The following is a 51,769-nucleotide window of genomic DNA, read 5'->3' as shown; positions in this document are numbered from 1 at the left end:
TTAGTATTACAAGAGTTATTTGATCAGTTTCATATGTGTTACTTTTTATAAGTGGTCACATGGTATGGTTGGCCGCACACAAAATGAGCTGGTTACTTTGTTGTTTTATAAGCGACCACATGTTGTGTTCAACTGTACATAAAACGTGTTGTTTATATTAGCTCGACTTAATTATCTTAAAAGAGGACAATAAAATGATGACTATAGCCCATGCCCATCACGTCGCTATGTTATTACTCTTATTAGCGTGTGTTAATGTGTGCCTTGTGAAACAATGTCATTTTAAATCAAATTAATTAGTGATCCACATTATATCTTAATACTTTATTTTCTACAAATTTCTGAATAGTCAAAAAATCTTGATCTACCAAAACGGCTACTTGACGTCAAGAATTGGCCGTTCTATTATCATAAAGGTCTTGTTGGAAAAAGATGGACAAAACACAAATATATTTATATTGAATATTCAATTACATAAGATTCAACGCATAATTCTTATATCTACGTAGTAATCCAGTATGTTGCCAGGATGGCAGAGATTCAGAAGATTATTCAATGGCTAATTTTTAATTATTTTTTTTAATGTTATTCAATGGCTAATTAGCATCAAGATTATTGGAAGTTATAATAATGGAAAGGTAGCTTTCATATCATTATATTATTCATAATACACTCATGTTTTTAGAACTTTAATTCCATTAAAAATGTACATTTTAAATTAAACAAAAATTAAAGCATAAAATTGGTGTTTTTGTGACCTAGCTAGGACAAAAAGAAATTTTATTTAATGGCAAAAGAGCATGTAATGTTGATTGCTTAACAAATGATTTCTACCTTTGCGTATTAAATTACTTTTAGGCTTTTAGATATTTATAACTACCTTAGGGTATTAAGCTTCTTCATTTTAGTCTTTCAGATATCTATATACTAAAACTCAATGGGAAGTCATGAGCCCGCAACGTGTCATCGTGACTAGGCAAATGATGTGGCGCCATGTCATAGTTAAACTCCAACGGTTTGGTCTATTGTTTTTTTGGTGTTTAGAGAGCTACAAGGGTGAGGGTAAAAATCGATCCCATAATCCCTTGGAATTGGAAGGAAAGATTTAACCACTTGAGCTATCCTTCACTCTCATCGCAAGTAATTGTGGGAAGGGTGATTTACAACTTATTTTTCACAGAAAAAAAAAATTCAATATATGAAGGAACAGATTTATACAATGATTACAGTCTACTTCCATTAAAAAAAAAAAAAAAAACAAAAAACAAAAAAAACAAAAACAAAAAAAAAAAAAAAAAAAAAATTGAGTCTACCAAGACTGGAGTAATATTCACAGTATGAAGGAATTGGCCCAATGGGGCATGAACAAATAGATAACTTTAATCCCACATTGCCACTCACATGAACATGTAAGTCTTGTATACGATTTTATGCGTGTTGTATACAAAATACAGTGCACCTATTGTATACAAGTAAATGCCTATAATTTCATGAAAATACTAAAAGGATATTCACATTTTCTTCAGAAGTTTAAGAAGCCAACATTTTCTCAATGGCAGCCACGTAGAATTCCTTTGGCATGGTGCCGATGACACTATCTTGTTTCATTCCATTTTTGAACAGAAGAACCACTGGAACGGCTTTAATATCATGTTCTTCTGCGATTTCCAAATCATTGTCCGTGTTGAGTACAAAGCAATCGAGTCTACCCTTGTATTCCACAGCAATTTCATCGATAACTCGGTGAACCATCTGACAGGGCCCGCACCAACTTGCGTAGAACTCAACAAGAACTGGAGATTCATTTTTCAAAACCAGTTTGTCCCATGACTTCTGTGTTACTGTTGCAGCTGCACCACATACATTCGAATGAAAAAAAGTGAAATTTCAACCACATCAGTGTAATTTCAACTAGTCTGGAGTCTGGCATGAGCTTCACAGCATACAATGAAGCAAACTGCCAAACTCCACATCCTTTAAACATTACAACTTTGCAAGAAGCTCCAAAGTTACATTTAAACCATTGAAAGCAAAGGTGCAAAGAAAATATTCAGCATGGCAAACCATGAAATTGTCCATTGATGCCTATCATTTTACCAATTTGCGTCTGTCAATTTTAAAATCAAGTTCAACTTCAATATTACTATGTTCCCAATCTTAAGACTTGCTGACAAACCTTAGCCCACTTACAGTGGAGTAGAGATCAACTCATGAAATGAAGCTCTCAAACAAGCCCTAAGAGCTGAAGTCAGTCAAAGAGGCTTTCTTGACATAGCACAACCAGTTAGTCTTTAGTTGGAATTATGTGCCAAAAGCAACATTTATGTTAATCTGTGCATGTACTTTCAGTTAATTACTCAGCATACTTACTCGAGTGCAAAGGTAGTAGTATCTTCTTGAGGCTTTATCTTCAAAATGGGTCGTTTAATTCAGGTACCTAATAACTCAATTCAAGATGGCTAAGCAAGCATTCAATTTGGGGTTGAAATGTCGAACTAGGTCACTTTTGGGTTTGTGGACAGCTAGCTTAGTATGGAATTAAATTGATTTCAAGTCAGCTCAATTTCGAGTCATGCCAGTACCAAGTCATCCAGTTTCAGAAATGGGTCAGGTCAGTTTTGCCAGCCCCTGCAGCTCCCATTTCCAATACTACTTTCTGCTTTTGTATTGAAGTTTCAAAGCATCAATCAATCAGTCATCACTAAGTTCTACATAACATTGCCCTGCATGCCCAGAGGCGAACTGCTCAAGAAGAACAAACAATTGTTGCTCATGGCTCCTGTCTAAGAGGCATATCATGTTATAAGACTACAGCAGGTTTCCTGGTTCTTCCAAGGTCCAAAGACTCCAAACACTGGCATAGCCTGGCATAGCCAGAAGCACAGACGATACTAAGACCTTATAGCTCACAGCTTAAATTCCTTTGAATCAAGGGCGTGACAAAAATAAATATACTGTGACCAGATTTTATTTTGCAGCAGGTCCCTTATGAACAACAACTCATCGGTTTCCATTATTGCACTTATCTCAGATAAGCCCACTAACGTACTCCAAGCCCAATCTAATATTCTAACCATCAGGTAAACGTCCTTAGTCCTCATCAGCTGCCTAATTTTGGTCCAAGTTGGTAATTTTAACTGTAGATTAGCTAAATACAGCGTATGTTGTATTGATAGCATTAACTCTGAAAATTACACTTTTAAAGATAAAATTACAGCAATGGCTAACTTTGATTATTTTTAGTTCATGTAGCCAACCCCACTTATGGGATTAAGGCTTTGATTGATTGATTGAATGGCTAACTTTGATCTTGGAAAACCATAAAAAGGCAACTGAGGCATCTAAGTGGGGCGCAGGGAGTAGCTAAAAGCTTTAACTTGTAGTTGAAACAAGGATGATATAGGAAAACATGGCTGTAGATGAGAGATATGTGGGGTAAGTACTTACTCTTGGGGTGGCGTGCACAGACTACTGAAGGGCGTCGTGTAGCTCTGAGAAGCCCTATGTGATTTCGCTGGTGATTTCGATGGTGTAGAGACAGGAAAGACAAGGCTGGCAGTAGAGACACTCCCTGACTTTCATATGCAATTGGAAATCTGCCTTTTTGTAGCTGGATACCATGGCAGCAATCTGAATATGACATAAAGGCTATAGAGGCTGCTGATGCCATTTAGGAAAGATGATCAAACCTGAAAAGCACGCTTAATTTTAATTCCAGTTTAAAGTCTGCAATGATATTGAAAAACAAAACAACACAGCCCAAATCATAGATTAAACCTTATGAGGCATCAAGTTTAAACTTACCAAAAAAAGTTACACAAGATCACAGTAAAGATAAGTGACACAGATATCATCAAATAATCAAAGAAATCTTTTAAACCTGAAAATCAAATTTTCTTCTATAGTTCTGAGCTTTAAGTCATCAAAATTGTGTTTGTATTTCTGAAGCTCATCAGCCTAATACTCAAATCCAAGTTTTAGTCTAGGAAACTTAATTAGGTTTTTCCCAAGTCACAAAAACCAACCTAGTTTCAAACATATATAGACCATTCACCACATCTTTATTGAACTAATATATGAGGTATTCCAGTACAGCTTCAACGAGACATACAAGCTACTGCTCCTCCCCCCCCCCCCCCCCCCCCCTTTTTAATTCAAAATTCGTGACTAAATCCCACTTCAATATACACCCCTCCCAAGTCACAAAAACCAACCTAGTTTCAAACATATATAGACCATTCACCACATCTTTATTGCACTAATATATGAGGTATTCCAGTACAGCTTCAACAATGCAGACATACAAGCTACTGCTCCCCGCCCCTTTATTCAGAATTCATGACTAGTTCCCACTTCAATATACCCCCCCCTCTCTTTCTTTCTTCCTCCTCCCTTTAAAAAAAAGAGCAAAAATTTCTCTTGCAAAATTATAGTCAGCAAGCGAAATTCTGTGCTGTATAAAGGAATATACTCATATTACAGTCCAGCTAATATGTATCAATACTTCTATTTCATTGTAACTGGAAGGTCTAAGAGGGACGCTAATATGATGCAGGAGTTTAACACTAGGCTTATAAATTATAAAGTGCTCAAGGAACTACTTAAAGAAGTGGAGGGTGAGAAAAAAGATGAAAGATCTTAGAGATGCCCGTATCACTTGGGATCAACCACACTCATACAACTTATCTGGTTCCAAACTCCCATCCCAGTAACCAATACTTAATATCTCCGTCAAACTCCCATCACAGAAACGGGGTTCCATTCACTCACACCCCTAATTTCAAAGATGATTCCTACCTTCTCAAGGCTCTATGGAAGATGTACTGACTATCAAGTTCAAGTGTAAGGCACCTTGGATTAAGTTATCTACAAATCTTTGCACCAAAAAAAAAAAAAAAAAAAACCTCAAACCATATCTTCATCCTTTGAGGATCTTCCAGTGAATCAAAATCCTTTGTGATCTTAAGTATTCAAGAGTACTTAACCATCCTTTGTTTTTCCATTTATGTTCGGCAACTATATCCCTTGTCTTTTCTCATTAGATTCAGATTGTTCTTTATGAATGCCTTTTAAATACACATTATATCCTGAAGTATTTTAGAAAAAATTACTTAAAGCACTGGATCCAAACAAAAACCTCGTACACTAATGCTAGAAAATACATCCAATGACAAGAAGATTTGCAATCATAACTTCAAAGCTTCCTCATAAAAGTCATAATTCCCTCTAATAATACCATTGATAAGTATACACACCTAGAATGAGCTCATTGAGCCAGATGTTTCACATTAATTAACCATATATGCAGCTCTCCCTGCTACCCAGATGAACTCCCATAGAAGTATCTTCCTCCTTTACAGAAATAAGCGAAAATGGCTTCAAATGATCGTATAGAATCATATTTACCTCAAGAAACCCCTTGGAGCTATCAGCTAGTATTATTAAATACAGATCAAAAGTTGCAACTAAATAGATTTATCTTTCCAGATGGTGCTCAAACATAACTTGCCGAGGTGATCCACAAAGGCAAGAAACAGATCATACACTCATTCTAGTACTTTCAAGTATATCATGGGCAATCATTTCACTCCAAATACATTGCTCCTAATCAGGGCCGTGAACCAAAATCTAAGTAAAATTGCTACTCGATCTCTTAAACAGGCAACATTTTTCAAAAACCCTCAAAATCTAAACACTCATTCTAATCTTCAGAGTTCAGACTAATGCCAATAATTGTTCAGAAATTCCCTACATTCTACACAGAGGCGCAATTCACGACTCGTTTCTATACAACTAGATCTTAAGGATATTTTTTTTTAGATCTTAAGGATCTAAAGGCAAACAACACATAATCAACTGCAATTGATCAGCTAAATTAGCTATCTCAGTTTTGTCAATCACCCATTTTCTCTAACCTCCAAGTTCAATATTAACCAGTAATCCAAATTTCCAAGATCAAGAAATCTTAAAATGGGTTTAAAGAAATCAACCACTTCAAAATTTCCACTCTTTTCTCCAAATCAACGTGGAAAAAAAAGAAAAATCCTGTATTTACTGCTATATATGAACAATTCCAAGATCAAAACCAACAACTCACCTAAATTCTAATAATACAACTTATTAATCAAGAAATATGCACAAATTCTTAATCAAGAACCCTAAACTTCATCAAAATTTTGGAATTAGAGTTCATTATATACATTATGCATAATTAATCACGAAAAATGGTATGAAAGCACACTAAAATAACGATTAATCGTGGATCATGCGTAATTAATAGAAGAAAATAAAAACTTACCGTTGAAGATGCAGACAAATGGAGTTTGGTATTGCTGGTGACTGATAATTTGTGCCAAAAAAAATAAAATTCAGTTAAGAGGAAAATACCAGTACAACTGTACAAGTAGAGGTGGGTTCGCCGGTTCAGTAGGTCAGGTCAGGGTCTATTTCTAAACTTAAGTCGTTAAATCATTGTAATCACACCAGTCCAAATTTGAATCGAATATTTTTCGTTAATTTCGGATCGGGCTCGGTCGGTTGTGGTTTTAACACATTTTCAAGTTTCTTTTCTTGAAATAATTGACTTGTACTACCTCCATTTTTTTTAATGACACCGTTTGACTTTTACACTATTCACATAATATACTTTTATATCCACTTTTGAGTTGATCTCTAGAATAAAAAATAGTATCTCTAGAATTGAAACGTATCTGTCTCTTGATCATTCGGGTGATGGAGGTATTAATAAATCAATGCGAATTCGTGTTCTTGTTGATGTGAGAAAACCTTTAAAAGATAAAGTGGGTTTGAAAATGAGGGGGGGGGGGAGAATATGTGAATTTAAAATATGAGAAGTTGTCTTTATTTTGCTATGTGTGTGGGAGGTTGGGTCACGGGGAAAAAGATTGTGATGATAGCTTGCCAGAAAGTATGAGTTGCCGTAAATTTAGTGATTCGCTGAGGGTTGCTTCTCCATGGAAGGCTAAGGGGAGTAATGGGGGTCCTGCTGGTGGGGATAAGGGCTGTGTCAAGCAGCTCTTTGTGGTAAGGAAGTCAAGGCTAAACTCTGATGAGACTAAGAAGGATGTGGCTGTTGTTTCAGAGCAATTAGAGGAAGTAACTTTTGCTGAAAAAGATGGGAAAATCAAAGCGAGCCTGTCTACTTTCGAGGAGTTAATTGGTGGTTTGAATGCTCCCTCGGTGCTGGCTCCGGTGGTTGCTGCTGATAGAGATGGTGTCTCATCTATGAGGACTGATGGCTCTGTGACTAATGCTGGTATGAAAACTGCCACTTTGAAATCGGATGCTAAACTTGACGCTAAAGTGGTTAATACTAGAAAGCTGAAAAAGGTGACATTGATCCATGGGGCAAGGGGTAGTCATATGGAGAAAATGGAAGAAGGAAGTGTGTTAGGTGAGAAACGTAAAGTTGTGGGAAGCGCTCCTAACGAGGAAGGTGAGATTGACCATGGTTTAGAGAAGAAGTTAAAGTGTGGAGCTCATTCCCTTGCATTGAGTGATGACTTGATGAAAGTAGCGGCGGTTGGTGAATCCCAACCCCGCGAACAACAATGAAAATGTTAAGTTGGAATTGCCGGGGATTGGGTAATCCTCGGACAATTCGAACCCTCCAAAATTGGTGTTGGAGGGAGTGCCCAAATATAGTTTTAGTCATGGAAACGATGATTGATGTGGGTAGGTTAGATGTTATTAGAAATAGGTGCGGCTTTACGGATGGTGTGGGTTTGAGTAGCATTGGCAATTCGGGTGGCATTGGTTTATGGTGGAAAGATGTGAATGCGCACCTGATTTCCTATTCTAGGCATCATGTTGCGATTGAGATTAGAGATTCGAATGGTGTTCCGAAATGGGCTGCTTTGGGGGTTTATGGGTGGCCTGATAGTGGCAGCAAGCATTTAACTTTTGAGTTGATCTCTAGAATAAAAAATAGTATCTCCTTACCTATTGTTACCTTTGGGGATTTTAACGAGATATTATGGGAAAGTGAAAAGAGTGGAGGAGCTATAAGGGGGGATAGAAAAATGGGGCTGTTTAGAGATATGATGGAGGGCAATCAATTTTCTGACTTGGGTTATGATGGTAGTCCTTTCACGTGGCAGAGAGGTACTAATCCTAATACTTTTGTTCGGGAACGTCTTGATAGGTTTATTGCGTACGATGCTTGGTGTTCCTTGTTCCCCAACAGGCAGGTTAAGCATTTTCCTATTGCGGCTTCTGATCATGCGCCCATCTGGCTGGTCACCAACCCTGTGCAGCAGGGTGGTAGGCGTAGGAAGAGGTTCCACTTTGAATCGTTGTGGCTTTCCCTGTAACACCCCAATAATTCTCCCTTTTACAAACCACTTACTTTAAATAAAATAGTGGAGAACCATTGACGTGCTACCGCCACGTGTTAAAACGTTAAGGCTTTATCAAAGTATTGCAGCGGAAATCCAACTTAAATCTTAAAATAATATAATTTAGAAACCCAATAAGTCAAAGCTTACAAATTGGAACCATAAAGGCCCTTCTCTAAAACCAAATCAATAATCAAAGTCCCAAAATATAATTAAAGTAGTAAAACATAAATAAGTTCAACACAAGAATGAATACTCTCAATCACACCAATCCCTTGACAAAGCGTATGTCAAATCCCCAAACTTCACATCATCAAGCTAACCTGTGCAATACTGCTCCCCAATAATACAAGTGTAATAATTGGATCATCACAGGGTCATTGAAAGGCGAAGGCCATGACCAAAAGAAAACACACAAAAGCACGCAATCAGCAAAGCTGAGTACATACAAGCTACAACGCACAAAACCTGACATGCTCAACTAATTAAAGTAAATAAACATACAACTTGAATTCATTAATCAAGACTCCACACTTAAACAATTCAATTGACTCAACATACTTTCTAACCAATTCTAAACACTCGACTCTTTATATTTAATTTAATTAATTTCGTTTGGAGTAAGCAATAGACGAGGTTGTCCAATCCACCAAATCATTTTGGTCCCAAATGACCATTTAAAATAAAAGTTTAGCACGATGCAAGAATAGGCGCGACTCCATTCTCACAAAGTTAGTCTAGGATCCCATCTAACTTTCATTGTAAAATAAATGTAATACCAAAAGAAAAGAGGACATGTTGATCAAACAAGCCTCGGAAAGCCACGGGCTACCACCGTGTACCCCAACCCATAATTGTCAATACTCTAGAAGTGCACGCTTTCCAGAGTTTTATTGCTCATCCATGTTTCACTTTACGTGATTACAAATTTTAATTAATAGCCGACTCAATCAAGAAGACCATACATAACAATCATACATCAATTCACTTTTAATCTTATTTAGGACAATGGTGATCACATCACAAATTGACCTTTAATTTCATTAAACTTCCAAATTATCCAAATTGTTGAACATAGTCAACCCACCTAGCCATTTCGGCTTAATCCACTTTTACTCAACATACTAACAAGTTATGCTTGATTTATAAATAAAATAAATAACAACCTTGTGGAATAATTAATAAATTCATTCCACTTAAACCATTCAATTCCAATCCTTTAATAATCCAAATGTGGTTAACAAACCAATCCAACAAAATTATGTTTGTATCAACATTCCATACAAACAATTAATTCAATATAATTCAACATGTTTGCATCCATAATTCCATACAAACATAATCAATTCACCAAAACATGTCTCATAAACATAAGCACATGAATTAATTAAATGTATAACCAAACAATTTTCATCCAAGTGTTCTCTAATCATGAAACTAAGTTCTTTTCTTTGGTACCTAAACATGATACTACTTACAACGAAGTAGACATGTACGTACCTCGTGTAAACAATTCTTTGTGCCACTTTACTAACTAGAATTCACCTTCAATAAACTCCTCTCCTAAACCAAATAATAACATCTCAATCAATACCCAATCAATCAAATTTACAGCAATACTAACTTACTTTAAAACCTTCAAAATCCAAATTAAACAAAACTTTAAAACCTTCCCTTTAGTTAAAATTAAAGGCTTATATATAGTTCTTTAAATTTTCTTCATAAAAACCTTAAAATACACTCTTATACATGAAATTACAGCAAGTTCAAAGTCTAATAAAAATCTGAAAATTGTATAAAAACCCCTAAAAATCTCCCTTTTTAATGGGTGATTAAACCCTCTTTATAAAACATTAAAAGTAGTACTTAGAAACTATTTCCAACACTTAAAAATTCAATAAAAACATATATTTATGCTTAATTAACTTTAAACATAATTAATTTTATTAATCAAACTCAAGGATAATATTTTAAGTATAAAAAAACTTCGTTAAAATCAAAAACTGCCCGAAAATCATATTTAGAGGCTGAATTTGGAAAACACTACTTTTTGTCAAAATCGGATGAGTTCAGAACCTGATCGGGATTAAAACGGGATTAATATTAACGAACCAAAATCTAAACATTAAAACACGAATTTACGTGTTCAAAATAATCTGGAATTAAGTTAAACTAATTAGTAGTATAATCACCAAAATTTCAAAACATCATTACTATAAAAGCCCTAAATCGATTGTTCATAAAAACCCTAAAATCATGATTTTCAATGATTAAAAACCCTAGGTTATTAAATTTACAAAATCTGAAAATTATAACATTTATGAAATCTGAAATTATAAAGTTCAATCATCAAAATACAATTTGATACTAATTAAATTAATTTCAAACAATAAAATCAAAATCCATAATCAATAATTATAATTACACAAATTAATAAAACAAAGGAGAAAGAAAATAAGACTAACCTTTTGTGTGGGGAAAATTTTTTGGGGATTCATGGGGTATTTATAGGAGAGAATTGTAGGGTAAATAAGAAGATTGGGCCTCATAAAAATAATGGGTCGATTAAGTAAACATATGGGTTAGGCTTGTGTGATTGGACATAAATTGTAGAATAAAGGTGCATAAAATAATTTGTTCAAATAAATTTCGACCCAGATTAATAATTTAAAACTTTTGAGATTAAATTATGAAAAATAACAAATAAATATTATAAATAAAATAAATTTTCATTTATAAAATATTTAAAAATACGGGGGATTACATTCCCACCCTGATTTTTTGTCCACTGTGAAGGGTGCTTGGGAGGCTAATTCTGATCATAACATATGCAACAAGGTGGCTGCCTGTGCCTCGAGTTTGAGCTCCTGGGCTCGAGTTACTTTTGGTGACACTAGAAAAAAGATTCAAGAAAAAGAAAGAGAGCTGCTGCAATGGCAACAAGCTGCCCCTGATGCTCGCATGCTTCAGAAGTGCAAAATTCGAGTGGCTGAACTGGATGAGTTACAACGCCTCGATGAGTCTTATTGGTATGCTCGTGCCCATTGTAATGAGCTTAGGGAGGGTGATAAAAATACGGCCTACTTCCATCATAAGGCTAATTATAGGAGGCGTAGAAATGCAATTAATAAATTAGAGAATGATGCTAGTGTAATTTGCGAGGAGGAGGGAGATATTGCAAAAATAATTGAAAATTATTTCACTAATATTTTCGCTTCTTCGTTGCCTTCTGAGTTTGGGGAGGCCACTTCTGGTCTTTCTTGTTTGGTGGATGATGATATGAACCACTCCCTTTCTTTGTTGCCCACGGCCGAGGAGGTTTTCCTTGCTCTCTCTTCTATGCATCCGAACAAAGCCCCTGGGGTCGACGGGATGCACGCTCTCTTCTACCAGAAATGTTGGAATATTGTTGGTGTCGATGTGATTAATTTTATTCAACAATGGTGGAGGTTTGGGGGAAATTTACGTGAGGTGAATAGGACTTGCATTGTCCTTATTCCGAAATGCAATGAACCCCTCAAAATGACTGATTTTTGTCCTATAAGCCTTTGCAATGTAGTGTACAAAATCATCTCGAAGGTGATGGCGAACCGGCTTAAGATCATTCTCCCTTCCTTGATTTCTCACCATCAAAGTGCCTTTGTCCCCGGGCGTTTGATCACGGACAATGCGATTATTGCCTTTGAAATCTTTCATGCCATGAAAAGGAAAGGAGAGGGTCGGAGGGGCACTATGGCCCTTAAGCTCGATATGAGCAAGGCCTACGATCGTGTGGAGTGGTCCTTTCTTGAACAAGTTATGGTTAAGTTCGAGTTTGCGGAGGAGTGGGTGCGGAGAATTATGGATTGTCTTTGCTCAGTGTCTTATTCTTTCAAGTGGAATGGAAAGGTTTCGGGGAGTGTGGTTCCTTCTCGGGGTCTCCGCCAGGGGATCCTATTTCCCCTTACCTGTTTCTTTTGTGTGCCGAGGCTTTTTCGTCTTTGTTGGTAAAAGCGGCAAGTGACAATCTGATTAGTGGGGCAAGGGTTTGTAGAGGAGCTCCGAAAATATCTCACCTCTTCTTTGCGGATGATAGCATCCTCTTTGCTAGAGCTTCTATTGAGGAGTGTTCAAAAATTGCTTCCATCATCTCCATCTATGAGCGTGCCTCGGGACAATTGATTAATTTTGACAAGTCGGAGGTTTCCTTTAGTAAGAATGTGTTGGCTGATCGAAGGCATGAGATTATTTGTTTGTTGCGTGTTAAGCAAGTGGCTCGTCATGAGAAGTACCTTGGTCTCCCCACGATCATTGGTCATTCAAAAAAAGCGGTTTTCTCGTGTCTCAAGGAACGTGTATGGAAGAAGCTCAATGGTTGGAAAGAGGAATTCTTGTCTCAAGCCGGAAAGGAGGTCCTTATTAAAGCGGTTGCCCAAGCGATCCCCTTGTATATGATGAGCTTGTTTCGAATCCCGGATTGTGTACTTAATGAAATTAATAGTATGATTGCAAGGTTTTGGTGGGGTTCTAAGGGAACGGAGCGTAAGATTCATTGGGTAAGCTGGAATAAGTTGTGTCTTCCGAAGCATCTTGGTGGTATGGGCTTTAGGGATATGGGGGTTTTCAATCAAGCCATTTTGGCTAAGCAAGGGTGGCGCCTCCTCAACGATCCTAATTCTCTTGTCCACAGTGTGTTAAAGGCTAGATATTTCAAAAATGGGGATTTTCTCTCGGCTCAGAGAGGTCACGACCCTAGTTTTGTGTGGCGGAGTATTTGGGGTGCTAAATCCCTTCTCATTGATGGTCTGAAGTGGAGGGTGGGGGATGGGCGTAGTATTAATGTCTGGGATGAGGCGTGGCTACCTGTTGAGAATGCTTTTTGTGTTCCCTCTCCTAATCTTGACAGCCCTGGGGACTTATGTGTGGCTGATTTAATTGACCATGAACAGGGTTGCTGGGATGTCGCTGCTCTTAACCACCATCTGTCTGCCCTTGATGTTGCTGTTGTTCAAGGCATCCCCTTGAGTTTTAGAGTGGTTAAGGATTCTAGGTACTGGTGGCCTTCTAAGGATGGGCGCTTCACCACTAAATCGGGCTACTGGCTGGGCAAGGTTGGCTATTCTAATGGGCTTGCAACGAATGGTGGGTTGTATGGTGCTGAGGGTTGGAAGCTTATTTGGGGTATTGATGGTCCTCCAAAGTTGAAAAATTTTTTGTGGAGGGCTTGCTCCGATTCCCTGGCTTCTATTGAAAGATTGGCTAGGCGTCACATTAGGGATGAGGGTTGTTGCCCATTGTGTAGAGCGGGGGAAGAAAGTATTATCCACGCCATTTTTTATTGTCCTAATGTTAAGGGAATTTGGGATTGCTCTCCCTTCGCTGGTTTGTTGTCCGATGCTCCTGTTGCCTCTTTCTTTGCGCGCCTCGTGTGGGTCAAATCTAAGGTGAGCTCTGAGGATTTTTTGTTGTTTGCTTCGATTTCTTGGGCTGCTTGGGCTTACAGGAACTCTATTGTCTTCAATGACCCGTGGAAGAATCGTGATATTGGGGTTCTGGGTTTTGTTCGGTTAGTTCGTGACTTTAAAAAGTATTCTTGTTTGGTTGGTGGGGCTATTTCCTCTGGGGGGGTCGTCTTCGCGAGCTGCGTGGGCGCTGCCTGAGGTGGGGTAGGTGCGTTTGAATACTGACGCTGCTATGTTGCCAGGGGATATTGCTGGTCTTGGGGCTGTGATTCGCGATGAGTCTGGTAAGGTTTTGGCTGTGGGTGTTCGCAGAATTGCAGGGGTGAATGATGTGCTGTTGGCTGAAGTTATGGCAGTCAGAATGGGTTTATTGTTGGCTCGTAAGCTTGAGAAGAACAGAATTGATGTGGAGTGCGATGCTTTGTCTGCTGTGAAGGCTATCAATTCGAAGTTGGTGGGTTTGGGCCCTATTGATTTGCTGTATGATGATATCCACCATCTTAGTAGTTCTTTTGATCTCTTTTCTTGTAATCATGTAAAGAGGGGGGGGGGGTAATTGTGTGGCTCATTTGGCTGCCAGACTTGAGGTCGATGTTGGGTCTGAATTGGTGTTTGTTGATTCTATTCCGCAAGGTGTTTCTACCTTGGCGGAGCTTGATCTTATTTAATTTCTAATCTGCGCTCGTTGAGCGTTTCCTTTCAAAAAAAAAAAAAAACCACTTTTTATAATTATACAATGTTAATAATTAGTAATATTAAGCGCTAAAAACATGGGTAGACAAGCATGATAATAGAAAAGGTGTCAACAAGAACGAAAGTAGTATTTTAAAGGGTTAAATTTGTCATTTCATCCGATAAAATGGGGATATTAATGTATTTCTATTACTGTATTTTCTCTTCTAAAAGAGTAGTCCATTGTTAGAAGAACAGTAGAAAGGGGAGAAAGAGATGAAGAAATCAAAGACAATGGCAGTTATAATCGGAGGGATGGTGTTTGATATTCATGCCACTGCTTCAATTCCTGCTATTGCCAAAACCACCACTCCGGGCAAGGTTTGGGTCTTTTTTTTTTTTTTTTTTTTTTTTTTTTTTTTTATTTTTATGGAATTGGGTTTTTAATTTTCATTATTCCGAAGTATGTAATATATGGATTTTTTTTTTCTGATTATACTTTACTTTTGTCAGAAATTTGTGATAATTGCTTCAGTTGCCACATTTTTCAGGCTTTGATTTGGTGGGGTTGAGATGATTGATTGGGTAACTAAGTATAATGATGATAAATCCCTTGTTTTTTATGATTTGGGGGATATTTATTTGTTTAGTTTGTACAATCTATAAATCATGCTTAGGCTGATGTGTTTGCTGATTCTTAAAACTAATTGATTGTATGAATTTTAATAGCTGAACATCACTTCAAAGGTTGGATTGTATTATTTGTTGTTATTTATTTATTTATTTGAGATATTTGTTGATAATTAATTCTGTCTAATATGAAGTATCAAGAAACAAGCACCTCGATTAGTAGCATAACAAACTAAGAAGAATTGTTGTCCAATCCTAGTCAAATTCAATGCCAACTATTTTTCTTGTTAGTAAGTGGAATTATTTGTGTTTTCTGAATTTGGGCTGAATTGAAATCAATGACATGAAAGAAATGCAGGTTCTAAAGCATATTTTCTATTTCTCTGAAGGTTGAATTTATGCTTGGAGGTGTAGCAAGAAATATTGCCGAGTGCCTGCTAAAGCTCGGAACAGAATCGTTCATGATCAGTGCTCTTGGATGTGACCTGGCAGGTGCTTTTCTATTTGTATGATGTTGCATCTTGATTTCAATTGTGCTATAACCTGATGGTATTTCTTGCATATGCTAAATGACTGTATGCAGTAATGCAGTTGGTTGTGTTGTTTATCAATAAAGGCCAAGTTTCTACAAAAATTTGGCTCTACCAAATACCAAATCTCTCAATAAATTGACCATATATGCTGTCTAATTATCTTTAAAGAACACAAAAATTTAGTACTTAGTAGTTTGTTCCAATTCCACTTCTGCTTGTCAAAAAGCTAGTTTATAGCTTGTAATTTAAGTGTGTTAAAGGGACATGATTTATCATATAGATTAATCTAGTTCTTATAGGATCTATACATCAGATTGTGCCAAAAATGACATTGTTTGCTAAGCAGGAGACTTGTTGTTGGAACAATGGAGATCTGCAGGGTTACCGACGGAAGGTAAGATTCTAAGCATCAAGTATGTGCCTTATTATAGTATTATAGATGATACTAGTGCCTTTCATAGTCTCATGAGGCTGTTGTCATGGGCAGGGTTTTTTTTTTTTTTTTTTTTTTTTTTTAAAAAAAAAAAAAGCCTTTCTCTTGGCCCTTGTTTGGAAATTTGTTGGCTGAAATACTACTTTGCAACAAATAAGTAGAGGGTAATTCTTGCGATACATTTGAATTTTTTATTACTATAGAAAGTATCAAATCCACTTGGTATTCAACACTTTTAAGATAGTTTTACTACCTGCCTGTCTCAAGGCCATTGGGCATAACCACTAATCAACATCACCTACATAGAAGCATCCTTGGAAATCTAAGTTAGATATTACTCCATAGATTTTTTTTTTTTTTTTTTTTTTTAAATTTATTCCAAGTTTCCAACTAATGCTGTAAAGGATAGAAAGAAAATTGTACCTTGCCCCTTGTAATATGTATGATCACATTGAATAGGTATACAACGAGGCCCAGACATTACGACTGCTTCTGTATGCAACATGTTTGACGTTAATGGAGATTTGACATCAGGTGTTGCCAGTGTGGAATCAATTGTGAGTGAGTATTCATCATTTGTACCTTAATATGTGTATGTCCAGTTCTGACATGGCTTTGCTAAGTTACATGTTTAACAATTTTCTATTTGGAACTTCGCTACATCAAGGAACTTAAGAGCTAAAGTATCTTAATGCATAAAATTCAGGAAAGATGTGTTACTCCTCAGTGGATCCAGCAATTCAAATCCGTTGTGCATTCTGCTCCCTTGATGATGGTTGATGCTAATTTGAACACTGACGCTCTGGAGGCTTCTTGTAGAAGTAAGTCTTCCTATCTCCATTGTATCTCGCAGGGTAGTGAGCTTCTAAATTTTGTATTTCCTCGTTACGCATATCAAACTAAGACTTGGTCGTTACTAAACATATTTTTTCATTTCCTGGCCTATTCATTGGTATTGTTGAGGAAGATATTCTTTCTCATTCTACTTTTTGCAGCCAACTTGCATTTTAGTGTGTCACATATTTTCTCTGTTTTCTTAAATTTCCTTCTCTTTGGTTTAGGATGTCTATTTAAGCGGTCACATTTCTTCTATGAGTAACAATTGATTTATATTTCTGATGTTTTTCTTGAGGCTATTAGTTACTGACAATCATCTATAGGTTTTAGGCATTTGAATTGGGATGGATATGAGAGGAATTATCTTTTTTATATAACTTTTTTGATAAGAAAATATGATACATGATCAACTGAAAAATGAGGACTGAGAAAGAGGATAAGCTGTCCTCTGATCAGAAATCCAAATTGCAGATTAATTTTATGTTGTCTTTGTGTTTGTTACTTGCTGAGATAGTAGAGATGCTTCCAAGTTTACATGGGTTTCTCTATTCTTCATTTGTCGAGATTTTTTTTTGTAAATTTTGCTTCTTTTTCCGTTTTTCTTTTCTAAATTTTGGATTCTTGACATGACCTCTCTAGACCCTTCTTTAGCATGATTTATCCTCGATGGTTGTTTCAGCATCTTATTTTCCTCAAGCTTATGTGAACTCTACATTTCAGTGGCCGCTGCTTTTGATGTTCCAGTATGGTTTGAGCCTGTTTCAGTTGCAAAATCAAAAAGAGTTGCTGGGATTGCCAACTATGTGAGTATATAATATCTTTGCTCTAATACAGGTAGTTGACATTGAATAGGGACGTTGTATGATTTGGATTTAAACCAGATACAATATACTGCTGGATCAAAAAAGTGGTAGACATCAAAACTCTAGATCTAAGTCCTCTAACTTTGAAATGATGCTTCTTAAATCAATATACTGCTGGAACAAGAGGTGCTCACTAGTTAAAAGGGATTGCGAAGTATAAATCACTGTCATGCTACCCTCTGCCAAGAAATGTCTTTTCTTACATTGCTTCTTCAATCCTTGTAATAATTGAGTTTATTCTTTGATTATAACCAGAATTTGGTCCCATGGTAATTAGCTGTCTTACAAATTACATACTTTTGTGTTCTAGTTCCTTGACTTGAACAGCTTTGTCCTTTTTTACAGATTACTTTTGCTTCTCCCAATGAGCATGAACTAGTTGCGATGGCAAATTCTTTGTCTAATGAAAATCGATTTAGCCCTATCCAGAGGGATCAAAACAAAACTTCAGTAGAGTCCTTGTTCAAGGAGCTGAAACCTGCAATTATAGTTTTGCTGCAAAAAGGTATCAAGTATGTGCTAGTGACGCTTGGACCTGATGGTGCATTCCTATGTTCTGGAAGTGGACCTTCAGGTTTAAGAGAATGCTTGAAGAGCACAAAAATATTTAATGGAAAGAGGGAAATATTTGATATGGTGAACAGTAGATGCTATACACATCAATATTTTAGCTCTACTCCTTATAATGGAGGTTCTCGGCTATTTGCAATGCATTTTCCTGCACTCCCTGCAACAGTTGGGAGAGTAAGTGGTGCTGGAGATTGTTTAGTTGGTGGGGTGCTTGCATCATTATGTGCAGGTTTGGATGTCATGCAGAGTGTAGCTGTTGGTGTTGCTGCTGCTAAGGTAGCCATTGAAGTGAAAGCCAATGTGCCCGACATCTATAATTTAACAGCAGTTGCAGGTACAAGCCACTGACGAACTAACCTGCCTATCTAACTCCCACCACCCTGAACTCAATTTTTCTGTTTTGGTAAAGTGACATGTAGAGGAAGTCTGGGGGTACCTCTCACACTTCTTTCTTTTTTTTTACTCACCAATTTTAGATTTGTCAAACATGAAGTCAGATATATAAAGAGAAAAAGATATTTTTTGCAATTTTTCTCTTAGATCCTAGAAACATTGGTGTAAGACTTTTTCTTCTTTTCCCTAGTTCCTCTTTGTAAGATGGCTAGGGTTCTCATGTTATATTTGACCTTTGTTTATTAAGCTTGCTCTCGGTATTAATGTTTTTAATGACTAGGTTACATTCTGATTTCGTCTTTCAAGCTTGTTCTCGACATTGAAGCTGAAACTTAGTAACTTATTACAATGGCTTTTTCTGTGGACCAAAATTTTCTGATTTTACGAGGAATATATTATCTTTTTATCAGTAGTCATAGGATCATAGTTTCAACTGAATAGTCTTACATGACCAAATTAACTGAACACAAGTTCTCGTGTACTTTAATCTTGAAGGTTTTGAGGAAAATCATAGAACTTTTATGTTGCCTGGATTATTATTGTGCCTTTGTAAAACCGTTGATGTATATCTCTGCTAATGCAGATGATGCAGGTGCAGTATACAAAGCTGCAAAAGTCGTGTTCCAAGAATCTATGCTGTGAAACTCTCAGAGACGATCGACACGTTGGTTAACGGATTCAACAGATTTGAGATTGAAAATTTTGGTATTGCAAGCCACTTAAGCCTTTTTGGCGTGAGATCAGGGCTTGGATTTGGTAAAACCTCCATGCAGGTAGGTGCTAGTGCTGGGAAAGGCTTGGTTAATATACATGAGATTTTGATACGAATTTCATTGGGCTAATATAATTGGTTTGTTAATTTGGGACGGCTTTAAATGTGGCCTATTGTTTAGGTCCGAAGGGAATGTGATACACTGCTGTTTTTCTTCCTTTCCCCTCTCGATTAACCTTGTAATTACAGTGTGACCGTTTAAGGTAACAAGGAAAATTTTTTATGTGGTTTACAAAACTTGCAATTTAATCACTGCACTTTTATTTTTGATAGATATTTGGCTTGTAATATAGTATGGCACAACATGTCATGCAATTTATCATTGAGATTTGAGAATGCTTGGTAGTTTAAGACATCTCAAAGGTCATGCTATATATATATATATATATATATTTTTATTTATTTATTTATTTTTTTTTTTTTTTAAGAGGCAAAACCCCAACGGGGATTAACTTTCATTCATAGGAATATCCAAACTCAAAATAGGAGCAATACACAATGGAAAATTAGAAACCCATACCCTTCTACCTATAGCCCATGGCGAGTAATGAGCAAGCTCATGCGCTACTTTATTGTCTTCCCTATGAACAAAGCTCCAAATAATACTCTCTAAGGAGTTGCATAGATGATAAATATCATCATAGATGAGATGTAAATTACTGCAGCCTCTCTCTTGTGACTTCAAAGCGTTCACCAAGCTAGCACAATCACTTTCCACAACAGTACGACGAAAACCAAACTCCACCGCAGCCTTTAACCCCAGCAGAAGGGCCATAGCTTCGCCAGTAGCTGGCTCCCAACGCTCCTCCATACACCAGGCCCCAGCAAGGAGAGCTGAGCCACTGCTATCTCTCACAATCGCACCAGCAGTCGACCCCAGCCCCTCCACCGACCCTCCATCAACGTTCAGCTTGACATAATTACCTTCAGGAGGCTTCCACTTGTTGCTAGCAGCCCTGCTAACCACACCGACTTCCCTTTCTTCCCCTTGTAGCTCTTGCACTTGCTTTACAACATACTCCACAGAACGCTTAGGGTCACAAGCCTCTCCTTCGAAAACCCACTTGTTCCTAGCAGTCCACACGGCCCAGCAAAGAGACATAAATAGACCATGATCACGACGCGGGAGTTTTTCAATACATGACAATGCCATATCACCAAAGCTAATAAAGTCACCCCTCATATCAAAATCAACACCACACTCATCCCAAATTACCCTAGCAATAACACAATCACGCAATAAAGGTCATGCTATATTGATATAAAAATATTGGTATACTTTGTATATGATGGTTTCAAATTTTCTTCTACAACTAATCATAATTTAAGCCCAATGAATATCGAAACTAAAAAAGTGTTGCATATATCATTCCACATTCTCGCACGGCAAATTACTGCGCCGTATTCTTTCTACTTCGTATTTTTTTGGGTGCAAATTCACGGCAAATTCCAGCCTTGTCTTTCCCCCTAGATTCATTCCACTATATTTTAAAATATATTCTCACCGTCTTTTTAGTTGACACTGTTTGACTTTTACACTATTCACAATCGCTAAAAACATGTGTTGGCAAGCGTGATAATAGAAAGGTGTCAACTAAAAAAACCGAGGAAATAGTTTGTAAATAAAAGTGCATCTAAATGACCTCTCAATTATATAGGATATAGATATTGCATATACCACATCCGTTAAATATTAGTTGCAACTTTGAAATATTTTAATTTTCTATTTTATATCTCATAAATAATACCCAAAATTGCAACTAATATTTAACGAAGGTGCTACAAAGTATATAAGTTTGAAACTTTGTATATACTTTTGCTACTTTTCATACGCCTGCTTAAAAATTAAATTTTCCAATAAAATATGATCCCAATAATTAATAAAGCCTTAGACTTAATTGATAATTAATGTCTAATAGTTTAAAAACTAGATGAATCTCTGCCATGCACAATTTGTTTGTATTTTTCTTAAAATAATTTTGTGAAAATTTTAATTATGTGATAAAATTTGCTATTTTATTTTATGTGTGATTTAATATTTTTATTTTAAAACATTTCGTAAATTTCCTCCCATTCATTATATACTTCTTATATGTTTAGATTAAATTCCTATTTTAAAAGTTAATATTTTACATTTAATTAATTTAAACTTTAAAATCTCAGTTGCCAATTTTACTTGTGTGGCATTTGAATTATTTAATTTTAAAAGGAAATTATAAATTTCTTATTTAATAAGATATAACTAAAATTTATAATTTTACCCGACGCGTTAACAAATTTTAATCCTACGTGGAGCTCTAAAAAACCTCTTTCCCCGACGGTTAAATATGCTCATAGACATACAATATCATATCGATTAAATTACTTTCATCTGAAAGAATTTTTTTAATAAAATTATTTTAAAATAACATATCAACTTTATTTTAAAGAATTACATATTTTCAGAATAGTTGCATTATCTCAAAAATATCACTATTCTTAACCAGCTAAAAAAAATAGCAATATGAGTTAATGTATTACATATTAAAAAGCAATATCTTAAAAAACAAAATTACCTCAAAAGTGATGGAACCACCCTCCCTCAAACCTACCTATGGCAAACAGGTCATTCAGGTCGGGTTCAAGTAGGGTCAAGTTCGGGTCAGCAAATGTTCGGGTCGGGTTCGGGTCAAGTCGGGTTGATTCGGGTTTCGGGTCAGCACATCGGGTCAAGTTCGGGTCATGTCAATTCAGGTCATGTCTGTTCGGGTTGAGTCAATTTTTAAGATCAATTTTCGGGTCAATTTTGGGCCGGGTAAAATGATCGAGTCAATTCGAATCGGGTCTATTCGGGTCAAGTTTGTGTCGGGTCACCAAAATAAATTCACTTAAAAAATAGTTAGAAAAATAAAGTAAAATCGTTAAAAAAAATAAAAAATCATGAGTACCTATTACGTAGGAAAGAAAGAAGCCCTAAACTAAGTAATTCACTATTTCACCCTATTCACTTAGGATTCGGGTCAATTCGGGTTGGGACGATTCAATTCAATCAATTTGGTTTAAAATCAAGTCGGGTCACTTTAGGTTTCGGGTCATGTCAAGTTCCGGTTTCGGGTCAATTTTGAGTCAAGCCATTCGGGTCGGGTCACCGGGTCATGTTCGGGTCAACTCTATTTCGGGTCGGGTTCGAGTCGAGTCGGGTTAGTTCGGGTCAATTATTTCGGGTCAACTTTCGGGTTACGGGTCAGGTCAATCATGTCGGGTCAGGATTGCTAGGTCTAAACCTACCTGACTCAACACTACAAAAATAAAAGCTTTTTAGCAACTAAGTTTAGCAACAGATTTTTAGAACGTTGCTAAATAGCAACAAATCTAAATTTTTTCATTGCCTAATTAAAAGCGACATTTTATGCTTTAGTTTTTTAATAAACAATGGCTACATGTTTTTGATTTGTTGCTTTTTAAAACAAATTGTCTCACTAGTTGTTACTAGATGGCATCATATTTTTCTCTTGTTGCCAAATAGTAACAAACTATGACAACAAATATTTTATTTGTATTGATTTAGAAATAAACAAAGGCAATGAATTTTTGAATTGTTTCCATTAGAAACAAGTATTCTAAATTATTGTTGCTAATTGATAACGTATTATTTTATTTGTTGCCATTGGAAACGAGTTGTGATACATATTGTTGTTAATTTATATGTAGGCCACTTTTTGATATAATGTATAAAATTATTTGTTGCTATAATGACATCAAATAGAGACGGATTTCAATTTCATCTCTAATTTAGAGACAGATTTTTTATTTTGTCCCTAATTTAGAGACAAAATTTTCAATTTCGTCTCTAATATTTCGTTCACTTATTATAAATTATATGCATAGAAGTAAACAAATAGTACTTGGTATAGTTGGTAAGAGATTCACCGTGTGACTTTGAGGTCAATTTTTAGGAACCAATATTAATAATTGTTGTTATTTCAGGAACTAACATTAATCATTTGTTGCTAATTTTAGCAACGACCAATGGTAATCTGTTGCCAAAGTTGGCAACGAATGCACCAAAAACAGCAACAATCATGGAAACTATATTTAAATTGATGCAATATTGCAACAAATTTGCTTTGCAACTTGTATCCAAAATCCCATGGCAACAAGCCTTTTAGCAACAACAAATTTTTGTTTCCAACCCGTTGCTAAATAGAGTTGGCAACGGATTTTTGGTGAATAGCAACAAATTTTGGTTGATGCTATATTGATTTTTTTTTGTAATGCAAGTCAAAGTTATGTGATCGATCAATTGACCGCACATCTACATTCCTCGCCGTACTCAAGCCTGATTCACCCGCACTACCGCCGTCCACCCTCTCCGACACTATATTTGAATTCGCTTGAGTACTAGTCGCTGCCGCTATATATATATATATATATATATATATATATATATATATATATATATATATATTCACGTAATTTGTTAATTCATAAATGATTTTTATATGATTTGTTTATGTTATTTGAATCCATTTGTAAAAAAAATGTTTTACAAATGTAGAATACTTTTATACTGTGCACACCTCATATTTGTAATTACTTGGCATAATTATCTCACAATTGTTTTAATAGTTGCATTCTAATAAGTGATGTATATGATGTCAATTTGGATTTCTTTTTTGAAGAAAAAAACTTACATATTTCACAAACAGTCGTCATCTACACCTAGAAAACACATATTGTAATAGATTTAACATAACATTAGTGATAACTGCAAATGATTAACATATAGATGGTCTATTTGATATAAAAATTATATATTGAAACCAGCAAATTAGGCTCATAATCACGCAATACAATTTCACATTATGATTCTTAGTAATTAAAACCAATTATGTTTCTTTTTTTGCTGATAACTTTTGTTAATAAACGGAGAATTTAGGTCAACTGTTGTTTACATGTTTTGGGTTTTTAAAACGAATTTTATGATGGAAATAGAACCGAGTTATAGGATATTTATTAAAAATTACGATTAAGTTTGTATATATGAAATATCAGAAGTAAATTGATAATAAAACTCTACCACAATTTTATCATAAAAATCTATCTAAAATTCGCTTATTTAGCTTTTAATGTGTCACAATAATACCTATTTGTCGCCTATGCGACGTGACACTTGACGAAAAACTAGAATGTCAAATGTTAATGTCTCGTGGTTTGACTACGAGATCCAACTTTATTTATTAGTGATATGATATTAGATTTTAGTAAATGATAACCTAGTGAGAATTTTTTCATACTTGACAAGCAACAATATAATCTAAGTATCTAACTACCTACAATGCTACAGTCTGATCTTATGATAACATAATACGCACTTTTCATACCCGAATATGAGCAACTCCAATGGTTGTAGCTAAGGCCTTGCTTGCAATATTAAATAATTCTTAGCTACTAGTTTAACCATTGAAGCTAAAAAATACAATTTGCTTGGAAAAAAACTTACTAAATAAAACAAATTAGAATAAATAAAATGAAATTTATCAACGTAAATTAAGTAAATGTGATCCATTTAAATAGTAAGCTAATAGCTAGCCATTGGAGCTAAAATGACAATTAGCTTAAAAGCTTATGTGTCATGGCAAACTAATTCGACTATTAACTTGCCATTGGAGTTACTCTAAGCAAACAATAACGTAGTACTCATAAGCATTTTTCATATGTAGTAATAAATACGAAGTAGAATTCTTCGATCACATAATGAGCATCACAATCACAATCCACAAATAACTATATAAATTGAGTAGGTTTCATAATGAGCATCACAAATATTATATAGTCACACGGATTACATTGTCACAACTAGAGTAGGTAATCATTGATAGGGAGTATTACATAACACGATTCGAATTCAATATGAAGATAGTGAACTCAAATCAAGTCAAACACGACCCAATTAGGTAATTTAGACATAATATGCAATCAACCTACTTTTTACATGAAATTTTGTACATGGAGTGAATAGGAAACCAAATATGAACACGACCTTGTTACCCGTTTTGCCAGCTTTCAATACTCATCTGAATTCTCAAAAACTACAAAATATTAATGTGAAGTACTCCTTTCGTCTCATAATTACAGGCAAATATACTATTTTGGGTGTCCCAAAATGTTCCTACTATTACTCCGTACTAAAAACAATACTTAATAATTACTTACTTTTTAGTTTTTCCATACAAATCACACACATACCTAAAAAATCATTACTTACTTTTTCTCTTTTTCATACAAAGTACACACATACCCAAACAATCATTACTTACTTTTTTAACTTTTCTATACAATATTCTCTACTTTTTATTATCCCCGTACAACATTCTTCACCTTTTATCTTTTTCATACCATATTCCTCTACTTTTTCCATCCTCCTTAAAAATCATACTTTTTAGAGTTATTTACCTGTAATTATGGGACAGAGTGAGTACTTTTTTTTTTTTTTTGAATAGTAATGTGAAGTACTTAAATACAAATAATCATTTTTAATTTTATGTGCTTAATAATTCAAACTCGTTAATCAGAAACAAGTTACCACCTAAAAGTTACCCTTCCCTCCTAGCCTCAAAGAGTCTAGCCTGTAAACTCGGCCGGGTTAATCTGTGAGAGGTTTCGGCCTCACCACCTGATTGGGCATTTCATCATACCTTAAAGGGCGTTGTTTAGTTGTTTACAGCCTAAAAGCAAAACGTTCCTTATGATATGATCTACTCCGTACTGTAATTGATCTTCCTTAATTTTTGTTAACAAAAAAGCCCTCTTTTATTCAGTCAAATCAGGAGTGATAAACATAATTTAACAAGTTAAATACCTACAATATCAATCCAAAATTCCTTCGTTAATTCCAAACAATTTTGATTTTCAAGCATTTTCATCATTTCGATAATGGCGTTCCCTGGATCAGTCAACCCACTCGAGGTTTTTCTCTCTTCTTTATATCATTGTTGGCAATTTTTAATCTAGGGTTTCATATTTTTGTTTACTTTTTGGAAAATCATTCAGAAAAATGTATTATGATTTAGCATTAAATTTAATTAATGGTTAATTGTAGGTTGGTTTGCGATTGCTACTCAGTCCTACTGGTTCGAATGTGGTTGTTCGAACTGCATGGTATATTACTATGTTATATGATTTCCCAGAATTTTGATCAATTGAATAAAGTTTGTAAATTTGTATTTTTTGTGAAATTTTGATGTAATTAGTTTGGATTTGCATAAAATTTTAATTTCATTTTGTTGGGTTTTGTTTATATCGCCAATTTCAGCTGTTCTGTGGGGGTGGTATTGCCTGTTTATACTACTTTTAAAGCAATTGAAAGGGAAGATCCTGAAGAACAACGAAAGTGTCTTATTTACTGGGCAGGTTAGCAATATTATATCGCTTGCTTATTGTTTTTTCATTTTTGAAAAGTTTAATTTCAAGTGATATTGTGTTTTGTAAGGAATTTTGGTTTCTTTTGTTTTCGACTTAGTTCGTATTATTGTTTAGTTTCAAGTGATGTTGTATTAGTTTCCGACCTTGTTTTTCATTATTTAGTTCGTGTTATTGAAATTTAGAGTGGAAGCTAAGAACATTCCAATAGTGATGTTAACAATGTATAACTGCCTTATTGTATTTTTAAACTACAATGCTTTCAAGCTACAAACTTTTACTATAGTTGGCTATAAGGAACACCTTGTAGAGTTGTAGGTTGGCTTGAGTGTTGCCTTTTTTTTTATTTTTAATTTTTTGCAGGCTTGTAGCTTTATTGAGTTACAACCACTCGTGGGTTAATTTTGGTTCTCCAATGGTTGTGCTACTACTACCTTAACAAAAATTGCAATCAACTTTACACCAATCATTGCAATCTGGACAATCTATGTGTAAGTTGTAGCTACAAGTTTACTGTTGGAGAGGATATTAATTAACTTGCAAGCAAATTTAGCTCAATAAAGCTTCAAGCTTTGGGGGAAAAAAAGGGGAATTGAAGGAACACATGCAAGCTTTAAGGTGTTGTGGCCAATCATTGGGGTATCTTGTAGCTTGAAGGTTTGTAGTTTGAAAATATGGCATGGCAAGCCAAAGTGCCAAACTACACCATTTTATAACATCTCCAATGGTGTAGTATGGGACTTGCTTGCAAATGTGCATTTCTTAGAAGTTCCAAGCTACTAACTTATCTACTACAATTAAAATCAAAATGTAAATTAACAGGTTTCATTTAAGTAGCTTCAAACCTTTCATGGCATGGCAAATGTTTTTGGCAATTAGCTTAAAATTAGAGATATTCTTATAGCTCACCATTGAAGTTGCTCTTTGTTCATCTCCAATGAGAAACAAATTGTCAATTTAACTTGTCATGCCACCTAAAATTTCAAATTATTTTTCTTTCTAGCAAGTTTGTATCCCAGGGGTTAGCTACTAGCTTGCTTTTTAGATGAGTCCTACTTGTCAATGAATGTTGACCACCATGATTTCTCTTCATACCAACTTTTTGTCCAATAAAATTAGCTTGCCCCAAGCAAATTTCCCATTTGAGCTCCAATGGCTAATAGCTTGGGACATCTAAAAATTGCAGGCAAATCCCTAGATAACTGTTGGAGATGCTCTCATAAGGCATGCGAAACATAAGTTTATTTAAAAATTAGTTTTTGGGAAGAGGTTTTTCCTTAATAAAATACGACATTGATGGTTTGATTTGTTTCTCTTGGTGTTGGTGTATTGGTTTATTGGGCTGCCTTTTATCGTTTGTTTTAGAATGTGAAATTTTGAGCATTAATCAACCAATAACTTACTTCAAAATGTACCATGGGTGCTTCTGTTACCTGAATCTTCTTCCCTGTCTCACTGATGGTGCAGTCTCTGCTGGATTTAGCTCTTTGTTTTCCGACTATCATTCTTCAATACGTTGATTAGTACTCAATTAACTTAGGTCCTTTTTAATTTACATCTTGAATCTAAAAGCAATTTAGATGGCTAGATGTTCTCAATGTTGCTAGTTAATCGTGTAGGTAAACTGGTCACCTAATTGTGATAACTAATACGTGGAACTGAGTCCTAGTTACCTTCTGTTGCTTAATTTTTCATTTTTTTTTACAATGAATTGTTACCTTCTTATGATAGTTTTGATTTGTGAAGCTGTTAAGGAGACTAATTTAATTGTATTGCAAGGATCTTTAACTTGCAGTTGTCGCTGTTATTCTTAAGTGAAACAAATAGTTGTGAACATTTGCGCTCATCAACTTTTCTTTCAAACAAAGATCGCTAAATTTTAATTCTAGAAAATTGCTTGCTAAAAAGACAAAGGATTGGAGCTATCATGGTTCACTTCAAGAATAATAATCAGCACTGCTGAGTTAGATTCATAAATTGACATCTAAGAAACATGGGTTATTTACCGGGTGATTTTATCAACTCCTATGTCAAGCTTGTAGGGGATTCAAAATCTTTGGCGTTTTATTTCTAAGAACATTGCTGATCACTTTTCTACTTTAGATTTTTGTAGCATCCTTAGTTTGTCGCATTGTCTACAGCATTTTTTATCTTTGTTTATTCACCATTTTAACTACAGCTCTTCTTTATATGCAGCATATGGGTCATTTACTGTTGCTGAAATGATCACTGACAAGCTCGTCTATTGGTACCTTTCTTATCCTTGGTATTTTATGACTATTAAGCTCTCAGCAGATTTCTCCTGATTAGATTTGCGAAGATCAAGAACTTCTCCCTTTTTTTTCCCCTTCCCGTGCATTCATGTGTCATGCTATCATTATTGTTTTTTGTCTAATTTTTGTATATGAGATGTTGAAGAATGAAAGAGATTCTTGCAATTCTTGCAGTACTTGCATTGAATATCTAATAAAGATTTCAGATATTCTTCAATCTCTTGCCAAAATTTAGTATCATACTTGATCACAAAGATTTGCTTGAGTAGAGTTATGCTCACTTGAAGGCCGGGCTAGTCTCCACTGGAGGAATAGAAAATTTGGATTAGAACACCCACCACCATCACCACCATGCACAACACAAAATAAGTATAAAAAAAGGGAGGAAATGAAAAGGTGAATCTCCCTTAGGTGATCTCTTGAAACTCATGGATGATTGATTGATTGATGATGTATACTTGGTGATGAATTTCAAGTGTGTCAGGTGTTGCAAGATTATTTTATAATGATCCTTTTCTTATAATCATTTGTGATTTACAAAGTCAATTGGGGGGAGGGGATTGTATTTTAAATTTTTAATTGTAGAAAATGATTCAGAAGTTATTATATATGAAGTATGATGAATAAGGTTTTAACCTTACTGCTTATACAATGTGTTAATGATTTAGAAATTGATTTTCCCCCAACCTTAATATACATTGCAGAAGTAATCATTTTCCCCCAACCAAATTACAATCCTCCAACCAAGCTGTCACCTTATTGGTGAAGAGAGCTTGAATACATATTTATAGATTAGATTTGTTAGGTCACTTGGGTAGATTCTTTATGGTTTTTCATTATCTGCTGATATTGTCTTTTGCACTTCATTTGTATGTACAAGTATTCACTCTTGCTTCTCAATTTTAGATTTTTGAACACTGAAAAGTTCCTTGTCTCTTATTTTCAGGTTCCCCCTATACTACCATATGAAGTTTGCTTTTCTTGTTTGGCTTCAACTTCCGTCAACCAATGTAAGCTTCATGTCATGGCATTTTACTTGTTTCACACGTGCATGTGTTGGTGATTTATTTGAAGGATATTGTTGTGGTTGCATCTTCTATAATCTATATTGTGAGAAAGTACCTTGTATAAACTATATATTGTATGATGGCACCCAAAACCAACTTTTCGGTTTATTATAGTCAATCTCTGGTTCTTTGACTTGTTTTCCTGTCCTTTCCCTTTTATCTCCACCCCCCCCCCCCCCCTCATTTTTCCTTCTGTGACGCACCCACTTGCATACACCTCAGCTTACATTTCTGCCCTTACAAAGTTAAGTTGCCTTGAGTTGAGACAAATTCTGTCTCAGAATTTAAAAAGGTTTTCTGAACAATGTGTCCTGAATTTTAATATTAACTTCTGCTAAACTAATGTGCATTGTGGAGTAATTGACTTCTAGCTTAATGTCACTGGTTTAGTTTTTCTTCATAAATAATATTAGTGAAGAGGGGATATAGATTTTTTTTTTTTTTTGTGTGTGTGTGTGTGTGTGTATAGATATATATAGCCTCAATTTTAACAAATTTTTCCTTGCTCTAGGTTCCCACCTCCAACCACCAAGAGCTTGGTGGTTGTGTGGACTGCAAGTAGATATTTTGAGGAAATGGGGTTGGGGGTTGGTGGTGTCTATTAGGGCCAGTTGGATTTAACTCATTTAAGTGCTATGCAAGTTGTTCTTATTATCTGTTTTCTATGACAGGGAGCAACACAGCTGTACATGAACCACCTGCGTCCTTTTCTCTTGAGACATCAAGTTAAACTTGATCAAATTGTGGGACTTCTGTATGGTGAAATGGTAAGTTATCTTTATTAGACATAATACGTTCTTTACAGCAAATAGAAACGAACCCGTTTGGCTTACTACTTACCAAATGTTGAGTAACTATTACTGGGAGCTAACAAGTTTTATGGACTTGCAGGCTAAATTTGTATCCGTGCACCAAGCAGAACTCCAATTTTTAAAGAAAATCCTTGTCAACATTTTTGAACCAGGTGCATGATTGGGCATGCTTCCTTTTATTTTCTAATATCCACTTCCATTAGGCATTATTAGACAGTACTACATATTTCATTTAATATTAAAAAAAAAACTATCAAATTTATCTTTCCACTTCCATTCTACTTGAATTTTGTCTTTCCATTTTGTGTTCTCCAAGTTAGTACTATGCATTTGTCTTTTACCTTCTCACTTTCTTCTTTGGTTCTTGAGCAGTAAATCAGATATTTAGAAGAACCCCGCACCCTAATAGAGGAGGTGTTGCTGCAATTGAAGGTCCGGCTGAACAAGAACAAGATGAGGATGTATCTTCGGAACCTGAAAATTGATTATTGTCTCAATGCAGTGAACTACTTCATTTTATTTATTACTTTTTAAAATCTTCTGCTGCTGATTACGTACAAATAGAGACCGCAAAAATCAGGGGATTTTATCTGGGTTAGTTTCAAATCTAGTTTCCTGCTGTTTTGTAAATAGATGTATAGGAAGTTATAGGTCTAGAATGTGTTGGAATGATTTACTGTTGCAGCTTATGAGAAACAGATTCTTCATACTAATACTACTATCCCTGATTCCTTGCAAAACCGAAACTTGTTAATAACGGAGCTACTTTTTACTCCTCTAACGGCCTGTTTGGTATATAGTAATATATGACGGTAATGAGGACGAATAGTATCTTTATTTCTAAGAAAATCAATGTTTATTTCCATGGTAATGTTAGTTTACCTCAAATTTCATGACCATCCATTACCATTTAGGAGTAATTTGGGTGGTAACGGACATTCATGAAGAACACATGTTTGTAATGAGATTGCATTATCATGGGTATTTGGATGTCACTTTGCTTGTCAAACCAAACTAAGTTTCATAATAATTTATGCAATTACCTCCGATTTTTTTTAGTTGCAAGTTCGAAACCTCCAAATTTTCTAAAAAAACATGGATATTACCCTTCAATTTTGGAATTTTATGATTTTTTTTTCGCCCAGAAATAAAGATTGCCGAAATGTTTTTATGGTCCCTAATACCCTCAGGGAGTCCAATTGGCTGGGTGGAATCATCTAATTTGCCTGTAAACGACCAATTTACCAGTTTACAACTAGCACCGATTTCATTAACTCAAGCCTACCACGAACATTTATGACAACATATAATGATCATATATGGTTCCAAACGGCATTATTTGACCCTGAGATGCATCCCCTAAAATCTTAATGTTTTTCGACACCATGCCCCGAAACAATCGAAATTTTTCAAAAAGCGTAGATATTAGCCTTCAATTTTGGAATTTTTAGACTTTTTTCGCCCGAATATAAAAATTTCCAAAATGTTTACCATGGTCCCTAATACCCTCCGTGAGTCTAATTGGGTGGGTGGAATCATCCGATTTGCCTTTATACGACCAATTTACCGGTTTACAACTTTCACCGATTTCATTAATTTAAACCTACCACGAACATTTATGATAACAAATAATGATCATATATGGTTTCAAACAGCATTATAGACCTCGAGATGTATTCCCTAGAATTTCAAGACTTTTCGACACCTGGCCCCGAAGACTCCAAAAATTCTCAAAAAGCAAGGATATATAGCCTTCATTTTTTGAAATTTTGACTTTTTTTCGCCCGTAATAAAAATTGTCTAAATGTTTACCATGATCTCTAATACCCTCAGGGGGTCCAATTGGGTGGGTGGAACCATCCAATTTGCCTTTAAACAACCAATTTACCAGTTTACAACTTGCGCCAATTTCATTAACTCAAGCCTACCACAAACATTTATGACAACATATAATGATCATATATGGTTCCAAACGATATTCTATGAACTCGAGATGTATCCCCTAAAATCTAAAGGCTTTTCGACACCGGGCTCCGAAACCTCCAAAATTTCTCAAAAAGCATGGACATTAGCCTTCAATTTTAGATTTTTTTTACTGTTTTTCGCCTGCATATAAAAATTGCCGAAATGTTTACCATGATCCCTAATACCCCTTGTGAGTTCAATTGGGTGGGTGGAACCATCCTAATTGCCTTTAAATGACCAATTTACCGGTTAACAACTTGTAACGATTTAATTAACTCAAGCCTACTACGAACATTTATGACTACATGTAATGATCATATATGGTTCCAAATGGCATTATATGACCCCGAGATGTATCCCCTAAAATCTCAAAACTTTTTGAAACCGGACCTCGAAACATCCCAAATTTCTCAAAAAGTGTGGATTTTAATTTTGGAATTTTTCGACTTTTTTTCGCCTGAAAATAAAAATTGCCGAAATGTTTACCTTGGTACCTAATACCCTTCGGAAATCCAATTGGGTGAATGGAACCATCCAATTTGCCTTTAAACGACCAATTTACCGGTTTACAACTAACTTGCACCGATTTCATTAACTTAAGCTTACCACGAACATTTATGACAACAAATAATGATCATGTAGGGTTTCAAACGACATTATATGACCCCGAGATATATGCCGTAGAATTTCAAGCCTTTTCGTCATCGAGCCTCGAAACCTCCAAAATTTCTCAAAAAGCGTGGATATTATCCTTCAATTTTGGAATTTTTTGACTTTTTTTCGCCTGTTAATAAAAATTGCCGAAATGTTTACCATGGTCCCTAATACCCTCAGGGAGTTCAATTGGCTGGGTGGAACCATCCAATTTGTCTTTAAACGACCAATTTACCGGTTTCCAACTTGCACCGATTTCATTAACTCAAGCCTACCACGAACATTAATGCCAACATATAATGATCATATATGGTTCCAAACGACATTATATGGCCCCAAGATGTATTCCCAAAAATTTCAAGGATTTCGACTCCGAGCCTCGAAACCTCCAAAATTTCTCAAAAAGTGTGGATATTACCCTTAAATTTTGGAATTTTTTTTACTTTTTTTCGCATGTAAATAAAAAATTTCGAAATGTTTACCATGGTCCCTAATGCCCCACGGGAGTCCAATTGGGTAGGTGGAACCATCCACTTTGTCTTTAAACCACTAATTTAACGGTTTACAATGCAACTTGCACCTATTTCATTAACTCAAGCCCACCATGAACATTAATGACAACAAATAATGATCATATATGGTTCCAAACGTCATTATATGACCCTGAGATATTCCCTAAAATTTCAAGACTTTTAGACACCGGGCTCCGAAGACTCCAAAATTTCTAAAAAAGCGTGAATATTTTGATTTTTTTGACTTTTTTCGCCTGGAAATAAAAATTGTCGAAATGTTAACCATAATCCCTAACACCCTCCGGGATCCCAATTGGGTAGGTGGAACCATCCAATTTGCCTTTAAACGGCCAATTTACCGATTTACAACTCTCACCGATTTCATTAATTCAAGTTTACCACGAATATTTATGACAACATATAATGATCATTTATGGTTTCAAACGGCCTTATATGACCATGAGATGTATCCCCTAAAATCTCAAGGCTTTTCGACAACGAGCCCCGAAACCTCTAAAATTTCTCAAAAACCGTGAATATTAGCCTTTAATTTTGGAATTTTTTAACTTTTTTTAGCCCCGAAATAAAAATTGCCAAAATTTTTACCATGGTCCCTAATACTAGGGCTGTACACAGTTTGGTCTGGACCGTAACCAAACCAGACCAAACCGTATTTTAGCGGTTTGGTTTGGTTTACGGTTTATAAAATTACGGTTTGGTCTCGATTTTTTTGTAAATATGGTTTATGGTTTGGTTTGGTTTTGCAAAAATTATAAACCAAACCAAACCGTAAATCAATAAACCGTATTATAAAATTTATATAATTTTTAAATAAAAAAAATTACTTATTATATATTAAAAAAAATTAAAGAACAAATAAAAAAACCATGAAAAATAAATAAAAACTATATGGTCAATACTATATAATTAATGACTATAATGTAGTACTCTGTATGAATATTTTTTATTGTTATGTATTATTTTTATTATGTATTAGCACTTGATTAGTTTATTGTTATTTTTACTGTAACTTTATAGTAATCCATATGAATATTTTTTATTGTTATGTATTATTTTTATTATGTATTAGCACTTGATTAGTTGATTGTTATTTTTATTGTAACTTTGTAGTACAATTTAATCCGTTTGGGCTACTTATTTAAACTTTATTTTAAATTAATAAAATATTATTTGACAATATTTGAGGAAAAAATATCATCACATCATAAACCGCAAACCAAACCGCACCAAACCGTATTATTATGGTTTGGTTTGGTTTGTTTTCAATACTAATATGGTTTGGTTTGGTTTAAAAAATTTACCAAACCGCATTTTGCGGTTTGGTTTGGTTTGGACTCAAACCGCACCAAACCAAACCATGTTCACCCCTACCTAATACCCTCCGGGAGTCCCATTGGGTGGGTGGAACCATCCAATTTGCCTTTAAATGGCAAATTTACCGATAAACAACTTGCACCGATTTCATTAACTCAAGCCTATCACGAACATTTATGACAACATATAATGATCATATATGATTTCAAACATGCCTTTTTATTTTTACCCGGGCGGCCTTATCTGTTAACTCTGCCTATCTATTTTTGAATCATGGAACTATATGACCCCGAGATTTATCCCCTAGAATTTAAAGACTTTTTGACATCGGGCCCGAAACCTACAAAATTTCTCAAAAACCGTGGATATTAGACTTCAATTTTTGAATTTTGTGACTTTTTTTCGCCCGAAAATAAAAATTGCCGAAATGTTTACCATAGTCCCTAATACCCTCCGGAAGTCTAATTAGGTGGGTGGAACCATCCAATTTGCCTTTAAACTGCCAATTTACAACTTGCACTAATTTCATTAACTCAAGCCTACCACAAACATTTATGACAACATATAATGATCATATATGGTTCCAAACGGCATTAATGACCCCGAGATTTATCCCCTAAAATTTCAATACTTGTTGACACTAGGCCTTGAAACCTCCAAAATTTCGCAAAATGCGTGGATATTAGACTTAAATGTTGGAATTTTTTGACTTTTTTTCGTCTGGAATAAAAATTGTTGAAATGTTTATCATGGTCCCTGATACCCTCCGGGTGTCCAATTGGTTGGGTGGAGCCATCCAATTTGCCTTTAAACAACCAATTTACCGATTTACAACTTGCACCGATTTCATTAACTCAAGCCTACCACGAACATTTATGACAACATATAATGATTATATATGGTTCCAAATGGCATTATATGACCCCGAGATGTATCTTCTAAAATTTCAAGGCTTTTAGACCAAGCCCTGAAACTTCCAAAATTTCTCAAAAAGCGTGGATATTAGGCTTTAATTTTAAATTTTTTTGACTTTTTTCGCCCGGAAATTAAAATTGCCTAAATGTTTACCATGGTCCCTAATACCCTCCGGGAGTCTAATTGGGTGGGTTTAACCATCCAATTTCCCTTTAAACGACCAATTACCACTTTATAACTTGCACCGATTTCATTAAAACAAGCCTACCACGAACATTTATGACAACATATAATAATCATATATGTTTCCAAACGGCATTATATGACCCCGAGATGTATCCCATAAAATTTTAAGGTTTTTCGACACCGAGCCTCGAAACCTCCAAAATTTCTAAAAAGCTTGGATTATAGCCTTCAATTTTGGAATATTTTGACTTTTATTCGCCCGAAAATAAAAATTGCCGAAATGTTTATCATGGTCCCTAATACCCTCCGGAAGTCCAATTGGGTGGGTGTAACCATCCAATTTGCCTTTAAACGACCAATTTACCGGTTAATACTTGCACCGATTTCATTAAATCAAGCCTACCACGAACATTTATGACAACATATAATGATCATATATGGTCCCAAACGGAATTATATGACCCTGAGATGTATCCCCTAAAATCTCAAATCTTTTTGACAATGGACCTTGAAACCTACAAAATTTCTCAAAAAGCGTGGATATTAGCATTTAATTTTGGAATTTTTTGACTTTTTTCGCCCAGAAAAAAAACCGCCGAAATGTTTACCATGGTCCCTACTACCCTTCGGGAGTCCAATTGGGTGGGTGAAACCATCTAATTTGCCTTTAAACGATCAATTTACCGGTTTACAATTAATTTGCACCGATTTCATTAACTCAATCCTACCACGAACATCTATGACAACATACAATGATCATATATGGTTCCAAACGGAATTATATGACCCCCAGATGTATTCCCTAAAATCTCAAGATTTTGCGACACCGAGTCCTGAAACATCCAAAATTTCACTAAAAGCGTGGACATTACCCTTTAATTTTGGAATTTTTTTTTTCGCCCGAAATAAAAATTGCATAAATGTTTATCATGGTCCTTAATATCCTCCGGGAGTCCAATTGGGTGGGTGGAACCATCCAATTTGCCTTTAAACGACCAATTTACTTGTTTACAACTTGCATCGATTTACCGGTTTACAACGACCAATTAATTAACTTGCACCGAACCTGACTTGAATTGAAATTGACTCAAACCTGTTTTAACCCGTCAAAACCCAAATTTAACCCGACTTGTTACTAACCTGACTCGAATTCAACCCAACCCGTTCCTAACTCGACCTGAAATTAACCCAACCTGTTACATCGACCCGAAATCATCCCGACTTGTTATTGACCTGACCCAAATTTAACCCGACTTGTTATTGACCCGACCCCAAATTAACCAGACCTACTATTTACCCGAGTCCCGACCCAAAAATTCAACCCGATCTGTCATTAACTCGACTCGAAATTAACACGTGTTGTTATTGACCTGACCTAAATTCAACCCAATTTATTCCTGACCCGATTTCAAATCACCTTAAATGCAATTTAGACCATCTTATTATCGTTGATCAAAGCATTTTGTCTAGGGAGACCAAGTCGGTACAGGCCAGCAAAAGAAAGGAGCATCATCCACAAATTTAAGAGTTAAATATAGTATATATATATATTTGTTGTATGGTCAAAGAAGATAATTATCTTCCTATATTATAGGCTATAGTTCCTTAGTATATTGCTATATATATTATAGTCAAAGGAAATAATTAGCTTGATAAAAATGATAATTATCTATTTATATTTAGTTGAACCCGAATATGACCAGACTTGGAAATGACCCAACCTGATTGTAACCTGCAAATTATTGACTTGAACATAACCCGACTTGAATCCGAGAATGACCAGACTTGGAAATGACCCAACCTGATTATAACTAAATTATTGACTTGAACCGAACCCGACTTGAACCCTAGAATGACCCAACCTGATTATGACCCGCAAATTATTGACTTGAATCGAACCCGACTCAAACCCGAGAATGACCCGACCTGATTCTAACCCGCAAATTATTGACTTGAACCGAATCCGACTCGAACCCGAGAATTACCCTAACCCGTTTTAACCCGCGAAAATCCGACCTATTATTCTCCCGACCCGAATGTAACCCAATCTGTTATTAACCCGACCCAAACTCGATAAGAAGTATGACCCGACTCAAGCATGACCCAACCCAAACCCGACCCACTCTTATCCCACCCGTTTACCCGAATTGATAGCTGTAGTTGTAACTTTGAAATATTTTATATCACTCAAATAATACCCCAATGGTGCAACTAAAAAAAATCGGAAAAAGTATTTATAATTGACTGCCAAATATATTGACTTGAACATACTTTTAAGTCCTTTAATGGTTTTGAAAGTAAACGCAGATATTGTTTAAGAAATTGAGGTAGTTGGCTGAGCAGTAACAAAACGATGAAACTCAAAGCATCTTGTTTCTCGAGTGCCCACAACTCTTAAACAAAGACAGATGATAGAGGAATAATAAATAAAGAATTTGTCAAACAAATGTATTATTCAACTACTATACTAGCGAGGAAGTCCCAATTAATCAATTTGATAAACAAAATTTGTTTATCAAATGGCAAAATGGTAAATAAAACAACATAAATACCTAATCATCATGACATTTTCGTAAATATATCAATAACAGTGAGACCTATATTTAATAAAAAGTTGTTGATTTATTTACAATTTTGCCATTTGATAAATAAATTTTGTTTTATCATATTGATAAACTTGAATTTTCTGTAGTTTCAGTCTATTAGTACTAAGTTCAGTCATTTGTTTGAATGATGAAAGATTGAAAGCTCAAACAAACATTTTTTCTGAATTGCTTCGATATAAAGTAAGAGAAATTAGTTAAATAAACAGGTAATAAGGAGTTGAAAATCAAGCAATCAAACTTGAAAACTCGTAAGCAAGACAAGGAGTACGTAAATCTGAATGGAAAAGGTTATGAATAGAGAAGAAAAGACAGTTTGTGTGACTGGTGCTTCAGGTTTTATTGCTTCTTGGATTGTCAAGCTTTTGCTCCAACGAGGTTATCAAGTCAACGCCACTGTTCGTAACCTAAGTATGTTTCTCCTCTTTCTGTCTATGTGTGCGTGTTTTATTTACATGAATTTTCATTGTAGCTTTAAGTTTATTGATAGAGTATAAAACATATTTCTGATCCTCAACCATCAATTTAAGTTTTTGGTTGAGTTAATCCACTAACATGGTATCAGAGCCAGCGTAACACAAAGGTCACGGGTTCAAATCTCATTTGCGCCAGGGTATGAAAGGGCCTATGCTGCATCCACATTAGGAAAGTGATAGAGTATAAAACATATTCCTGAACCTCAACCGTCAGATTAAGCTTTTGGTTGAGATGATCCACTAACACTTATATATCCTCTTGTTAATGTTTGTCCCAATCGAATTAATTTTATTTTTTTTCATAGTAACTGTAGACACCCATTTGTGTCTCCCCAAAACCAAACCCAGTGATGAATACCTTTCACGTCGAACCATAATCAAATGAGGTGAAAGTGTGAAAAGTCTAGTGTTGCGGTTAGTTTTTGTTAAAATTCTTTCTTTCTGTTTTCGAAAACCCACTCTATTTTATGAAAATGTCCATTCCAGTTTAGTTTGGTCCATGATATGGGTCCAATAATAGTGTAGTTGGATGGGGCTTGAAAATACCTTTACAACAATATATTATAAGCCCAATTCCGATGAATAATGAGGAAGTTATGGCCAAAATACTAAACTAGGCCCAAACCGGATTTTACCTACGACCCAATGATCATGAGGAGGGTCCAAAGGTTTAATCCTATTCCTAAAATAATTAGGATTGATTAGAATCTTCTATAAGTTTCTAAAATATCTTAATTATTCTTTTTTGAAAAGATAAGATTAAGGAATTTGATTTAAAAATAAACTTTCCTTTTTTATAAAACTTTCCTTTTTTAAAGTCCTAATTCTATTCGGATTTAAACATGTTCAAAGACAGTCAGATATTATTTTCGTGCCTCATATTTTTTATCCAAATTTTATATGGTTGGATAGATCTTGAAATTATCTTTCCAATGATATATTATAATAATAATTCCGAGCTATAACGAAAAAGATATGAATAAGATATCAAACTCTATCCAAAATTGACACCGTCTCACTATTTCGTTCATATCTTTTATTCTACAATATATTTTAATCTGATTCCAATTGGGTTAGAAATTAGACTTCAAGATCTTTCCAACTACATCTTATTCATCTTATTCCAATTCCTGGATCAAAAGATATGATAAAAACAAAATCCGCAAAAACTGTTGTCTACGAGTTTTATTTCGATTCGAATTTGGATTCTTTTCTTAATTCTTCGACCCTCTTTTTTCCTATAAATAGAGGTCATATCTCCCCTTTTTCAATCATCAACTCTCATCAATATTTTCTTGATTATTCTCTCTCTCTCTTTTTCTAAACTAACCTTTTCTCAAATACAAAATTCCGCATTCACAAGATCTAGAAACACCTAGCCATATTCGAAGTTGCCTTCGCCCTAGGCGTGAAAGGTTTAATTTCTGAGGGTTTGGTCCCAAATCTCTATTTCAATTATTTAATTTGATTGTTTTGTTTATTGTTTTCCTTGAAGTTACTAACGTGTGTATTTTGTTATTAGAAAGAGGTACGAGGCATCAAAGTAAGTATTTTAATCGATTTTATTTATGATGTAGATATCATGTTTATATTGTTATTATGATATTCCTAGTATCATGTCTAGGGTATTTTAATGTTAAATATGCTTATTATGATTCCTATGATGCCTTTTATTTTCTTCCTAATATTTATGATTGTTAGTATCATGTTAGGGTTAAAGATTTGATTTTTATTGCTTAGTGACATGCTAGGGTTTGTTATTAATCTCGTTAGTGTCATGCCTAGGATCTTGCTATTTTTATTATGCTTTAATATTAACATGAACATGATAATTATTATAATTGTTATTATTTATGATTTTTATTGTTTTGATTATTATTTTATGATTATTATAATTATTATTCATGATATTGATTATTATTATGTTGCTTGATGATATTTATTGTTATTGCTTGATCACCTTTTATGCATGTTTAAAGGGAATTGGTACTTGTAATCACGCTTAATAAGATAATTAATAATCTTAATAGGGTTAATTGTGATTATAATTCAAGTGATCGCCAATAATAGTTTATTTGTGCATTAAATTCAACCAACATACATTAAACATGTTTAGGGTTAATCCTATTGATTGCATGTTAGTCAGAAAGCGCACATGAATACGAGCAGAATAAAGTAGAGGCCTATTATTAGGGCAGGTTCAATCTCTCTTAGGTTGGATTTGTACCATCATCCCCGAACCCTTATTTTGTTCATAACCTTATGGAGTTGACGATCTCTTGGATCGTTAAGGGGTGTAACCTTCACCTCGTGAACGATTTACAAGTTCCTTAAAAAACTTGTTGGCGACTATTTTGCTCTATCTTCTTCCCTTTTGGACGCCACCGTACTTTAGTGTATGATCACAGTGGGGTTCAAGCTAGTGGGATTTTAAAGGCTTGAAATTATTCCCTACAGTTTTTGGCGACTCCACTGGGGAGGATTTCTATTTTAATTCCTGAATTTGTTTCGGCAATGATTTAGAATGAGCGGATGAGACTCGAAAAGTTCTAAGTATTTCATGTGCGTAATTTTGATTAACATTATTGTCATATGCATAAAAAGGTTCTCATTGGAAAGACCATCCGTAATGAGTCAAAAACATAGGATTTTACACGTAGGAAATTTGAGAAATGTCTTTCACAACTAGGACTGAAATAACACCACGCGAAACTGGAAGATTTTATCGAGCACAGAAAGCTGCTGAGGCATGTGGGAAGTAGCGTCAGGGGTCAGAGCTTGGTGCCACACTTTTAGCCGTAGCGCCAGACGCCAGTATTGACGCCAGGCGCTACAGTTAAAAGTTGGCGCCAGTCTCTGTTTGCTGGCGCCAATTTCCCCCAATACCGAGCCAGAAATATGCGTTCTAATTTCGACCGGTTTTTCGTATTGTTTGCTCGATCCTACTTCCTGATTGAATTTTTTCTCACTTTTCTGAAACCCATATGTGTTCTACATATGGACATAACCCTCTGGGAATTCATGCTCCATCTACCCGATTGAACGCTCCTGGTAACAAAGGGTACATCCGAGATGTTGAATTCACCAAACCATGGAAGCGAGTTTTTTTTTTCTAAAACTCGCGGTGTCACATCCACTCGCGCCAACCCTTCACGGTTAGGCTTCCGCGCGGTGCATCCGGACAATTAACCATGGACCCTCTATTGACTAAACCATATCCCGAACTTTAGGGAACTAGAGCCATGGTTAGGTTGCAAACTCATTGCATCATATTGTGCCTACTTGACTAATTGTGCATTATTTGTTGTGCATACTCTATGTGATTTTTCATAACCGTTTGTTTGACTTGTGTTAAGACTAAATAAACTGATTAATGACTAAAGGACTTTGTTTAATTAATTAATTAATTAATTTGAGCTAATAAATAAACATAAAATCGAGTCATAGTTCCTTTAAGTCAACCCGGATTTTTATTCCCGTATACTGCACAAACGTCAACTTGTTTTGGTCATAGCTGGAGTTCTAGAAAGAACTACGAGTCGTAGAACTTATGGATCTGTAGCCCCGAGTTTTATCTTTAATTCGGCGTTGGTTTCATCCCAATCAGAGTCGCAGATAAAAAGTTATGACTAAAATACCACAGTCTGTCCAGTTTAATGCATATACGTGAAGTCTTAACTTAGTCTTTGCTTGAGTCTAGTCACATAGTCTAGCCACATGGTCATAACACGAGTCTTAAAGTACCATCTACACTCACTAGTCTTAGCACACACTTTGAGCACATGTCACCATGGCCATGTCTTAGGTTCATGCATGAGTCGGTCTTTTCCGTCATTTGAGTTGGGGGGTACATTCTATCCCTAATTCTTCATATCCCTCCACCTCCATCATTTTTTTCTTTTTTCACTTTCTATTCCATCTTTCTTCACTCCTTCCATCCATGTGTGTTGAATCGAGTTTGAGTCATATGATTGACAAACAAAAAATGAGGGTAATGATGAAACAACACAAGTCAGAAACCTATCCAAATTCAAGTTTCGGGTGGGTTCATGTAAAAGATGTAGCTGAAGCACATATTCGCGCCTTTGAGATCCCTTCTGCTAATGGAAGGTACATATTGAGTGAAACTGTTGCACATTTCTCTGAAATTGTCAAAATATTGCAGGAGCTTTACCCGAGTCTCAAACTTCCTGAAAAGTAAGTACATGCTTTCCTTAAGTTATTTTTCTGAAATCTGTTGTTGTCTTTGTTTCTATTTTGTATTGTAACTATTACGAAGTATGTATTTGTTACATGATAACCTTCATTTCTTGCTTCTAGGTGCGAGGATGATCAGCCACTTGCGGCGAGTTACAAGATTTCACAGGACAAAGCCAAGACCTTAGGCATTGAGTTCATTCCCTTAAAAATTGCTGTCAAGGAAACTGTTGAGTGCTTAAAGGAGAAGTTCAACATTAGTGTTTGATACTCTATTTTTTCTTCTTTTCTTTTTCTTTTTCTACTAACTTGTTTAATACTGTATATTCTTGGCTGTATTTAGTTGCTGCAACAATGAAAAAAATGCTTGTATGCTGTGATTTATAGACTAGTGTTGGTCATTTGGTGGCTATAAACATCTACTATAAAGTCTAATCATGTTTCCTAAGGCCTTTTTCTCCTAGCAACTATTACTACTAATATATTGGACCATATGAAAATAGGGACGTATTTTATTGATGTACACTTTCTTGCAATTTATATTAGCGTAGTGATTATCACATAGCTTTCTCATACTACTCACTATTTTTCATATTAAAATTAGTGTGTGACCTGAGTGATGCTTTGTATCATTAATATACAGTATAATAACTAATGGAAATAGTTTTTAAATAAACACCCCAATCAAAGTTAGATATATGATTAAAAGCGTTGAATATAAAAGTATAACTAAAAGTTGGCTAAGATGGTAAGACTTTCAACTTAATTATTGTTGGTCATGAATTAAAACACCATAATAATTTATATTAGCATTAAAAAAAATGTTGATTGTGGATGATGTGTTATGTTTCTAGTGTTTGTGAAAGGTATCACGTGGCACATGCACTTTCTTAGATATATGGTACATCTTTTAATTTATTATTATAAAATGAATACTCGTGGATATTATAAGTTATACTCCCTTTGTTTCTTAAAAATTTTCCCAATGTAATAAATGAGAATTTTGCTATCCATGCCATTGTTCACGGCTAAATTAACTTTTCTTTCTTTCTTGCTTCGATTGTACAAGATTTTTGTCTAACCATAGGGGAACTAATTTCTGTGGTGTTATGCTTTTCCAATTCAGTTTGTTACATCTTTATGTTCATTTTCAATTGAGCTTTATCATTAACAATTCTTTGGCTTTGTATTATATTGGCTTGTGTAAGGTTACTCATTTTGATTGATTCTTGCCATCTTGCAACATACTAATCTTTTTAAGATGGATCTTGACCATGTTTGGCAATTATAGATTACTCTAATTGTTAGTTGTTTGTATCAGCCAATTTACTCGTATTTATTATTTGTGTATGTACGTAAAGCATTTGGCAATTGTAGTTGTTTTGAAATTCATCAAGTAAAATGACCATATATGGATGGGTAAATCTTTGGTAAAGAGTGGTAAATTTGATAAAGTATAGGATAGAATTGTCAATTCACCATTACATACAAAATTGATCTTCCAAAGAGCTATTATAGCCGGCTTTTTTCAAATTAGCTTATTAAGCTCAAACCTCTCTCAACCAAACACTCTCATTAGAGTTTAAAGTAATTTAATCTCTTTTTTATTCCACATCTCTCATAACCAAACACGCCTAATTGAGGTTTGGCGAGTTGCTCTACACTATAAATGTATGTTAAATACTAATTTCAGATGATGTTACTTCTAATTTCTTATTTAACATACATACTTTAATACTAGTAGTACATTATATCCTATTCAAACTCTTAAAAGATGTAGAGCAATGTTACATTAGCGAATTAGCCAAAATGAATAATTTCATGTTAATGATATTAATAGCTCCATTATTTGTTTTCGTTTGTTTGTGGATAATATGAAAGCTCAAATTCTACACAATAATTTAGTTTCATAATGATTTGCAACTTTCTTTTGCACCTAACATTATTATTATCATCCTAAAAATAAATGAACAGAAGGAAAAATTAAAAAAAAAAAAAAAATTATATAAAAAAATTAAGAAATGGGGCCCACGCCCTAATATTTTAAGCAAGAGCGACATTATAGGAAAGTGAAAACAATCATGAAAAGCATAATCAAATAAAATCAAAGAGAATTAGAAGCAAATCAGACAAAAAAGCTTAAGCTCCAATGCTTTTTGTCCTTACCAATTACCATTGCTTGCTTTTGCTGCTGGCTTTAATTATTACTAACTCTGTATTTACTCAAATCCTATGTCATTTACCAAGTTTGAAGATTGACCAACTTCTTGTTGAAATTCCCTAGGGAATTGCACAAATATTCTGATTAATAAATAGGTTAAATTCTGTACAAGATTTCAGAATAGTTTAAATATAATTCAGTAACTAATAGAGAGGGTTCATGTTTAGGATATGTATGTGTTTTTTAATGGTCATTTTTTTTGTGTTTAAGGTAAGATAAATGATTGTGCTAAAGCAAAATTTTCTACAAGTGAGCTCCGTATAACCGTATAAATTAAATTTAAGTTACGCTCTTAACTACTTGATGTTGAGAGAATTGATATTAAATGATACAAGTATTATTTAGAGTGGTGCTCGCATATACTGATATACATAACTATAAGAGTACAAGATACTTTGTGATCAATAAATTTTCTTTGGTACAGTAGTCGCAATTTCTAAAATATTCCAACAAGTTGATTATCTATAATTAATTGATGGAAGCCACTACCAAGCCAAGCATAAGCTCACATTAATGTGAAGAATGTGACCACACACAATTCTAATAAGGTTTCATTTCAAAATACAATCAGAGCATCAATAAGAGAAACTTAAGCCTACAACATAATTATCTTCGCCCCTTAATTATTGAACTCTACTAAAATAATAGGGAGTAATTTTTTTTTTTAAAAAAATCATGTTATATAAACAGAAAATAAGACGATTATTAAAGAATACTCCAACATAAAATGAGGTAAACTGTAAGAAGCCGAAGAAGTAGGAATATAAGTAAAACTCTATTGGATCAAGATGTTCTTCTATTAGAAGTTTCCATCACACTACAGTTAATTATCTATTAACATTTTAGGAAGAGGACATTATTTTGTCCAAGGAATCATCCAAGGAAGATAGTTAGGAAAAATCCATTTAAATGTGCTGTAGAATAAAAATAATATTGAGGGTCTTCTTTTGTATTTTTCTTTATCTTATCATACTATAAAAATTGAAACATTATATTAAGACATACACATGTATCATATTATTTTCTCATGGGGTTGTTTCCTTTTTCCTAGTTGAGGGGACCTTTCTTTAATAAAGAAAATTAAAGGGATGAAATTCTTGGGCAGAAGCTAAAAACAGCCTTCTTTATTTATTTATTTTTTTTATGTAATTTTTTTTTTATGATTTTGATTTTATATAGTCATTTTTGTCAGGAAAATGGGTGGGTTTTAATTCACAGGAACTTTCACTCTCAGGTGCTTATTAATTAAGCTCTGAAAATCCCAAAAAAAAAAAAGAGGAAAAATAAGGGAGTTTATTAAAGATACAAAAATGGCGGGTTTGCACTAGGTTGGTGAACCGGGGATTTCTCTGCAACTTTGATGGTGGTTCTTCCTTGATTAAAAGGTAAATATGGGTCTCTCTACTTTTTTTATTTTTTGAAATGGGTAATTCTTGAAATTGCATTTCTTGTTCATATTTCCATGAAATCAAGGAAAATGATTTTTTTTTTTTTTTTAAATTTATGTTTATGTTAATTTTTGGGGGTTTGCTGGTTAGGAAATGGGTTCATCTTGAATTTGAGTTTTTTTTGGCAAGATTAAATACTGGCATTGTTCATGCTTTGTAGAAAATTAGGTGCAAAATGTTGAATTTTTTTGGGGATAAATTCAAGAACATTTTCTTTTTTCTTGCAAATTTTTTTCTGCGATTTTTGAAGCTGATATGCTTTTGTTAGAGCTGCATTTTGCTTTCTGGGATCTCAAATTGGTTTCCCAATAATATTATATCTGGGATCTGTTGGTTATTTGGTTTAATCTGCTGATTCAAGATGTAGCATTGTAACTTGTACAAAATCATGTTTTTTCATGAAAAATGAGGAAGTTTTTGTGTTATATGTTTTATTGTCTGAAGCAGATGATGCATATGCTGTGTTTGAAAGTCTTGTTTATCAGATTCTTGATGATATGATTGATTGATAAACAGATTGCTGATAAATAAGAAGCATCTTTAGTGCAACATGATTGTGCAAGTAGCAATTAAATGGATAAGTAATTATATTAGTGAATTATACTTATGCAAGCTATGTTTTGTAAGTCAATAAGCTGAAGAAAAAACCCAATTGCTCTTAGTGCCTGTCTGCCTGATCTCTGTTAGATTGTACCTCTGTCGTCTGCGTGTGCGTGTTTCTGATGTGCTGCTGTGATGCCATTCTATTTTGCAGGTTGTAACTACACATCAAGGAATTCCTCGTTTCATAGATTCTCATTCTCGTAGAAAATATGAAACGAGAATCCAAAAATGGCTCGTCGAGTGGTAAATCTGGTCGTAGTAGAGGAAAATTTGCCTCTCGTTTTTGTATGTTCCCCAAGGTAAAATCAGCTGATACCGGTCCAGGCTTTGCTCCGGTCTACCTGAATGTTTATGATTTAACACCAATCAATGGCTACATGTATTGGGCAGGGGTTGGTATATATCACACTGGTGTTGAAGGTTAGCTTTTCTTCTACTATAATGGAAGTATGGAACTTAATTAATTGATCTTATTATAGACTTGTTTCAATTTATGATTTTGTAAAATCAGCTTGATAGACTTTGTTACTTGTTAGTGGACATATTCATCTTAAAATAATTGTGAATTTAGTGAGTTTCTTGCTAATAAAGTTGATGTTAATAGAGCTCATCTTTCCACGTTTCAATCTTAGAATAGAGCTAATAAAGCTGATGTTAATAGAGCTCAGCTTTGGTAATTAATAAAGCTGATGTTAATAGAGCTCAGCTTTGGTAATTGGTAGAACTAGAGGCCATTTAGGTACAATACCCAAGTTTTTGTCGACTATAAGCAAAAGAAAGAGGAAGACTCCTGTAGTTGCTTCATGGTTTCGAGGGAGTTATTTCAGGAAAATTCATCACCTTGTATGTTGGAACAAATTGCACTTTTAGTGACCATTGAACTGCCTGTCATAGATGATTAGCAGTTAGCACATATAGCCCGGATTAGCAGTGATCATTAAACTGTCTTTTGAATCGTTAGATACTGAATTTGATCTCTTTTGTTTGACAGTTAATGGCTCAGAATACGCTTTTGGCGCTCATGACTTCCCCACAAGTGGTGTATTTGAGGTTGAACCTCAGCAATGCCCTGGTTTCAAGTTTAGAAAAGCAATATTCATGGGAACAACATCTCTAGAGCCTAGTGAAGTCAGAGATTTCATGGAGCAACAATCACGAAATTATCATGGTGATACCTATCACTTGATCGTCAAGAATTGCAACCATTTCTGCGATGATATCTGTCACAAGTTAACAGGAAAGAAGATCCCTAAATGGGTTAATCGACTTGCTAGAATAGGTATGTAGATTTGTTAACCTTTTTTTTTTCCATCCCCCCATATCCCTACCACGACTTCTGATATAAGTTTTCTTGGATAAATGCATCTTTTTAATTGGTATATTCATTGATTGATATGAAGAATGATAGTCTCGCTATAACAAGTAAACTTATAATGTTGTTCTAGACTCTGGCATCAGTGCACAACTTATATTAATTCAAAACATGTACATATAATATCATTAGAAAATAAATGATCAATTTACTGTAGCTTTGCTGATTTGGAGAGATCACCCCTGCATTGTGTTTATGGGATCTTTATTTCACTGCAATCGTTTTGATCTCTCATTTGTGAAGGGATTAGTGTTTATCAATCTGAAACACTGTTATAATGATAGGTTCAGTCTGCAACTGCATACTTCCAGAAAGTCTCAAGGCATCTACTATTCCGGAACCCCATCTCGAAGTATTTGAGAATGAAAAGAAGCACCTACGACCCTTTAGCTGCTTTTCATCCTTCTCAATGTCTCAGAAGGAGGAGTCAATTTCTTCCTTATTTTTACATTCACACTACTTGGGATGTCTACCATCTTGGGAGTCAAGAAGGACAAAACCTGGGATTTTTGAAGAGGAAGACTGACACGAACCTTTTTTGTACGACTACTTCGAGAATTTAGAGGCAATAGTGAATAGTATCATTTACGTTGATTGTGCATAGATCTTAGGGGGTGAGTGTACATGCGCTTTCTCGCCATTTTGATTCCATTACAGTAGCTGTTCTAGAGGGCGTAATTGTTGTCCCTGCAAATGTGTGTTTCAGTATTGGTGCTTTTTGATGCAATCAAGCTTTTATTCTTGCATCTCAGTTCAATTATCTTAAGCTCGAACATCAATCTTATTCGTGTAAAGGACTGTTCTGAATTGCTTGGATCCTGTACTTGAGAATTTGATCAGTTGCTATTTATAATTTTTCCAAAGCTTGTTTGTGGGGAAAAAAATTAGTGGTAAGATAGTCTGTAATATTGCTATGCTTCGGCAATTAAATGTTAAGTTTTTCGACATTCAAGAGTCAGTTAAGGAGGAAGAATTCAGGCCAGGCTTTTGTCTACATACAAAATATAAGCTGATGTTATCAATTCTTTAACAGTCTCTTGATTATCGTCTTCTTGATGCTTTTAACAGACAGTTTGGACCCCTTTGGCTGCTACCTGCTAGACATTGTACGTAAAGCAACGGTACTGCTCGACAAATTCATATGAGAAAAATTAAGGAAGCTGTCAAATTTAATCCCTAACAAAAATAATATACTTTACTCCAAACTGCATATAGTTGATAAAGTTTATGAATTATGAGATAAGTTAAAACAGAGTACTTTGTCAGTTATAAAACTCCGCCATATCGTTATCTAACAACCATTAGACAATGGCTTTTATAGAAGTTCAGGTATGAATGTATGATGACTTGAAGCCACCTACACTACATCGCCGCCATGCACAATACTACAAACAGTTTTTATAACTTCCTATTTAGCATTTCTTCTCATCATATTGTCTAACAATGATTAAATCCTTGAATTAAAATTTCTCAAGTAAAAAATAAGATAAAATTTTCTACAAAGGTAATTTCTTTCTAAGATTGATTTCTACAATTTGTCTGATATAGGACTAGGACTACAAATACGAGAGAACTTGGGATGAACCGATGTATATCGCCAGCCAAAATTGCCATGCTACTCTTACTTGCTATAGAGATGAACAAGCGTAAAGACGAAAAAGCCAGCCATCTGCATTGAGGAAAAGATAATGAGATTAATCTACAACAAACTTCATACTTAAAATTAGCCAAATGAAATCTCACAGAAAAGAGAACCAAAACAGAAGCAAATAATAATTTTTTTGTTAAAAAAAAATACACAGTAGCACTGAAATAAAAATACTACTACCTCCGTTTCTTATTATGTGCAACAAAGGGTATTATTTGTGAGACATAAAATATTCCTTTGTTGCACATAATAAGAAATGGAGGTAGTACATATTTGAGCCAAAAACAGGAACGGTATGCAGGCGGTCATTATTGGGTTAATGCCGTACCATTGAAAAACATGATCCGTAATAGGGATATGCAGCAGTTATAAATCTTTCAAATTCATTGTGTCTGAAATGTCGTACAGGAATCTGCAATCAAGAGAGAAAAAAAATTAAACCATGGTGAAGTGCACAGCTGTCAAGTGTCAATAACATAACAAGAGCTTAGAAGTTAGAAGCTAATATGATGTCACAAATCAATAATGATAATCAAAAAAGAATACAGACACTATATTATGAACTAAGGATGTACTATGA

The 51,769-nt window shown here is 34.8% G+C and overlaps 7 protein-coding genes and 1 pseudogene across 7 annotated transcripts in view; 5 read left to right on the top strand and 3 right to left on the bottom strand.

Annotated features, from left to right (window-relative positions):
- Positions 1-1,338: 1,338 nt before the first annotated feature.
- On the bottom strand, positions 1,339-6,412 carry LOC145588119 (thioredoxin M3, chloroplastic-like). Its single transcript, XM_081644767.1, has 3 exons — positions 6,299-6,412; positions 3,448-3,689; positions 1,339-1,850 (listed from the first exon to the last, which is right to left on the bottom strand). The coding sequence occupies exons 2-3, from the start codon at positions 3,668-3,670 to the stop codon at positions 1,531-1,533; spliced, it is 543 nt and encodes a 180-aa protein (XP_081500893.1). The 5' UTR covers positions 3,671-3,689; positions 6,299-6,412; the 3' UTR covers positions 1,339-1,530.
- A 1,270-nt stretch (positions 6,413-7,682) lies between these two features.
- LOC145589105 (uncharacterized) lies at positions 7,683-13,996 on the top strand. The gene is made up of 3 exons (XM_081645669.1): positions 7,683-8,210; positions 11,154-12,204; positions 12,246-13,996. The coding sequence occupies exons 1-3, from the start codon at positions 7,683-7,685 to the stop codon at positions 13,994-13,996; spliced, it is 3,330 nt and encodes a 1,109-aa protein (XP_081501795.1).
- A 621-nt stretch (positions 13,997-14,617) lies between these two features.
- Positions 14,618-20,766, top strand: LOC145588118 (pseudouridine kinase-like). Its single transcript, XM_081644766.1, has 9 exons — positions 14,618-14,851; positions 15,490-15,592; positions 15,980-16,027; positions 16,526-16,623; positions 16,773-16,887; positions 17,624-17,706; positions 18,112-18,670; positions 19,313-19,864; positions 20,747-20,766. The coding sequence occupies exons 1-8, from the start codon at positions 14,747-14,749 to the stop codon at positions 19,369-19,371; spliced, it is 1,170 nt and encodes a 389-aa protein (XP_081500892.1). The 5' UTR covers positions 14,618-14,746; the 3' UTR covers positions 19,372-19,864; positions 20,747-20,766.
- LOC145589104 (uncharacterized) lies at positions 19,950-20,654 on the bottom strand. The gene has a single exon (XM_081645668.1). It carries the CDS (start codon positions 20,652-20,654, stop codon positions 19,950-19,952), a length of 705 nt encoding a protein of 234 aa, XP_081501794.1.
- Positions 20,767-26,186: 5,420 nt separating the features above from the next.
- LOC145588117 (HVA22-like protein k) lies at positions 26,187-31,767 on the top strand. The gene is made up of 8 exons (XM_081644765.1): positions 26,187-26,449; positions 26,583-26,641; positions 26,796-26,893; positions 29,099-29,150; positions 30,122-30,185; positions 30,914-31,009; positions 31,134-31,206; positions 31,427-31,767. Exons 1-8 carry the CDS (start codon positions 26,417-26,419, stop codon positions 31,537-31,539), a joined length of 588 nt encoding a protein of 195 aa, XP_081500891.1. The 5' UTR covers positions 26,187-26,416; the 3' UTR covers positions 31,540-31,767.
- Positions 31,768-43,482: 11,715 nt separating this feature from the next.
- LOC145589103 (phenylacetaldehyde reductase pseudogene) lies at positions 43,483-44,165 on the top strand (annotated as a pseudogene).
- A 2,763-nt stretch (positions 44,166-46,928) lies between these two features.
- Positions 46,929-50,380, top strand: LOC145588116 (deSI-like protein At4g17486). Its single transcript, XM_081644764.1, has 4 exons — positions 46,929-47,503; positions 48,321-48,589; positions 49,161-49,448; positions 49,826-50,380. Exons 2-4 carry the CDS (start codon positions 48,379-48,381, stop codon positions 50,065-50,067), a joined length of 741 nt encoding a protein of 246 aa, XP_081500890.1. The 5' UTR covers positions 46,929-47,503; positions 48,321-48,378; the 3' UTR covers positions 50,068-50,380.
- A 537-nt stretch (positions 50,381-50,917) lies between these two features.
- Positions 50,918-51,769, bottom strand: part of LOC145588115 (dolichyl-diphosphooligosaccharide--protein glycosyltransferase 48 kDa subunit-like) — a 5,333-nt gene continuing 4,481 nt past the window's right edge. The window contains exons 12-13 of the mRNA XM_081644763.1: positions 51,518-51,601; positions 50,918-51,210 (exon numbers count right to left, since the gene is read on the bottom strand). Of these exons, the coding sequence (XP_081500889.1) occupies positions 51,163-51,210; positions 51,518-51,601 (132 nt within the window). The 3' untranslated portion in view covers positions 50,918-51,162. The remainder of the gene's footprint in view (positions 51,211-51,517; positions 51,602-51,769) is intronic.

This window comes from Chenopodium album, chromosome 17, assembly GCF_948465745.1.
Source record: "Chenopodium album chromosome 17, dcCheAlbu1.1, whole genome shotgun sequence".
Taxonomy (NCBI): domain Eukaryota; kingdom Viridiplantae; phylum Streptophyta; class Magnoliopsida; order Caryophyllales; family Amaranthaceae; genus Chenopodium; species Chenopodium album.
The sequence above is the reverse complement of the archived record's forward strand: the minus strand, read 5'-3'. Positions and strand labels throughout refer to the sequence as shown.

Excerpts from the sequence above, each read along its gene's own strand:
- LOC145588118 (XM_081644766.1), top strand. The coding sequence starts at position 14,747 with ATGAAGAAATCAAAGACAATGGCAGTTATAATCGGAGGGATGGTGTTT. Across the intron at positions 16,888-17,623 it reads TCTGGAGGCTTCTTGTAGAA|TGGCCGCTGCTTTTGATGTT; the intron begins GTAAGTCTTCCT and ends TCTACATTTCAG. Across the intron at positions 18,671-19,312 it reads TAATTTAACAGCAGTTGCAG|ATGATGCAGGTGCAGTATAC; the intron begins GTACAAGCCACT and ends CTGCTAATGCAG.
- LOC145589104 (XM_081645668.1), bottom strand. The coding sequence starts at position 20,654 with ATGGCATTGTCATGTATTGAAAAACTCCCGCGTCGTGATCATGGTCTA.
- LOC145589105 (XM_081645669.1), top strand. The coding sequence starts at position 7,683 with ATGATTGATGTGGGTAGGTTAGATGTTATTAGAAATAGGTGCGGCTTT. Across the intron at positions 8,211-11,153 it reads CCTTGTTCCCCAACAGGCAG|GGTGCTTGGGAGGCTAATTC; the intron begins GTTAAGCATTTT and ends TCCACTGTGAAG. Across the intron at positions 12,205-12,245 it reads GGTGCGGAGAATTATGGATT|GTTTCGGGGAGTGTGGTTCC; the intron begins GTCTTTGCTCAG and ends TGGAATGGAAAG.
- LOC145588116 (XM_081644764.1), top strand. The coding sequence starts at position 48,379 with ATGAAACGAGAATCCAAAAATGGCTCGTCGAGTGGTAAATCTGGTCGT. Across the intron at positions 48,590-49,160 it reads ATATCACACTGGTGTTGAAG|TTAATGGCTCAGAATACGCT; the intron begins GTTAGCTTTTCT and ends TTTGTTTGACAG. Across the intron at positions 49,449-49,825 it reads TAATCGACTTGCTAGAATAG|GTTCAGTCTGCAACTGCATA; the intron begins GTATGTAGATTT and ends TTATAATGATAG.
- LOC145588117 (XM_081644765.1), top strand. The coding sequence starts at position 26,417 with ATGGCGTTCCCTGGATCAGTCAACCCACTCGAG. Across the intron at positions 26,450-26,582 it reads GATCAGTCAACCCACTCGAG|GTTGGTTTGCGATTGCTACT; the intron begins GTTTTTCTCTCT and ends GGTTAATTGTAG. Across the intron at positions 30,186-30,913 it reads TTCAACTTCCGTCAACCAAT|GGAGCAACACAGCTGTACAT; the intron begins GTAAGCTTCATG and ends TTTCTATGACAG.
- LOC145588119 (XM_081644767.1), bottom strand. The coding sequence starts at position 3,670 with ATGGCATCAGCAGCCTCTATAGCCTTTATGTCATATTCAGATTGCTGC. Across the intron at positions 1,851-3,447 it reads CTGTGCACGCCACCCCAAGA|CTGCAACAGTAACACAGAAG; the intron begins GTAAGTACTTAC and ends TATGTGGTGCAG.